The sequence below is a fragment of the Indicator indicator genome, chromosome 31 (assembly GCF_027791375.1).
Source record: "Indicator indicator isolate 239-I01 chromosome 31, UM_Iind_1.1, whole genome shotgun sequence".
NCBI classification, from domain to species: domain Eukaryota; kingdom Metazoa; phylum Chordata; class Aves; order Piciformes; family Indicatoridae; genus Indicator; species Indicator indicator.
Genome location: NC_072040.1, coordinates 4783671 through 4853377, shown reverse-complemented (window position 1 = coordinate 4853377; position 69707 = coordinate 4783671). Strand labels below are relative to the sequence as shown.

General features: G+C 48.9%; 2 protein-coding genes across 3 annotated transcripts; both read left to right on the top strand.

The window, feature by feature from the left end:
* Window positions 1–22876: 22876 nt before the first annotated feature.
* On the top strand, window positions 22877–31188 carry LACTB2 (lactamase beta 2). The gene is made up of 7 exons (XM_054394726.1): window positions 22877–22998; window positions 23327–23490; window positions 24725–24848; window positions 25049–25227; window positions 27741–27889; window positions 29232–29313; window positions 30327–31188. The coding sequence occupies exons 1-7, from the start codon at window positions 22877–22879 to the stop codon at window positions 30368–30370; spliced, it is 864 nt and encodes a 287-aa protein (XP_054250701.1). The 3' UTR covers window positions 30371–31188.
* Window positions 31189–32654: 1466 nt separating this feature from the next.
* Window positions 32655–40325, top strand: TRAM1 (translocation associated membrane protein 1). Of its 2 annotated transcripts, none has more exons than XM_054394645.1 (11): window positions 32655–32818; window positions 35466–35529; window positions 36079–36200; window positions 36393–36509; window positions 36694–36752; window positions 37124–37208; window positions 37739–37809; window positions 37899–38003; window positions 38550–38693; window positions 38980–39140; window positions 39630–40325. In XM_054394645.1, exons 1-11 carry the CDS (start codon window positions 32696–32698, stop codon window positions 39701–39703), a joined length of 1125 nt encoding a protein of 374 aa, XP_054250620.1. In that variant the 5' UTR covers window positions 32655–32695; the 3' UTR covers window positions 39704–40325. The 2 variants fall into 2 exon arrangements, with proteins under 2 accessions (XP_054250620.1, XP_054250622.1); XM_054394647.1 differs by having other exon boundaries at window positions 35466–35547; window positions 36094–36200.
* The last annotated feature ends 29382 nt before the right edge of the window (window positions 40326–69707 follow it).

Sequence of the window (69707 nt, the reverse complement as noted above, 5' to 3'; positions counted from 1 at the left end):
GAGCAGCATGTCCTGCACTGGCAAGAGGCTCTGCTGCAGCCCTCTGCAGGGGTGAAATGTACCCTGCTTCAAGGCAGAGCTCACTGAAGAACCTCAGACGTACTGAAATGTGGGTCCCCCAGGAACGTGCTGGGTTCCCAGCTGAGCTCTCAGAATCAGGAAATCCCAGTCCACTGGCTTCATTGGGAAAATGCTGAAACTCAGTAATTTTACACAGATTAGCCATCTCTGCTAAAACAACCAGTGCTGAGGATTTAGACAGGGAAACCACATTTTTAGGCAGGTTGTAAGATTGCCGTTTAGCTTTCAGAAGCAGGTCAGTGTCATGACAAGCTGGTCTCCAGTGAAGATTTTACAGGACTCACCACAGTCCACCAGTTCCAACAAAGCAAGAGGCAAAGGCTGTGCCAAGTGCTTCACCTGGTGGTTCTAGAGGTGATCTGCACTGCCCTTCCTGAGATGCTGGGCCAAGGTCAGAATGTGGTAAAGAGCCTCCCCTGGCTTTAGACATTTAACTCTGACCCTTCAGTATTTTGTCACTGGGGTTTCCATTTAATTGCAGCATACCAGGGGGATAAAGAGGGAAGTTGCCCACAGGATTCAGTGCCAGAGCTCCTTCCAGAGGAACAGGAGGCCCTTCAGCTTCCAGCCTCTCTCCAAGCCTGTGACAAAAAACCTATCAAAGCCTGCCAGAGTATTAGAGCAGAGATTATTTAAAATTTAGGCAATCTAAAGACTTTTACCTTAACTCTCTTGTGAACCCCAAACAAACTTTATGAAAAATCCCCTGCACAGAAATTAAAAAAAAAAAAAACAATCAGAAATCCAGGAATCAACAAGGACAGAACACCCCGGGGGGGGGGGGGGGGGAGCAGAAATATATATATATATATATATATATATAATATATATATATATAGTGCTCAGTCCTTAAGTGTTAGTGCTGAGCAGAGAGCTGCCTCTCAGAGACAGGTACTGGCACATAAATGGGAACTTAAGCACAAAGAAGCATCAAGGAAAATACCTGCAGAGTGTCAGATTTTCTTGCAAGGACAGCATTGCTACTAACATAGAAACAAAGATGAGACATGGGGTCAAGACAGGAGCTGTCTTAGCTCTAAACATGCTGGCAGTGTAACGAGCTAAGCTTGCTGTCTGCCAAGAAATACCTGGCCAATACAGGCTAATATCCTTTCTTGTTTTCCTTTGGACATATTTTTGTAATTGCTTGTCCTCAGGTACAAAGATGCTTAGGGGAAGTCATTAATCTTTCATGAGACTATTCTACCATTTCTTAATTCTGAACAATAAAAGCCTGGAAAGGTTTGCATTCCCATGTCACTGTCTACTTCAAGGGAAAGGAAGTTTTAGTGGAAGATAAATCTGATCAAATGATAGCAAGAGATAATGAAATAACTGTGTTAAAGAGAGTAGTGTAACAGAGAGGGGGAAAAAAGCCCTTGAACTTCACTCTTTTTTCTGTCCTACAGGACCACATGGGCTCTGCAAACATCATGAAACATTACAGCCGAAAGAGGTGTGATTGGTCCAGGACTTTTCATCCTACTCTTCCTCCACCCCCTCATCTCAACTCACACAGCCCCCTCTTTTCCACCAGATACAGAAGATAAAACTTATTGTTCACTGTCTGAGGCAGGTGTGGTTGAGCTGAGTGCAGAGGAGATGTCCAGCTGGAGGGACCCACCAGCCAGCTGCCCCACACAGGCTGCTCAGACACCACCTGCTTGCAAAGACCAGAGGGGAGAAGGGACCAAACCTAAGCCTAGTGGCCGCAGAGCTGAGACCTTCTGCTGCTCTGGTGGTTGTGTGGGTGCTTCTGGAGCTGGTTAGTCCTACAATCACCACGAGTCAAAGAAAAGAGTATGCTGAGGGAGTATCCAGTGTGCTGAGTGTGACTCTGGGCTGTGATCTGACTGTTCCAGACAACCAGGGGAAATCATCCAAGTGGTGCTCATGGCACAGGTGCAGAATGAAAACAGCATCCAGGAGAATGGGGGAGCATCCACAAAAGGCACAAACAGCTGTACAGGTGCTTTCTGAACCAAAGATTGTGTTGAAGGAAGGCTTAGCTAGTAAGATCACAATCACGAGAGCACTGAGATGAATTATCCTCCTCTTGTGATTCTGCCTTGCTGTCAGCAGCAGCACCACGCAGTCAGTGTCCCTGTACAGCACAGCCTATTCTGCAGAGGGTCTGTACAGAGTGTCCTGTGCTGTTCTTTAGACCATGCCACAGATGTGGTAACCACTTGAACATTATTTGATCTGAAAGCAATTATTAAGCAGCGATTACAACACATTGCACTGCTTATGGCCTGCACGGGTGGTTCACTTGACCAGGACAGGCTGTTGGCTACACCCAGACACAGCTCCACACTCAGATGGCCCCGGGGCAAGCAGCATCTTCCCCTCGGAAGTAGCGAAGCTGCTCTGTACATGCTCACAATTCCGAGATTGTACTCACAAAGCTAGTTTGAGTAGGGCTGGGCAGAAATAATCACCCTTTTGAAATGTCTCGGGCCCCTTTGTCACTGACATTTAGATTAAATTAGCCCCGATGAGGCCCCCCGCCCAGCACTAACCTGAGCCTGGGGCTCATTTGCTCTTTCTCTGCCCCAGTTCCCATGCATGGAACAGCAATCCAGCCCCAGCAGGGAGAGGCACTCCTCTGCTCCGGGTCCTTGGAAAACAGACGAAGTGGAACAAACACAGCGTCTGCGGGTTTGGGGCCAAAGCACAGAGCCTACCCGGTCTCAGCTACATTTCCACAGCTCCCAGCGCAGGGGTTTGGAGACCTGGCTGGGCCTCTCATGTGTCTTTAGACAGTGTGCAGATAGAGCCCAGCACTTGTGATGTTACCACTGCCCTGTGTCTAAAGGCTCACTGACAGAGAAAAAATGTCCTTACACAGTGAATTTGGCAACAGCTGTTTCGGAAAATTTGTCTTTTTATGTTTCTTTCCAGCGTTCCGTAAAGAGCTAACCCCCATTCCAGCTCTGCCTGTCTAAGATTAAATATTCTGTATCCATGCCAGGGTGCTTTTGAGGCATGTTCCTGACAGGTATTATCTACCCCTTCTGTGCTCAGGCAGCATCAGAAAACCCTGGGATGAGGTCCAGAGGTGAAGTCGTGGCTCAGAAAGAATCACCCTGCTTCAAATGAGTGACCAAACATTCACTTAAGCAAGAGGCAGAAGCTAGGACTAAAAAACAAATCACTTTCCCAGCAAAGGTCATCAGGGGAGCTGGCAGGCTCTGTACCAGACAAGTGCCATTCACAGAGTGACCCTCTTGTTCTTGCCAGAGCTGCATTATTCCCTTCCCCTGTCACTGTAAGAAAATGTTCAGCAGGACACATCTGTAAGGGAGAACAAGAACGTTTTCCTCTCTCAGATGCTGCACAGAGCACTCTTCTGTGAGAAGGCTCAGCCATTTTCCATTCACTTTTTTTTTAATTATATTTTTAACTATATATTTAAAGTACATATCTTATATATATTATATATATGTATTTTAAAACATAGCTTTCTCTCTCTTAAGCCACTACAGTCATTGACTGAACCATGAATTTTACCTGTATGAGAGCTGGTGGCCCAGATTCGAGTCTAGTACTTAAGGTACAGATAAAGGTACTTCAATGGGCAGTCCATTTCTCTTTGTTTTACCTGTGCCAGGCCATAAATGGAAGTCTTTATACAGTAACAGTGGGTTCAGCTTTCTAAACGGTAAAAAAATATTTCCTAGAACTGTGGCCCAGTAGTCTGAGGTCTTCTCCATGTCACTTTATCTGTGTAATCTGACCTCCTGCTTCAGTTAATGTCTGCCCCATTTCTGTGACTCCCTTTCTTCACTGATGTTTGTAAAATAATGACACTGGGTAACAATCATCAGCAGTTGCATATAAACAACTTTTGTTTCAAAAAGAAATCCCTACAGAAGTTTCTTGCTGTCTGATTTTACTCCTCAGGGCCAAGGGCTGGCTGTTGTGATACCACATGTGCTAAAGGAATTTACTTGGGATGTGAGAGGCAGCAGCATCATGCAGCAGAAAAAAAAAAAAAGTAAATTATTAGAAATTCCATCAAGTTATTCGGTTTGCTGCTGCATGAGAAAATAACACGACACTTGTGATCCATTCCCTGCGAGACGTTTGGCCTTGGTTTATGTCTTTCCAGTGCCAGCCCTATAACCAATGGCACATGGCAGCCCCTGCACTGGGTTCATGACACAGCTGGACTGTTTCTCCTGAATGCTCTTTCTACCTTTAGCCACTTCCATAGAAAATCCTTTCTGAACTGACACTGCCTTTCCGTGAGGAGATCTCAGGCTCTGGGCTCCCCTCGAGGAGAAGATCTGAGCTGCTTTACCTTTACTTCCATTGCTACCAGAGTGAGTGCATCAGAAGCTCCCCTGTGCTCCACAACTGACTACAAAGTCTTCAGAGTTCCTTTACAAATCCTGTGGAAAGCAGAGGTAATTTTGATCATGGAGATAAGTGGTCAGACAATGTCTGGCTGTTGGGCTTTCAGGCAGTACCTGAATCCTGCAGAGCAGATGCAGCTCTTGTTGAAGCCAGCGAGTCCTCGTTGAATCACCATAGCAACTGAAATTTCAGCAGAGCAAAAACAGGCAGCAAATTGTCTCCACCTTTTCCTGATCCTTATAGTAGTTGCCTGATCTTTAGCAGAGATGCTGCTGGAGTCCATCAGGGTGCAGAGAGGTGGAATGCGTCCAGCAGCAGGCAGGGTAATCCATTCCAGACCTGTGTGTGTAATGCAGGGAAACAGGTGCAAGCAATTGTGCTGCTGTCAGCGCACCGCTGCCATCGCTGCTGAGATCTTAATCGGCACCGCGGCGGCGCTGCCACCGCCTGCACATCTGCAACCCTTTGCTGGGCGCTTCCTGAGGACATCATGGGAAACTCAATTGGGCATGATTGCTGCCATTTCCCCTTTCCTGCTGGAAACCCAGAGAGCTGACAAACCTCAATAACTGCTAAGAGCTCACTGCTCTTCCTAAGACGCCACACAAGGCAGGTGTGATGAGGGTGCAGCACATCACTCCGAGCACCACCCTGCAGCTGGCTCCTTTGTGAGACTTTTGCAGGTAAAGGGGTTGCTGCTGCTTCACTTCATGACACCCTGGTGACAGTTCAGCCTCAAACATGTTCCCACTGTGTCTACTGAGCTCCAGGAAAGCATGCAGCAAGTTTCCTTGCAGGTAATAACAACCATCTGAAATAATTTCTAGGCCATATCACAGCTTTGTGTGCAATGCCGTCAGTTAACACATGATCCAGCTCCTCTCTATTTTCCCACAGCAAACAGGAACACAACCACACATACCTAACATGTGGCCTCCCCATGAAATGGTGCCCTGACCACACAGGCTGGGCCCTTCTCTTTCTACTTCCACCAGGTTACACCAGCTTGAGGGTAGCAGGTTGATGTGGTCTTCAGTAAGATTGGTGTATTCTGCTCATGTAAATTTCAGTTTAGTTTTGCAACAATAAAATGGGGTTCATGTCTCTACAGCCAGCTTGTTTCAAGTGCAAATTCTGTCTTCTCAGGGGGGTGCTCAGCATCCTTCAGGTTTAGGGTTGGAGCTGGTAGATATGGCAGGTTCTACAGATTTGGTTTTTATACATACATGCAGACACATCCATTCATTTTATACATCATTGACAGAAATAATAGACTTCCTTAGATATACTCAAAAGTAGCCTCCAATGCCTTTCTAATGTCCCTGTCAGCAACCTCAGTGAGTACTCCTGCTTCCTCCATCTGACCTCAGAGAGGTCACTGTAGGACAGAGGATGTACAGGGTTCACAGTTGCCAAGTGACTGGCACCTTTCACATGCTAACAGGAGGTGCTCTGGGATGAGGAGTGGCAGCACTTCTTTGCATCTAGATTTCACACCAACCACTTGTAAGACTGTTGTAGGAGAGCATAGCTGCAGCCACACTGATTAGATGATCTTCACTAATGAACTCAGTTTTACCTCTGTCACTGAAAAATATGCTCTGCCACTTTTTTTCTTACTTTGTTTTCAGGAAGTTCCCACAGATCCTGTCTTGACTGGGAATCTGCAAGGTGATCTCTGAGGTCTTGGGAAGCTCACAGCATGCAGGTCATAAGAAAAGCACTAACTGTGGGTTTGTCTGAAATGTTTTCAGAGTCAAAGTTATTCCTTGCCTCTCATTTTCAACTTACATATTTTTCTGTATTGCTATTTCTTCCCATTGGAAAGATTTAACTGCTAGTGGAAGCCGTTTGGAGCACCTGGCTCTGGTGGGTAAGGGAAAGGAAAGTTTGATTTATAGAGGATGACATTGACTTTCTTCTGGCTGTGAAACTTAGCTCTGTCTTTCTGATGCTTTTTAAAGCACAACCATGTGTGGAAAAGGATGAATCTCTGTAAGTTCCTTTACCTTTTGAAGCAGAAAGGTAATGTATTTATTGCAAAAGCTGTTTGCTTTTTTCAGACTCATGTTTCAGTTCAAACCAGATCACTTTACGCAACATAGATGGTTCAGGAGGAATGCTGATGGGTAACCCAGCAGCGTACCCTCATGGCATCATTAAATATGGAAGCATTAGAAAAACATATCTGGACACCATGGGTGACCCTTGAAAGGAAAGTCTTGTGAGAGCAGAGGGAATTCCTGTAATTACACCCAAAGCTGTGAGCAAGCTGAGCCCAGCTGCACTCAGTGCTGTGACCCCACACTGCTCCCTGAGCCAGTCGCCTCCACCTAGCTGAGTGGTTAGTTGCCATTTCCACCTTTCCAACAAGACACAGCATCTCCTACAACAGTCAAAGATTTTTCAACATAATCAAATGTGGAGAGCGTAATTTCCAATCCTCTTCCAGTCAAAGCCAATCCTCTGGCCAGCTTCTTGCTCACAGCCTCAGCACTTGGCCTATGTAGGTGAAGAACTCTGCTCTCTCAAGAGTACCATGAGACTCCAGAAACTCCTGGATGCACAGAAACTGCTCAGCACTTGAACACAGAGGGGGCTCCTCTGTTGAGCCAATGGAAAGGGTAAAGAGTGCAGACTCCTGAAGTGGACCCACAGGCCAGGCTGCCATGGGTAGCTAGGTTTGTGCCAGCACAAGAAGGCACCTGCAGAGAGATTGTCCTTGACAGCTTCAGCCTTTGCAGCTGTAACTCACACAAAGGAGACTGGAAAGAAGGAATGGTTCTGGAAGAAGCTGGATAAATCATGGTTTAAATGGTTTCAGTGGGAAGGGAGTCCTTTAGCCTATTAACCAATGGTTTGGTGACCACTCCTGTGTTCTATTTGTGCATCAGCTGAACAGTTTAATGTGCCCCAGCTTGCTGTGGATTGCTCCACAGCAGTCTGTCCACGTTCGCGTGAGTCACAGCCTGCTGCTGCAGGGAGCTGGATGGATGGCTGCAGCTTTTAACAAGGAGACAAAATGTGACAAATAGCACACAGAGAGTGAAACATTTGCAAAGGTCTGTGCCAAAAGATTAATCAGTTACAGTGATCCGTTTCCTTTGGAGAGTTGCAGCCTTTTACGCTGCCTGAGCCCTGCAAACCCACAGGTGACACGACCTGCAAATACCAGTTAGCTGGATTCACCACTTGAGCTTGGGCTGTTCCACACTCTACAGCTGTATCTATTTTATGTGACCTGGGTAAAACCATGACGTGTGCTTCTTACAAACCACATGTTTCATTTACTCTAAGCTGTTAATGGCAAACAGTAAATGCATGGCCTTGTCTGCAGTAGGGCTGAGCTGTTTCTGCTTCTCACCCACTGAAGAGAGGATGCATGAGCAGTTTGAAAAACACAAAAGTGTTCCCAGGGCAGCTTTGCAGTCATTGCAGGCAGTGAGTCTCCTAGATCATCTGTAAGCCCTGCCACAAGCTGCCCTCGGGTCATGGCCACACCAAATCCTCTCTCTCAGTATCTGTGATGGCCATGGTTTGCCCCCAGGATGCCCCCATGAGCCATGTGTCCACCCTGGAAGTTTGTAGCTGCACTGCCCAGTCCATTATTCCTGAGAGCCCTACTGACCCTGTCCCTTCAGTGTCCCACCTGAACTGCTTTCTGCCCTTGTGCAGGACATCAGCTTGCAGGTGGGTGCTTGCCATGAGCCCTTCCCTCTTGCACACCATAAGGACACTTTGCCAGCAGCTCTTCCCACCTGGCAGTAGGCTGCAGTCACTCAGTGACTGAAGCAGTCATTGAGAAATCATTACCTTGAAACCAGGAGTGGGTTTTAAATCCTTGTTCAAATGCTAAATATGCAGTTCTTTGGCGTGAATATTTGGTTCTTTTCCTTCTAAGCCATAAAAAGTGTCTCTCCTAATGTTTCCTTCACAATTTTTTAGGACCTATAAACTTGTTGGAGTTTAGTTTAAATTTAAAGTAACTGGATTCTCATGAAACTCTCTCTGGGACTTTGAAGGAAAGCAACAAACACAGCAGTAGCAATCAGTCTTGAGGAGCAGCTCCTCTGCCCTTCAGTGGTATTTATGTCTCACATAACTAATGACACTGGAACTGATTCCTTGGCTCACTGTTGGTGATTCCAGAACAAAACCCAGAAAGGTAGATGAAATTTAGGCCAAATCCACCCCAGCCTGAAGGAAATGGTTGTGAGATCACTTGCAGGGCAGCGAGGATCCCTCGGGGCAAGTGGCAGGAAGGATGTCTGCAAGTGCAGAAACACTTACCCTGACTGCCCAATTCATCACTTTACTTACAACCATAACTGCACTAAATAGAGGGGGGTTCCGTGGCTAGATGATTTTTGGTACCTGTGCTGTCAGGAGCTTAATTCCAAGCATGGGGAAAGAGAAGTAGTCAGCAGCTCCTGAAATAAGGCTGGGTTTGTGCAGGAGCAGGAGGAAACCACTGATGATCTGTTCAGATCATTCATCTTGCACAGATCCTGGGGTTTCACCTGGTTCCTGACAGCTGTACACTTCTGGGACAAACTTCCCCTTTCGATGTGAAAATCCCCACTGTGCTGGTTTGAGGCCAGCCAGAACATCCCTTGCCCCGAGAGGGACAAAAGAATGACACTCACACAAAAGGATTGGAGAGTGATGGAAAGTTTAAATGGAAAAGCAATTGGTGAAGCTACAGAGAACTACAAACTACAAAGCATAGCGGAAAAGAACATCCTAAAGCATACAGAACCCCCTCACAGAATTCCCAAAAGCTTCCCAGTCCTCCCTTCCTCCCACCTGAGGGTCTACCCAATCCCTCAGGGCTCTTCCTTCCCCCACCTCCCACTGCTAGGCAAGTCTCAGGCTGGCCAGGTCTGAGACTGCCCCCCCCTCCAATCTCCTCCTGGCATTAGGCCTAGACAGGCCTAAGAGGCCTTGAGGATACTCCCCCGGCATTACCCGATAAGAGAGGACATCTCCCATGGGAGCAGAGAGGGAAGAAAGAGGAAGAGAATGACTTTGCAGATGGCCTTATAGGGTGCAGGACTTATGGGTAGAAATACGTCATTTCCTGTGTCCACCCCTGTGGGTGGGCACCCAGGACACCAGAGGTGTATCTCATGCAGCAGTGGCAGGGGGCACCCAGCCTAAACTGCCACACCCACTGAGAAAGACTCTTCTACAACCTCTTCAGAATATCTCCTACAGCCTCTCAGCAGATGGACTGATTTAATGGGCAAACACATGGGCTCTCTTCCTGGGTGCTATTGTCACAGAGCCCTACGGTGCCAGGCACAGTAGGCATGTCACAGGGAAGTCATAGTACTGGCAGCATTCCTAGATCCAATATTCCACAGATCAGTGATCCTTAAGATTGATGGGGCATGGACAAAAAGAGCTGATGATCCCTACACTGATGGACTGTCCCCAAGACATTCTCCAAGGTAAAACCTGCTTTGGGCCACCAAAAGAGCTTTACAAGGACTCAGGGTCACATTGCTATCTACTTCACCTCTTGCTCTATATTTAAGTAGAAGAAATATGTGGCTTAGTTTAACCATCTTCATAGGAATGCTTGGAAATATCCATATTTTCTCCTTAAATCCATTTTCCTGCAGTATCTTTGTCACATTTTTATCGACCCTTTGTTTTATTTTTGAGCCAAGAGCTGCTGTCCCTGGAGGTAGACTGCATAATTGGGAAATCACAGAGACCAGGGGAGCAATCTCCTAAGTACTCTCCAGGGTACAACCAACATGGAAACTAAAAAAAGCTGTTCTCCAAAGGCTGGTGCCTCCCAGGCAGCTACAGCCTCCCAAGTTCTGTCAGCTTCTGCCTCATACGTAAACCATAAGACACATGCCCTCTGCATTGCTGTTTTGCAGTCGCTTTTATCGCTCCATCATTGACACTAGAACCTGAAATGCAGGCTGGAAGTTAAAACTTCACAGCTGCTGAAGACAATGAAGGCTGACCTGCCTTTCTCAGGTTCAGAACTTTTCTCTTTATAGCTGGGTTTCAACCTGTTTAAGATTACCAAAAGGTAAAATCTTATCTGCCATGACCCAGGGAGAGCAGGAACAGCTTGAACAGCACCAAGGAGCTGGGTAATCTTTAGTTTTCAGAAGGATTTCATCTTTCTATAGCATGGTCCAGTCTAACTCATGCATGAAGAAGGGGAGGGGACCACCTCTTTTACCTGCCTATAAAGATGATTATATCCCACCCAGTCACTTTCCCTTCCCTCAAGGAATTTTATTTAACCTGACATTTTCCATAAGTAACAGAAGGCAGTTGGATGACTCTGCCCAGACCTCTTTGTCCTGAGTCTGTTGGTGGTGAACAACCCGGGGGAAGTGAGAAGACTCTGGTGGTGCAGGTCAGGTCAGGTGAGCCATTAGAAATAAATCTACAGGTAAGAAGAGGCTCTTCTGGCTCCCCAGAAGCAGCAGGATCAGCACAGGATGAGACCTTGCTGGTCTTCTTCACCACAGTGTCCTTCTGCCATGCCTTGTGCTGGGGAGGGACCTGGGGGCTGGTCAGTGCAACAGGCAGGACGTGCATGGTGAGAACTCTGCCTGCACCACAGAACCCTGAGACTGGAACATCTTTCTCCTTGCAGCAGAGCTCCTTTCCCAGGAAAACAAAGGGATGTTTGCATCACTTTTGATCAGCTAATTCTTCCAAAATAACTCTGCACAGCACAATTTATTTCTTTTACTCCATCTTCAGGATGGAATTAGGCTTTTAGTTCACGTTTCTCTATGCCTTTGGCCATGTACTCCACAGCCCAAGTTGTAATGATGGCTATAAATACTTGACTAACAGAATAATTTGGCTGCCCATTCCAGAAGCCAGAGCCTGAGGTACCTTTGCTGATGCAAAATCCTGCTTCCCTCCCAGCCCAGGCTGATCAATTTCAAGCCCTCCTCAGGCATGCGGAGGGGCAGCTCTTTGATACCCTCCATCCATCTGCCACAGCGATCTGTCTTGTGGCAAAGCAAACAGAAGGAGATATCAAGATGTCCCTGCTCTCTCTGGTTAGCATTATTCACAGTGGATACAGTGTTTTGGTGAGGGGGTGGGAAGGCTTGAAAGCAGAAGGTAGGGTCTGACTGGGGAAAGTTGGGGGGTTTCTGAGATACCTATCAGTTTAAAGCTTTTGACAAAACATGGTGATGTCAGCTTGGGTTAAACCTTTAAGATGGGGTCTGGCTATAAGAGGGCCAGCCCCTCATAGGGAATGGGCTTTCCAGAGATCTGGAAGGTTAATCTAAATTATCCTGGAGATTAGCCCCGAGACAGGGAACGGTTCCACAAACATCACCACTGCTGGCCCAGCAGCCATGTGATACCCTCAGACCTTGGCCAGCATTTTTAAGGAGAGTAATCCTGCACTCAGCAACAAGGAGAGGACATAATTTTATAGGTGAGGCTGTCACTCTCTCTTGGGGTGAGTTATGGGGCTGGACTGGCAGTGGAACAGGAGAATACAAGTTTCAGGTCAAGCTCTTCAAAGACTGTCAGCTCAAGCAAATCCACTCTGCAAATTTAGAGCTCTTCACCCTGAAGTGTTGAACAATTTATTCTGCTTTAGAAGAGAAATAAGCTGTGACCCTGTTTCTTATATTTCCAGCTACTATCTTTGAATTATTTCAGTCATTACTCATCCACTTTGTGAGAGGTCTGTCATGTCAGTAACATGGAAAGGTTCCAGGAAGCTGCTCAGTGCTGACTGTGAGCGGAACAGAAGGATGCTGAACGACTTGCTCGCTGACATCAGAAACTGCAGTTTGCTTTCTGCGGGGATCTGCCATGCATCTCGCTCAGGGAGGTTGTTTAAAGTGGGTTCTGTACTTCTAAGGGAACACAGTGGATTCCCATTGCCCAAAAGCAGGTTCAAAAGGAGCTGTGAGCACAAACAGGCATTTCACAAACCAGGAGGACTCAGAGTATGTAGGGGGTGAAATGATGAGGACCACCTGAAATCACACAGTGAATACAGTCAGATTCTACCCAAGCATTCACATAACACCAGACCACCAGTTATCTCCAAACCCCTTTGGTTGATTATGAGCACCATCTCGGTAGGAAAATCATTGCAAAGTAAGAATTCAAATTAGGAGAAGTCAGAATTCCAACAAAAACAATGTGTAGTTACAGAGGGATCCCAAAGGCAAGGACTGGCCTGCATGTTCTGATCGTTCTTACTCCGTGGTATTTTTTAAGCAGTGGAAAGGGGCAAACGATGCATTAGAAGTCACAGAATATCAAATAGATTAGAAACCTCTCTGAAGCCAGGGGATTTTTATTTCAAGTGCTAGAACTGCACAAAACTGGAGGCACATGTAACAAAAACAGTTTTCTGTTTGATAAGTCTCATCTTTCTTGTTCAAAAGGGAAATGATGTGTGAATTACAGGGTAGGAATATGTTTCCTACTGAAACCTCCATGGGAATGTGCCCTTTCCAAAGTCACTTCTCATATAAGAACATTTCACACTATGGATCCTCTGAGTTTGAGAATGAAGAAGGAAGGAGACACCCATAATCACTCAGGCACACTCAAATCTGCACCCCTTGTCCTTGATGCCACCCAACAGCCATTGTCAGCAGAAGTGCCAGAAATTCTGAAACACACCAGGTTTATTTCTAATATCTGGTGAGAGTTCAAATGGTCAAATACCACAAAAAATAGGCAGTTGGTCAGAGTTTCAGCTCAACTTTCCAAATTCAAAAAATGCGGACATGTTGGACAAGTGTCAAGCAAACACCCAAACAGTTCAAAGCCAAGGGGTAAATCCAAACCAAACCAAGGGCCTGGATCTGAAAGTTCCCACATCGCAGTGGCACCTGGCTCCAGAGCCAAAAAAATCTTTGTGCACCCTGTACATACAGAGGGATGAATCAAAATCACATCCAAGTCACTTTTCTGATCCTCCTCCAGCTCTGAAGGTGTTTGACCCTGAAACCAAGTCTGAGCCTGCTTCTTACATCATCCTGCAGGTGGGTGGGGGCTCACACTCCAACCTGAGCATGGATCTTTGCAGCTTGGACAGCAAAACACAAAGGTTTGAACAGATACTGTGGAGTTGGTCATGATCTCATGAGATTGCTCCCAGGGCCAAAGTGTTTCTGATGGAACACTTCATCAGGGAGCAGAGCACACTGAGGAGCCCAGCTCCTCGGCTTATCTTTTCAGAGGTACCCAGCAGCTTGGGGTCTGCCTGAGACACCACATGCTTCATTTCCAGGAAATGTTGAATGTCTTAGCTCTGAAAACAGGAATGCCTCGGCACTATTCATCTTTTGGGGGGTTTCGCTTTAAAGTGTCGGGTACCATTTCCAGCGAGAGGAAAACGCCGCCACGCTCGGCACGGTTTCTGTTAAGCACATAGGAGAATTGCTGCCCCTTCTCCCTTCTCGGTCAGCACTTTCGTGATCGATGGCTGCTCCTTAAGCCACCCCAACCCTGCGTCGCATCAGCCGTGCTGGCCGAGGAAACGAGCGGCAGGGGCCGCGCTGGCGCCGAGGGGCGCGGAGGGGAATCCTGGCCGAGGCCGCCCAGGAGAGAACGCAGCCAGCAGGCCCCTCCGCGCTGCCAGCCGCGCACCCTCCGCTGCCAGGCTGGCGCCGCGCAGCCCCTGCCTGTTCCGCCCCGCGCAGCCCCAGCCGGGGGCGCGTTCTGTGGGCGGACAGCGCCGCCTGCCTGTGAAACAGTGGCAGCTCCGCGGGCAGCGCTGCCCGGGGCAAACCCCGACCCCGAGGCGTCACCGAGAAGGGCCGGCAAGGGACGGGGCAGGCCGCGGTGAGGCGCGGTGGGGGTGGGAAGATACAAAATGCTTTGTGAGACTGAAACCTAGGAAGAATTTGAAAGAAAGAATGTGGGCAAGGGATCAGGGATTGCTGCCTGCCACACATCATAACTTGAAAACAAAAAAAAGCTGAATAATGACCAGGGACATGCCAGCTGCAGGCTTTAAATGACCAGGATGATGCAGGGCCCACTGCTAACACTTGTCTCTTCACCTCCATTCCCCCCAGACACATCTACGTGTGAGTTCTCATCTGATGGGCAACTACAGCCTTTCTAAGAGGGATCTTCCCCAAAAAGCTCAGGGGCTGCTGCTCTGTGCTCTTGAGGGAGGACAAGCTCCAAACCTCATAAGCAAGTCCCTTTGCCCCAGGATGATGTTAGGAACTTGATAGCCCATCCAGCAAAGAGAGTGCAGTGAGACGAGGTGCTGTGCTGCTGATGTGGAGCACGCCTGCACCAGATACCTGGGGCTCTTTTGTTAATGTTATCATCAGCCCTACTAGATCCTTATCAAACCAAAATAGCCTCCCTAAAGCTCACTCCATGTGCGTGTCGATGAAGCTGTGCAGAAAGGCCTCTGGGTGGGATGAAGTTTATGGGGTTGTAAGTGAGCTGTGTTTATAAAACTGTTTGGAAACGAAACAAAGAGCTGGTGGTGGCTCACCCTCTGCACACCATGGTTGCCAGCAGGCAGCCTGGGACACCAGACGGTTGGGATGTCCTGGGTCACTGGGGTGAAAGAGACAACTCCTGGGTTTCAATACAAACAGGGCTTTGTCTAGCACACAGTCTGATTTTTGGCATAGAATATGCTGGAAGTGTGAAAGATCAGTGGATTGAGCTCAGTTTGTGTTAGGAAGAAAAATGTGAGTGAGAAAATCCACACTAGTGTAACAGGGCCTGACTTGTGCCCCTGCTTTTAGGACATAGCTTCATGGTCATCAGAAAGCACTGGAAGTATTTCACAGTCCGCTTCAGGTCTCAGACCGACTGCCGTGTGCCATGCTCTCTACACTCTGCTCACTGTTCCGTGTCCCTCCCCACGTGTCACTGCTGCAGCTGTGCCATCTGCCACTGCCCTGGCACGGGGGCAAAGCAGGGGCCCTGTCCTGACAGCCTTTTCCACACATGGCCTAAAGCGTTTCCTGCTCAAAAATGCAAACTGAACAGGGAGGGAGAGACTTGCTGTAGGCTGAGTAAAGCTTCACAGATGTCCACATGAACATCACAGAAAGGGAACAGAAAGCCTTCCAGCTGCAGTGATAAATTGCTTCTCTTGTCCGAAAAATGCACTTTCTGCCTCAGGAAGGTGTTGGTTTTTTTTCTCTCTCACTAGTGGGCATGTCCCACCATGCAAACAGCTTGAGCTAATATTTAATTAGTTAAACAGAACATTACTGTTGGAGCAGTAGGGGCTGGTCAAGCACTCTTTACTCAAGACAACCTCTTAGACACTCTGACCAGGAAGGAAACACTGCTACCTCTGGGTGAGCCACAGAGGAGCTGCTTTTTCCAGGGTCTCATTTCTTGTCCTGGTGGAGGTCTGGATGACAATTGCACAGGGGGTGTGCACACCTCTATGTGCACTTCAGATGCATCCTTAGTGCAACCTGGACACAAGTGCGGCTGCTGATCTCCTGCTATGTATAGAGTGGCCATAATACAGTCCTCAGGTTTTCCAGACCTGGATCAAGACCCATATATCATGGCTCGTGTCCACTCTTCCTTCTTTTCAAGGAACTTATTCATCAGTGGTGCGGATGTTTCCCTGGACTTTTATTGTAGCTGCCAGAGATGTTTTGGCATGTCATAACAAGATTGATTGCAGTGCATCTGAGCCCCAAGAATGGAGACCTTGCCCTGCTTTAAAATTAGTAGCTGTGACTGCCAAAGTGACGTGCAGAAGTGTTCTAGAGGGTAGATAGAAAGCTCTGTGAGTTTCCAAGGCCACTCAGAAGAGTACTGACTTGTTCAACTGAGTAAATACAGATTTCCATATTGTCTTCCCTTTGTTCCTCCAGGGCACAGCAGCTAAAAGCAGTAGGATGAGCAATTCTTGGCCTTACCCACTTGATTTCCTCCCTGATGAGCTCTCATCCTTCTCTAGCTGCACAGCACAGGTCTTTGTGTGACTGTTGGGCATATCGGCTCCTTGGCTAATAAAGTTTTACAAGTGATTTTGAAAACAAACAATACTGTACCATCCTTTTTTTTTTTAACTCAGGAAATAAATATTCCATCAAAGAGACTTTTATGTTTCACAGTGGCAGTGCTCAAATGGCCAGCGTGCTATCATGTTCAAAACAGGGCACGCTCCATTTTTACAGTAGATTTACTCAAGCACAGTTACTAATCAGATTAGTACTGCTTTTATGTCTGACAAATTTTTAAAAGTTGGGGGCCATTAAAGCACTTGCATGTAGAGGACCTGTGGTGCTAGGCTGTGTTTTTCCAGTTAACTTTCTGCTTTGAAACAGCTCAGGCAGAATTTTGCTTCCTGATGCAGAAGGCAAGCTGCTCTGCCAGGCTGCAACTACCACTGACATCTCAGCACCCACAAACGAGCACAAATAGACTACACAGAGCCACAGGCTGACAGTTACACAGCTTCAGAGGAGTCAGAATGTCTGTGAGTATAAGGCTGCTGCTGTGAGGACACTGCAGAACACTCTGTAAGTTATTGGCTAATGTTCTACTAGATGCTATCATCTCATCATATCCTGTCCTGATAGAAGGTTTTCTGGTGAAATTAAGGCATTTCTAAGAAGAGGTGATGAGTGACTCAATGGGCAATTCCAATTAGGAAAAAAGTCTCTTCTGCTGTGGCACAGCAGGTATGGCAAAGGCTGCTACTGAGCAAGCTGCCAAGTGCGCTGACAAAACCTGCTGGCCCCGTAAATTTGTTTTGAAGGAAAACTCTAGGCACATTGCCCCAGTGTATTTATCCTTCTTAAGCACAAATAAACAAGTCACCAGCTCTGTGACAAGAAGACAGGAGCAGTGTTCATGTGTTCCCAGAAACAGATGGGGCAGAACCACTGGCCATAAAAACTTGTTGTACAGATGGTCAAGCAGTGTGGGGATAAAGCCTGGCCACAGGAAGGCTGCTGCTCTGTTTGCTAGGCTGTTTCTGGCTCAGCCCTGCAAGCACTACAGTAGCAGAACATCTCAGTCACAGGTCAGGAGGAGAAGCATATTTCATGCTCACATCACTGACCCGGACCTCTGGCCGAAAGGGAGTGCACTATTGCAGCAGGGAGTGCATTGGTGCACTATGCAGCAGGTTTATCTGGCTCTCCATCAGAAAGCCATTAGCCTGACACAGGGGTCAAAGCAGGGAGTATGAAATGCACTGATACAGGAGGGATCCCCATGATCCCCAGAAAGGGCTGGGAAAAGAGAGTCTGAGGCACTTCCTCTTGTTATTTTTATAACCGTGTTGGACTTCAAAACAGCAGCTCAGGAAAAGAAACAGCAAAGTGGAGCCCTGACCCCACTGCAATCAATGGGAACTTTATCACTGACCTCAGCAGGCCAAGACTTGCCTTCCCCCTCCATTTGACAGAGTGCCTGCTTGTTGTGAGCAGATAAATATTGCAGGATGGGCAGGGACCTCTCTCTGCTTTCCAGAGCCAACTGCTGGACCACCCCCTTGGCAGAGCTGGCTCCTGCTGGGTGCTTTCTTCCTGAGTGGCAGAGCCCTGACTGCACAGATTGGCCTCACCTGGGACTTCCCCACCTTCTGTCCATGGGCCCAGAAGCCCATTTAAGCCCTGTCCTGGGTGGTTGACTGGTTCTCCTGGATAAATACTGAGCTTGTGGGGTAGGCAGCTTTCTCTCCAGCCAGATTTCCAGCTGCAGCTGCTGAATGGACATCAGACCTGGGAAGAAGCCTTGTTTCTGCTTCTGTGCTCCTGACAGGTGTCTCCAGCTGGACTTTGGACCAAAGTCATTGCTTTGGTCATCTGAAGCTACTAGCAGCAGCAGCAATTTTGTAGGCCTGTAGCGTATCACCTTTCAGTTCCCTCTGGTCTGAAGAGTTTGACTTGATTTGTTCTTTTTTATGAAAGCTGTGGAATAGCTTTGGTCCTGCTTGTCTCCCTGCAGGTATCTTTTGCAATCACAGCAGATTCTGCGATGGGGAAATCAGAACTGCCTGCAGTATCTGAGGCCAGCACATGGAGCTGCAGAATGGGGTAAGGCTGCTGTAAAAACAATCCCTGCACACAGCCTTGGAGACAAAATGTTATCTCAGTTTGGAGTTCAGCTGCAGCTCTTCTGGCTTAAAGAGGCCACCCTACAGTTCACCTCCAAAGGCAAGTGGTTTACTCAGTAACACAAGGAATCTTAACTTAAACTGCCATCACTTAAATTATTATCCCATTCAATCAAAAAAATGATCAACCCTTGATCTGTTCAACCAAGTTTTGGGTAATAGGGGATTGAGAGAGGCTTCTCTAATAATCCAGAGATTCCTGCCTAATCCCAGGATAATTATAGTTCTGCAGGTAAATCCAGACCCTCAGTCTGTGTTTGTGTACGTAATCTTCACTTAGCTACTGATGTGCTGAAGACCTCACTAGAACTTCTCTGGCTATTTGACAGCTCTGGTGAAGTTCTCATCTGGGGGCACTGAAGCCATTTAGCCACGGAGTCAAAACGAAAGCCATGAAGGATTCTTTATCCCACTCGGACATCAGTAACACTGATGGCAACTTTCCTGATAGGTTTGTGCTACCCACAGAAAGCTCCCCCCATCCTTTCTGGAGCACCCTGCTGTTAGTAGCCCTTAACCACCAGCACAGGAGGGCCACCCACCTCACCATGTGGGAACTGGTGACTGCTGAGCCTCAGAGCTCCAGCCTGCTCTGCTGGGGGAGAACAATCACTGCCCTCCAGTTGTTTCTATTCTCTCATGCTCAATCCCTCCTTAGCAAAAAAACCAACAGTTTAGAGGTTTGTGTTGTGTTTTCTTTCTGGTGGAGGAAGGTCACACCAGCTGCTTTTGTTTGCTGCTCCATGCACCAATGTGAACCTCATTTCTTTGGCTGGGAGGGCACAAGTGAGAGGAGGCTTTGGGGGCTGTTTTTGTTTGGTTGGGGTTTTTTCTTTCAAAAATGGCACAAATTAGTTACTGATAGCTACAATTGTTGTTCAAGCCTGATAACAATTATGGACAGTAAATCACTAATTATCATTGTATATTCCCTTTTTGATGCAATAGGCATTCTTGTTTGAAGCTGCCTTGCTCAATTTGTTTTATAGACCTCCCCAAACAGAAACAGACACTTGGAAAATAACTTTGCTTATATTCTGCTTTTTGCCAAAGCTATTGATGAGGATCTCTGTTTGCTAGAGCTCAGGCTCATGAGCCTGTGCAAATCTGATCCTCTTGGTTCAGGAGTTGTTCATAAGCAAGCTTCTCCAGGGTTCATGGGCAGGCCTTCTTTTCTTTGTCTTCAGTAGCCATGCCATCCAGCTTTGCAGACTGTAAAAAGCTGTGTGAGGAGCAGCAGTCAATGTCATGGCAGGCCCCCCTGGCAGAATTTACCCCGCTAACTTCCTTCCACTTTTCTTCTCAAGTGAGAAAATGCTACAGGTTGGTATCAGCAATTTGCACCTAAGGAAAGCCTGTTACAAGCTGATGTGCATTTAACTGTCAGACACTTGAGGTGAGTGCCTGCTACACTGAAGACACTAATGTCAGGTTTTGGAGGCAGGGTACTCACTTCCACATGCTGTTCAGAGTGGTCCAAAGGCTGTAGTAAAGCTATGATGCTGAAGAAGCAAATGAGATTCAAAGGATCTCAGTGTGTCAGAAGTCCCTGTCCACAGGACAGGGAAGATGCATTTCCATCCTTCAGCTTGTAGCTTTTCAGTGAGTTGTTTAAGCTCTGGAAGCTTAACTGTTTTTGGAAGAATATACACTTGGTGCAAACTGTGGGCAGAAAGCAGGGAAGCCTAAAGACAGCCACCTCTCAGCTGTGTGCATGTTCCCTCGCTGTGTAACAGAAGTGAGAGATGTCCCTTCTGAAACCCTGCATGGTAGAAAAAAGAGCTGGGACTTTAATGTCTGAGTAGACAAAGGTTAATGTGTTGGCTTGGGGCTTTCAGAAAGAAATATGAATAGTACCAGCAATGAGCAAGAGGTGGAATTTGACACTCTGAAGGGTTAAAGTGAACTTTAGTCTTCCACTCATCACCCTCCGGTACCGTGTCTTCATAAATCTCCCCCGTTTATGGAGTGTTTCTGATGGCAGGCAATTCTCTGTTGAAAGTTAAGTGCTCTTTTATACGAATAAATAAAGAAGGCTTTGGTTTGAATGAATACATTATATTGACAAATGTTTATTGGAGACCCAATTATGGCTTCATAAATCAGTGCTATCTGTGCTACATCAGGTGAGCTCACCCATGCCATCAGATGGCACGTCGACTATTATGATAATTAAAACAATTCTGCTGAATGTTGTCCTTCTTGACCAGGTCTGACAGTAGTCAAAACAGGAAGGAATCGATTATTATTTTTATTTAATTTATTAAAATACTTCTTGTAAGATGTAATGGACATACTTAACAAAAAAAAAAAAAAGAAAAAGAAAAAACCCCACACATTTGTTTTCAATTTGCAGTTAGATTAAAATGACAAGGTCAGGCAGGATGCATGCACTGAGTGGTAGCTGAGCTTTAGGGGCAGTTGGGGACCAGCAAGGACATGTATGAAGTCTATTGTTTGAACTTTACAGGCAGGTGAAGTGGGGCTGTGTTTGTTTTGTCTGAAGGGGCCACTGATGATATGAAACGTGTCTAGAGTCAACTCCTATATTTGCTTGTCCTCCCTGCCCCAGCGATTCGGAGTTTGAAGGGCCAGATAGGAATGACTAAATATGAATGACCTCCTAAGTCATCAGTTAAGAGTTTTCATAACTATGAAAATGAGGGGAATCAAGTGAAAATCTTGAACTCGGGGTCAAGAAGAAAGGGAGGAGGTTAAATTTGAACATAAATAAATCACAGGCTGTAGGGGATGCCCCAGTCATTTCGTCGTCCCCCCTCCCCCACCCAATCATTTACTCGCCAACTGATCTGCCTTTTGGAGCCGGAGGGTTGCGCGGGCAAGAAAACGAAAGGCAGCAGAGCTTTCTACTGGCTCTCCAAAGACATCAGCTGCTGCCACCTGTAGACCCGGCACAGCCGCAGATCCTGCTGCTACCTGCAGACGCGGCACAGCCGCAGTCCCTGCCCGCAGCCGCTGCCCGCAGCTCCTGCCGCGGCCGGCACCGTCCCGGGGAGCAGCTCTGCAGATCCCCAAACCGTTCTTAATCTGGAGAAAAAGAAGTCTGTGACGCCAGGAGTAATTGGCCCCTTTCTACACCTGCCTTACCAGTGGCGTGCAGAGCTTCAGGTAAAGTATCTCTGAACTTAACGAATTTTCTTAGAAATAGGAACCCCGCAAAACCACAACTTGCCTTTGCTCAGGTGGTGCTTTCTAACCCCACGGCAGCTAACCTTCACCTAAGGCCTCCACGTGGGTCAGATGCCCTACAACGTGTGCTGCCACACCAGCACCATAGGGTGACACCTGATTAGAGATGTTCAGTTCTAGAGCTTTTTCTAAAGCAGCACACAGGGAAGTGACACGGGGACAGTCTGGCATGTTGTGTATGGGGGTGTCTTGCTGCCTTCAGCAGCCAACCTGCCCACAAAAAGGCTTCTTTGGTGTGGAAGAACCTCTGAGTTGTCTGTAGTTCACATTTGGATGAGCTTGAAAACAACAAAAAAGAAATTGAATGGGTTTCTATCTCAAATAAGTAACATTTTTATTTATCAGAAAAAATCAAAGGAATCACCTTGGAGGCCTAAATACCAGGATGGCAAATATCTGTCCTGTGGCACAGCTTCTGGCTGTGGCTTTTGTGATGCTTGCCAATTAAACAGCTGCAACCCAGGTCCATGCCCAGGAGATTAACTGCTGCATAGCTCCTCTCCTGGCAGGTACTGCTCGTGTTGCTTGCCCTTATTAGTGTTTAAGCAAACCAAAATATTTAAACTTTGGTGTTTCTGAGTTCTGCTGAAGCCATGAAGTTTTGTTTTCTGGTTCCACACTCTACTCATGCTCTCCACATCTCCCTGCAAGGAGGTTAGAGCCAGCTGCGGCTTGGTCTTCTTCCAAAGAACAAGCAATAGGACATGAGGAAGGGGCCTGGAAGTGTCCCGGGGGAGATTTAGGTTGGATGACAGTAAAAATTCCTTTGCTGCAAGAGTGGTCAGGGACTGCAACAGGCTGCCCAGGGAGGTGGTGAGTCCCCATCCCTGGAAGTGCTCAAGAAACGTGCGGCCATGGCACCTGGGGCCATGGGTTAGTGGCCACGGTGGTGCTGGGTAGACTCGATTAGCTTAGAGGACTTTTCCGGCCCAATCGATTCTGCGCCTCTGGGTGGGCAGCAGCGCGGCACCGACCGCCCCTAACCGGAGCACCCCGCGCCAGCTCCCGGAGGCCGCTTGGGGCCAGCCGCGCCCCCCAGCGCCGCTCCGCTGACGGCCGGAGGAGGCGGGGCGGGGGTGAGCCGCAGCTTCCGCCTGCCCGGGAAACGGAGCCGGAGCCGAGATGGTGTCGTTGTTGCCGCGCATCGAGCAGCTCTCGTCGCGGGTGGTGCGGATCTTGGGCTGCAACCCGGGGCCCATGACCCTGCAGGGCACCAACACCTACTTGGTGGGCACCGGCACCAGGTAACGACCCTCCGCGGGGGCGGGAGAAAGGGACGGGACGGCCGCGGACGCCTCCTTCGCCCTGTCCCCTTCTCCGCCCCCCCGCTCGGGGCTTGTCCTCCGCCGCCTGTGTGCCGTGCCGGGGGCAGCGGGTGGGTGCCTGGCACCTCCCGGCCGGGACTGTGCCGCCGTTTGGTGCCATGGGGCAGAAGATGGCGGCGGGCACCGGCGGCAGCCGTTCTTACAACATTTCCGTGCAATCCCGCGGGGGTGGCATCGTTTATCACATGAGCCTGAGTCTCACTGCTTGTTTTTTTTGGCTCTTCTTCTTTTTCATGCCCGTGTGTAGAAGAGTCCTGATTGACACTGGGGAGCCCGCCACTCCCGAGTACATCGGTTGCTTGAAGCAGGCGCTGGCTGACTTCAACGTCTCCATCCAGGAAATCTTGGTGACACACTGGCATCACGATCACACTGGTGGAATACCAGATATCTGTGAGAATGTACCCAATGGTAGGCCAGAGGTTGCAAATGTTGTTGAAAACTTTAGATGTGTGGCAAGAAAAAACTTCGAATGCTTCTGTGCAGGCACACATAAACTATGTGTAATGCTATGGCACTGCTGCAGTGTGCAGAGCTGCAATCAATAACCTGAACCTGCCAGCTGCACCACCACAGATATTTTCAGTACCTTTGCTGACTTTCATGGTGGGTTTTTCTTAGATGTGGATAATCACAACCTAGTTTCCCATCAGCAGTTTCCACTGTGTTCAGAGATGTGAGAAAAACTTGCTGCTTGATCCTCTCTTTGGCAGTAAGAACAAAAGGACCATGTTTTCACTTGTGCTAGAAGGGTAAGATGCTTTGTCAGAGGTGAAGTAATGGGCAGAACTTAGAGATTCCTTCCAGCAGACCCTTAGTGGTTTCTGACAGATTCTTAGGTCACAAGGGGAAAGAAGGTAGGCCACGCTGCAGGGGAATTCTGACCTAAAAACACTTGTTTCTCGCTGGTACACAGTGAGAGATGTCTCTGCTTTAGTCTCCAGGAAGAGGAGAAGCAGTATGGGTCATGTAGTGCTCCTTAGCACAGAAGTTGGACTTCCTCACAAGCTTTGTCACAGGCTTAATCAAACTGTAGAGTTGCCAAGTGCTTATCTGCAAAGCAGCCCAAGTGCTGCTGAAAACAACACTGGTGTCTGTATGAGGATTTTGGTCTTGTCATCTCATCAGCATGGTTGTAAGAACTAGCAGGGGATGTAAATACCTGCCTGGCTTGCTATCCACAGCTGCTGCAGCCAAGGCATGCACAGTTCCTGTGCAGCATAGAACAGAAGCTGCAGGAACCTGCAGCTCCAAAGCCTCCATCCAGTGCTGGGCAAATGTGGAGTGGTACTTCCGTGAACCAGTGCAAAATGTGAGCACAGATATCTTAGTGGTGTGGAGAGACCTGGGCTTTCCTGCTCTGGGTGAGTCAAGAAGGAACATTATTAGTAAAATAATCACTGATATTTCTCTGTTAATTTTACCTGTGCTTTTTCATCTCTGTGACTGCAGCCGGGGCAGAGTTCAGTTCTCAGTGGCTTTCACCACTCAGTGTTTGTGGCTCTGCAGTAAGAGTGCTTCATAAACACAGAAGTAACAGAGTTTCTTGTTTGGTGCTAGATAATGATTAACAGTACTTGTTCCAAGAGTAATCTTTCTGTGGAATTAGTGATAAATTCCGACATCATTTCCTTCCTGGGGGCAGACTCTGAGTATCGGATCTGTAAGCTTCCTCGTGTCCCTCACCGTGAAGAGGAAATCAAAGGAGGACGTAAATATTTTTATCTTAAAGATGGAGATGTGATACAGACAGAGGGAGCCACACTCAGGTAAACACACATTTCCTCTGTGTGGTGTAAGGAAATGCACTGGGGCTAGACAGAGTCCTCTCTGCATCCACATTTCAGCCCTTTTGGGTCTGCTCTTTACTGGCTCTTTCTAAGGGCTGCTTTGGTTGTTTCTGGTTTCTGAAATGCAGCCTGTGTGCTCTGTGAAAAACTTGACTCTTGTGTTGTGGTTCTTTGCACAGAGTTCTGCACACACCTGGGCACACTGATGATCATATGGTTTTACACCTAGAAGAGGAAAATGCCATCTTTTCTGGTGACTGTATCTTAGGGGAAGGAACAACAGTCATTGAAGACCTGTATGACTACATGAAGACTTTGAGAAAGCTGTCACAAATGAAACCAGATTTAATCTACCCCGGTGAGTGGTTCTGGTTATCAGACATCTCATTTAGGAATTCAAGGACTCTTACTACAGCTGGACACCATTACCAGTGGCATAGTTCAAGTTTATTACTCAGTAGCGTCCAGTGCCAAGCTAGAATGACTTCATGGCGTGGTAGTTTGCAGGGTTTGAACAGATACCTTTCCTTCCTGGGATATCTCCATTTGTGCTTCTGTGCCCAAAGCCTACAGAGGCCAGAATCTGTGATTTTCTTACTTTGCTCTATCCATGTGCCTTCATGCTAGCCTGGAAGAAAAAAGAGTAGTTGTTCTTTCTCGTGCTTTACTGCCAAAGTGAGTACCCTAGTAATGATTTTGAGAGACTTGCCTGTCCTTTGCATCAGAGGCTAATCACAGACTCATCTTAGAAAGCTGCAAAGCTGTCAAATGGTTGTCTTGGTTAATGGCCTAGCCCCTGTTTGAACACAAGTCAAGAGGCCAAGCATCATCTTCTGAAAATAAGTTGCCAGCTCGTTCTGTCTGTGACTTGGCTTTAGTTTCTTCCCTCTGTCTTCCCCAAACCTTGGGATGCATATGCTTTTCATAAACCAAGTGTCTGTATGACAAGGCTGGACTTTGAAAAGTCATGATGTAAGTGAGATTTGATCTCGTTTGCTTTTCCAGAGCTGCATCTCAGCGTTTTTAGCCATTTTCTGTGTTCCATCTCAGCCTGTCTTTCCCAGCCACTGTGGCCCTGTTCTCAGTGCTATCTTCTGCTAACCAACTATGTGTAGTCTACATAACCAAATTTCTTTTGTGTTCATCCTTAATGTGTGGTTCTTTTGAAGCAGTTGTTCTTTAAGTGCTGTGAGATCCAAGCACAAAGATGCTATTTAAGAGGAATGTCATTAGAGAGGTTCCATGGATGTGGAAACTGACACAGACAGAAACAGGGACTAGCTTAGAATTACTGACTTAACTGCTGTGAAATTAAGAGTATTGTAGCTCCAGAACCTCTGTCTATTGATCAATCAAATGTTCTGTTTCTCTCTTCAATACCTATAAGCCGCAGTCTTTTCCTCTCATTGGATTTCTGCCTTCCAACCCCCACTGTGTGTCAAACTCTGTGGGTTTATCCGTTTTATCTGTTGGATTTCACTCTCTCCTGAATCATTGTTTATCATTGACCAAGGCTGAATATTTGTGCTGTTTTACTCTTTGCTGCCCTGGTAAGGACTGTCATGCTGTGCTTGAAGTCAGGAAGCCAATGGACATTGTGTGTTTTCAGTCAGGAATAGCTGCGCATTGAGTTGGCTTGGAACTAGCTTCCCATGTCCCTGCAGCTGAGTGAATGACAAGTGCTGCCCAGTCAGAGACATGGTTTTTGCTGTTGGGAAATGATAGCTGCAGCCCAAGCTGGTTTGCTTTATCAGTGCATTCTCTGTAAACTCAGTGCTTTGTGTTGCAATTTTGGGGCTTGCTAATCCTTGGCCTGTTCCTCTGATCCCTCCACACTTTAGCATTCCGGTTGCAGTCTCACAGGTGTAGGGGACTCTAACAAGCTGGCTGCTGGCTGAGTGTGACAAGCTGAATTCTAGCAAGCTTTCCCCTTCCATGTTTCATCCTAAATTTCATGTGGAAATGCCTTCAGGCAGAATGCTCTGAGAGCTGTTGGCACCAGGAATGAACGTTTCAGTCAGCAGAGGGCTCCTGGTCCTGCTGCAACCATCAAGGCTCCTTGGGACTGCAGGAGTGGTACTGGAGTTAGGACTCTGTGCAAGATCTCACGAGCCAGTTGTTTTTTTCAGTTTCATCCTTTGTGCTCTGATGTGCTGGAAAGTAGGAGAATCTGTGTTGCCTTACAGGATGTCAGCAGGATAAAACAGGAACGTTTTGGATCATGCTTCCCAAAGCATGTTTCGAAGGGGATAAGTGCAGTGGGGGCCAGGCTTAGATCTGAAGATCCATTCTGCAGACTTCAGTCACAATCTCAGATGTTCCTCCTCTCACCTCTGGCGTTTGCTGGATGGCCCCACAGCAAGACAGTAGTGCAGAAGCCCTCTGCCCCAGCCACTGCTGCTCAGAGTGCCAATGTCAGTGTTTTCTGGGGAGGATGAGGCAGGCAGGCAGAGGTAATAAAATGATCCAAGTCTTATGTTTAAAATCTGCTCAGCAGAGAACTCCTTTGCTTCCAATACCCTAAAGCAATCCTGCCTTGCTGTCCTTTTTCCATCTGAAGTATTCCCTTTCCTCACTCAGACTTCTCAGGTCCTAATTCTTCCCTTCCATCCTAATGCTTTCCAGTTGCAGACTGTGATGCAGACATTCAAACTTAATTTTGGCCTATTTATATGAATTAAAAAATCTCACAGAAACCTAAGACCATGCAAAGAGCATTATACCATTTGCTGCTCTGCTAGGGTGGGCCGTGCAGGTGCTGCCCCCTTGTTAGGGTTTCTCAGCCTGCCAGAGCTGACAGGAGGGATTGAATGAGTCAGTAGCCTGCTGAACTGCAAAGCTAAGTGCTGTGGTCCCTGTGTTTTGATTTAGGTCATGGCCCAGTAGTGCGTGACGCAAATCACAGAATCCAAAGCTACATTTCTCACCGCATTGCTCGTGAGCAGCAGATTATAAATGTTTTCCAGAAGAGTGCTGGAAAATCATATACCTCCTCGGAGCTTGTAAAGCTAGTGTACAAGGTAACTGCTCCTTCTCAGATCGCTGCAGACCATGGTGTCACAACAGTCCAAGTGTTTGAGTGAAGACTGTAGGGGCTTTCTGAAAGGGAAAAAGAGAGGATCTCTGCCTGTTCAGAGTTTCTCCATGACTGCACACTCAGGTTGTAGTTTTAAGCATTTCATTGCAGCAGGGCCCAGATGATTCTTGGGAACTTCTTACTTCACTGTCTAAATGCTCCCAAGCACCCAGCCAAAATAAAGCCATAGTGCTTGGCTCATTACTGTTAATAGTTAAGAGTCTGCTGCTAGACTGGTTACAGCTCTAGCTCCTGATGTATCAGTCTGCAGGAGGGCACAGATGTTGGGTGGCTTGTGTGTCATTAGACAGGGGTAAGGTGCTTATGGCTACCTCAGCGTTTTTCATGCCTCCTCACAGTGAGCAGAGTAAAGAGGTGCAGCTTGTGTCCAGCAACTGCCAAGGAAGCATCACTGCTGCCAGTGGCTGTGGTTTGGGAATGGGTTTGTGGCAACTGCCAAACCTGTTTTTCATATCCCTGCTGATGCTGGTTTCCAAAAGAAGGGCAGTGCCACACTGACTGTTTTGCAGTGCAGCTGTCCCAGTGGCTGTGGCCACTCAGCTCCTGCAGTTCTGCCTGGACAAGGCAGTTTTTAATCCACAGCCATTCACATGTTTCTGTGAATCCCAACCTGCTTCTGCCACTGCATGATAACAAGTTTTTCAGTCCTAATAAACCTTTCATATAAAAAAAAAAGTTTAATCTGGATTAAGCCAGTCTTCTAGTGCATTTTCCTGATAGACTCATGTTTTTTGGTGAAAAGGTTTTTAATTTTCAAGATCAAGGGTTTACTTTTAGGGTGATAGAGCTGGAAAGGGGGGTGAGAAATGTTAGTGGGTTTTACTTAATGGGCATTGGAAGGGTGTAGAGGATGTTTTGTCCTCATGAAGCTGTTTTGTCTGTAAATGAGTAAACAATTTCAAAATACTTATTGATAAATAACATTTATTAAATGCAAGTGACAGATCTGTGAAGAAATACACCTAAAGTTGGCTTTAAAACCACTCAGCTGCACTGAGAGCCCTGTGCAGGCCCAGCCCAGGAGGGCACAGTCTCTTAGAGATGGCTAAAGGATGCACAACACAAATTGCAAAAAATGAGTAAACAGAACTGTTCTTTGGATGCTGGTTTGAGTGGTGTAAAATTGATTTGCAGTTTGCTGCTGTTGTGTAACAGCTCAGAGAGGAAGCTCTATATTAATAACCTGTGAGTTTGGTAAAGCAATATTGAAAAACTAATTGGGAGCTATTGAAACAAATTCAAAATGCAATTTGTATTCCCATTAGGAGATCCCTGACAATTTACTTAAAGCAGCAGAAAGTAACCTGCTGGTGCACCTGACGAAGCTGGAGAAAGAAGGCAAAGTGTGTAAGTTGTGGCTGGAGTGGTGGCAGCAGGGCCATTTGCATTGTGGTTTTGTGTGCTGTTTCTCATTAGATTTTAGTGCATTATTTCCTGGGGGAAAACCCTGCGCCTGCTGTTGGTGGCAGTAGCTGACCCTCAGACACTGGGAAGTGTGGTCACACACAAAAAGCCTCTGGTTGCAGGCTGTTGCCAGACTTTGCTTTGTCAAGTGTTTGGGAGGTGTCTGGAGCAGAGATTGCTGCAGTGCAGGTACCTGCAGGTATCTGTGTTTAGCATGTTCCTAGTATTGGTGTCTGTACTGCTGTGTCTCTGCTGAAATCACACCTGACCAGGCACCTGCCTGATGTTTAAGGGGCTTCACTTGACATGTCTGCCTCTCCTCAATGCCTGCTGTTGTCTGTCTGTGTTTTAGAGATGGGGAAGATCAGGCAGGAGAAATGTTTCCCACCTTTGATCAGTTCAGTACTTAAGTAGAGCAACTATATTTAATTTGGTGGGTTTTGTTCTGCCTTTCCTCTGTGAGGCCCAGGTGCAGTGTTCCATTTCTGCAGGGCCCTGTGTGTGGGTAAATGTTGCTGAGCCCAAAGGCAAGGAAAAGATTTCTGCATGTGGCATAACTGCTCCCAGGGCTCTCTGCTTAGAAGCTGTAAATATTCATGTCATTATTTATTGTTTCCCATTTTCAGCATTTACCAACCTGAGAAACAACATGAAATTAGTGTGGCTTTTCTATCTTGGACCTCCTGGGGGTTTACTGATAACTCAGTTACTAATACTCTGAACTTTAAATACCCATAATCTAATTAAACCCTTTCCTATAATCATTCTTGATATTGCCAGGTTATGTTGTGAAACAATGTTTATCCTCTCCCGTTAAAGTTCATCCCTGGGCAGGGGGGACCACTGCAGTTGTTTGGTCAGAAGTGACAGCTGTTGAGCGTTCAGGCTCAGGCTGAGGCGGCCACATGTTTGTATCCAGCACTCGCTGCTAGCTTGTGGTCTTTGTTCTTTCACAGTGTGTGAGGCCAGCCCCAGCTTCAGATGGAGAAACAATTTGTAAGCTGCACAGAATGGATCAGGAGTGCTCTGAACCTGCAAGGCTGCTGCACCAAGAAGTACCCTGATGAGCTCAGATGATCTGTAAAATAAACCCCAAATCTTCTTTTTGTGTTTTAAAGTGGCAAGACAACTGCCTCTTAACAACGCTTTAAAATTAACTGATACATTCTGTATGGGAAATGTTAATAGCAGGGTAGGCTATGAGTTAACCAAGAACTGCTGTTAGCTCTGCTGTCGAATACCTGCAGGAGAGAACTAGCAAGGTCTCATAAACTGAATGGCACAATATTATAAAGCCATACTAAAAATTTAATAAATAGGAGATACAAAAACTTCTCTAGCAGAAAGAAGAGATGTTATTCTGAATCTCTTTTCCTTTGCTTGTGCTTCTCTAGTGGATTACCTGGGCATTCTGAACCCAAGTTACTGCTGTTAGCAGATGTAAATACCAGGGGTTACGTTCCTTTCCTGACTCAGCTGCCTGTGCATATCTGTGCTGGTTGACCACTGCAGTTCTGTGGAATTCTTTCAGAGGATTCATTAACTTTACATAATCATTGTCAAAGAATGCAGCTGGAGCAGACTGGTCATTCTCTGTGGTGCAAGGTTCTGCACAGAGGTTGTTGGAAAGCTGTGCAATTGGGATGTGTTGCTCTTTGCATGGCTCAGTTTGGTGGCACTGGAACAAGCTCCAGGTTTTGCTGTTGAATCAGCTACAGGCACTTTAACTAAAGCTGCTATTTGGCTGTAAGACACTGGATAGAGAACTCAGCTTCCATTGTAATAACTGTAGCTTGAACTTTCACAACAGCATATAAATATTTGCACTTCTCTGTACTCAGTGTGTGAAGTTTGTATGGTGTACACTTCTGTAGGTACCTGCTCAGCCTTGAAAGCAGGAATCAGATACTAGCTGTTTGAAAGGACTGAAGGCAGAGATGTCCTTGAAAACCCTTGAAAGCCTTTCACCTTCAGTCCTGCACCCTCCCTTCTGGAACAAACCTATCTCTTTCTCATTACTTCATGAAGTCAATGGTGTTTGTTTTGACGCAAGCACAGTACAAAAGTGGTTATGTATTTAAAAATGTAAAGGTGGTTGTTTTCTTAAATATAGATCTGCAACGGTGAGGGGAAACATTCGTGTGTAAGCCCCCCAGACCCTCTCCAGATCCTGAACACCTCTGTCTCCTGACGGAATAAATCCACACAGAACCTCTGAGCAGCTTAGCAGCTGCTGAAGGTGTTTCGTGGATGACTCAGCTGGCCACAGACTGACCAGCTACTGTGGGAGCTGCTCCCTGTTCCCTTATAGTAGGGCGAAAGCAGGCTGTGGGAAGGGTTCTGAGTGCCTTTGGTGCACACAGCGCTGGCCAGGTGAGGCTGCACTGGATGGGTGCAACTTAATCCCCACCTACATTTGTGATCTGCTGCTGCCAACAGCCAAATGGACAGCCCTAAAGCTCAGCCAGCACTTGCTCCTGTTCTTGATCTTTCTTCACCTATCACTGGGAGTGGCTGTCAGCCAGAAGCTCTGCTGAGTTCTCCTGTCAAGGTGGTGTGGGGAATGGCTCCCTTTGGCCTGGGTGTTTCTTCATGCGCGCTGATGTCCCAGCCCTCATACATCTGCCCTAACCCCGTACCAGCCCTGTGCTGGGGCTGGGTTTTCATCCACAGCCTCGGGATGGCAGGAGCCCGCCGCCAGCACTGAGAGAGAGCTGTGCTTCAGCCGTGGCACCTGGTGAGCGCGGCTCCCTCACGGCATCGTTCGGGTGCTGGCGGAACCCGGCCACAGGCACGGGGAAGGAGAACAGAACCCCAGGTGAACCAGAACGACGGCGGGCAGCTCATCTTGACCGGCGGCTTCCCCTGCCACGCCGGCGGTACCCAACGGCCGTTTTCTGCCGCCGGTAGCAGAGGGATGCTGACCGGTGCCCGGCGCCAGCCAGCAGCCCGCCGGAGCTGCCGGGCACGCAGCACCGCTACCCACGGCGGCACGGCGAAGATGGGCTCTGTGACCGGCCCCGGCCCGCACCGTCGCCCAGGGCGGGCTGCCGTTGGTGCATTCGAACGGGCGGGCGCCGCCCGGGGCCGGGCTGGCGTCGGGGAGGCCGGATGGGAGGCGGCCCTCGGCCGGCAGGGGCGCTGCTGGCGGTAGCGTGGGCTGCTCTCTGCGGCCGGGCCGGGGCGGGGTGAAGCGGAGTGGCGGCTGCTGCCATTGCCCGGCTGCGCGGCCGCCTCCTCCCCTCCGCCTCTTCCTGGCCGCGGAGAGAGGAGCTGTGCTGGCAGCGGGGAGGCGGCAGCGGCGGCGCCCAGCTCCCTGCCCGCCATGGCGATCCGCAAGAAGAGTAACAAGAACCCGCCGGTGCTGAGCCACGAGTTCATCGTGCAGAACCATGCAGACATCGTGTCGTGCATGGCCATGATCTTCCTGCTGGGACTTATGTTCGAGGTGAGGTGGCACCGGCGCGCCCCGCAACGGGGCCTCGTCCGGCGTCTCCCTCTCTCCGCTCCCCCTTTCCCCCCCGCCGCCGGGAGTTCTCGGTGCCGGGCGGGGAGGGTACAGGGCTCCCGGTGCCCCGAGGCAGGCCTGGCGGGCGGCGCCGGCCGCGGCTGCCCCTCAGCCACCGCCATAATCTCCGGCCGCACCTGCCGGCCTTCCCCGCGGCCCGCTCGGCCTCGCCATGCGCGGGAGCGCCGCCGCCTCCCCGCCACACGGCCAGAGGAACCGAGGCGGGCGCCGTCCCCGCGGCTCATCCCCGCTCCGCCGGGCCGCCCTGTGCCCCGGCTCGGCCTGGCCAGGCGCAGCCGGCGGCCGGGGCCGGTGAGGCCATGGGGGGCCGGGAGCGGGCGGCGCGGGGTTACGTGGCAGTCGGAGCGCGGCGGCCGGGGGAGGAGTGTGCGGGAGGCGGGGGGCGAGCCCCGGGCGAGCCCCGCTCTTTGCGTGCTAGGCCCGGCCGGGCCCCGCCGCACTACTGCTCCCGGCGAGCTGCGCGGCGGGCCGGGAGCGGTGACGTGTCCGTGCGGCCGCGCTGGGGACTCGGCGGGACTCTGCACCCCACTCTCCCTGGGGCTCCTTGACATTTTTCGGGAGCCCGTAGCAGGTCGCTCCGGGTGCTCGCCGGCCGGAGATGGGCCCGGGCGCGGAGAGCTCTGCCAGCAGCCGCGGGCCTGGCTGCAGCCGGGGCCCCGTGTTGGCGGCAGGCGGTAAAAATGAGCCTTTGGCTCTTCTCCGTTACCTCCCGAGCGGTGCCTGAGCCGTGTGACACCCAGCATGCCCTCGGCGGTGTCGCAGCGCAGGGAAATTCTTCCATTTTCTCTGACCAAGCGTGGCCGGCGGTGCGCTGTTCGCCGCTCCATGCTTGGGGACCCCGCCGCTCCGGGCGCTGCTCGCAGCGATTTCGTCCAGCTGCTGGGCTGCTTGGCACTGGAGACCAGCGAGGCCAGGAGAAGAAAGCAGTATACGGGGAGGAAAAAAAAAAAAAACAAAAACAAAAAACAAGAAAGCTGTTGTGGTTGGGTTTGTTACCAAAATCACCATAACAGCCCTTATATGGTGGTTTTCTGGGGACTGAGATTAAAGAGATGGGTTAAAACCATTCCGTTTTATGTCTGCTCCTGGCTAACTGGATTTGCAGTGTTACTGGTGGGACTGGAAGTTTGGGGGGGGATTGGGTGTGCTGAAATCTTTCGTTTCCAATCTTTTTAATCTGGGGCGTTTCTCCCCAGTGTGAAAGGGCCATGTGCCTCTCGGTGCAGAGGTGCCCTGTGCTGTGCAGGTGGCTGCAGTTCCCTGATGGTCTGGAAACTCACCTGCCCTGGAGAATGTTGGCTTGGGAAGGTGTCTGCACTGCCTGACCTCTGCAGCTGAGTTAGGGCAGTGGGTAGCTGACAGAGCCTTCAAGGGCAGTTCGAAACTGACTTATCAGAGGACCGTCCTCTGAAGGCTCCAATGATGGATGGGGAGCCCTTGGCAACCCTAGTAACAGAGCTGGGCTCCTTAACGTTACATGGGGTGAGCAGTCCCCTGAGTGCTGGGTGTTCTGGAGCAGTCAGGCTGTGTTTGCAGGGTGCTGGTGTGAAATACAAACACAGCTTATTCCTTGGGAACAACGCTGTATACTCATAGTAGCCTAAACAATTAGCTTTCAGAGTACCCTTCCAAGATCGTAAAGGAATTTGGGGGTGGGTTTGGGGGTTTTGTTGGTCCTAGAAGTGCAACAAGGATGCTGGGGTTTACAGTAGCAAAAGGCAGTCAGATCATTAATCACTCAGAGCCTGGATATTTTCCCTCTATTCAGATACGTTGATCTGCATTGGAATTCAGCAAAGATTTGTTAACATTGAAAATGAATGTGTGCCTGTTGACAGATCAAAACTTGTGGTCCCACTTAATTACTCTGGCTTTTATGATATCATCACCACCACCCCAAGAAAGCCCCAAAGCCTTTAGAACAAACTTTTTTTTCCCACTTGCCCCTCTCTTTTATTCGTTTTGCTTTTTCTTACTGTCCATCACAAAGAGGAAATGCAGTGCTGCTGGATTTCATCTTTTTTGTTTTACACTTCTTGCCAAAGGATCCCCAGGGTCATAAGAATGTGAGCTGGGTTGGGCTGGTATGCAGCTGGCCTCAAACCAGTCTCCCTTTTCATGTCTTCCCTCCTTTCTGGACACGTTTTCCAGATCACCCCCAGGTTTCTGAATGTGATACTGACCTTCAAACTTTGTCAAATTATAAAGGCAGTTTTAAATGAGGTTTGTTCTCATCCACTGCTGTGTTTGTGTGGCCTAGGGATTATGTGCTGTTGTGCACCCAGTGCAGCGTGGGCTGAAGAGAACCTGCAGTGTGTGTTCCTGTTCTGTACTAGAAAAAGCTCTTTGAAAGCAACATTTCTGAGGTTGTTCAATTGGAGAGCCTGGATGTCTGGTAACCAAGCTGCAGAGGTCAGGCAGCGTTGTTCTGCCCTTGAAGGGCCGGTGAAGTGGTGTGATAATGGGAGCTGGGCAGTTTCCTAGGAGGGCCAAGTGTGCCAAGCTAGGGGCAGAGGCTGGCAGCTGAATGTGGTTTCTTTCCAGCACTGTGTGTGTTCTTTTGCAGATCACAGCCAAGGCAGCAGTCATCTTCGTTACACTTCAGTACAACGTCACCATTCCTGCCACAGGTAGGTGTCTGCAGGGGGGCAGTGGCCAGGTTGTCAGCAGGCTGAGGGCAGGTGAGTTTGCAGCTGAACAGAGAAGAAGCAGTTTTCAAGGGCTTCATTTCATTTGCGGTAAACTTCCATTTTAGTTAATGAGGTAAGGCAGTGTTTCTGTCCTGCTGGATCCATCATGAGTGCCAAAGCACCAGCTGACTGGTGGAGCAGTACCCATTGCCCCTTCTGCTGTCTCAGTCTTTACTAGTCAAGGCAGATATAGTTTTAACATCATTTTATTGTCTCCTTTCACTGTGTGTTTGGGTAAGCTCCTTAAGTGCTCTTAAATCTTCACTTTTTTTGGTACAGCTTTCCAGAATCAGATTTAGTTTGTGATGTGATAGGGAAAAGATGACTGTGAGCAGTCTGTGACCTGGCTCATGGTGGCAGCTTCATTTGACTGCTGTTTGTTCAGCTAACTGCAAACTGCTTCTATCTGAAATGCTGCATTTTGAGAAACAGATGTAGTGGTCAGGAAGCTGTGCTGGTGCCTAACAGCTGATTCTGTTTGTCTTTCAGAAGAACAATCTGCAGAAACAATCTCTCTCTATCACTATGGCATCAAGGACTTGGCTACCATTTTCTTTTACATGCTTGTAGCAATAATCATACATGCTATAATCCAGGAGTACGTGCTGGATGTAAGTACCAAGGACCAATTTCTCTCATCAGGGTAATTGTCAGGTTTTCATTAGACTTTATTAACTTAGAAGTAAGCCTTTGCACAAAAGCTCTTAACTGTTAAAACCTGCATTGAAATGTCTAGATGTCCTGGTGCAGGCAACAGGCACATGGGAAGCACCAAGAGAAATAACCACAGGCTCTCCTTTCAGAAAATTAACAGGAAAATGCACTTCTCAAAAACAAAGCACAGCAAGTTCAATGAGTCTGGGCAGCTCAGTGCATTCTACCTGTTCTCCTGCATCTGGGGCACCAGCATCCTGGTCTCTGTAAGTATGACTGTTTGGCTCTGGGATGGTGCTTTCTCAGTGCTGCTGATCCAGGTGTGCCTCTCTGCACAGACACAGTAGCATATGCATGAATCCAGACCTGCATGTTTGTTCGTTTGTAATTGCTGACCAGGAAGTGGCATCTTGGAGGGTTTACTGTTGGTTTGTTGGTTTGTTTTTTCAGGAGAACTACATATCAGACCCAACCTCCCTGTGGAGGGACTATCCACACACTCTGATTCCGTAAGGCCCCTTCCTGAGAGGGTTGTGGGGGGAGGAAGGAGTGTGTTCAGCCTGGGCTGTGTGTCCTACAATCTGTAGGACAAGTAGTCTTGAGGATAAGTAGTCTCTAAAACCGAGTTAGTCACTAATGTATTTTTGCTCATATTTAGGGAGGAACTTGATTGCCAATGTGCAGCATCCAGGGTTCCCTGTGCAGACTGTTACTCAAAGAATTAAGTTTTTGAAGGTTTTATTTATCTTGCTGTTCAAAGTCTTTGCAGTTGGCTGGCGGGAAGGGTCTGTGTTGAGGCAGTGACTAAGTGTGTTCACTAGAAAGCTTCTGAAGTGTTTTAAGTTCATTAATAATTTTTTTTTCAATTCTTGTTGTGTAGGTTTCAAATGAAGTTTTTCTACATCTTACAGTTGGCTTACTGGTTCCATGCTTTTCCAGAGCTGTACTTCCAGAAAACTAAAAAAGTGAGTTCAAAATGCAGCCCAAAGGAGTCCCAAAGCAAGCAGCACCAACAGGAAACAGCTCACGTCTTTGGGTCTTCCAGAGTCATCTCTTACTCTGCATTTCCTACCCCGCGCTTTGCTGTGGTAGCCACTTTTCCTGATGGAAACTTGGGTGCTCAGATGTCCATCTGAGACAGGCGGCTTTTAATTTTCAGTTAAAGCCTGTATTTTTGGCTGCAGTAGAAGTGTTACATATCTGTTGAGAAACACCATTTTTATTTACACATCTACTAAAAGAATTTTCCCCTGAGCAAGCTAATTGGAGATTTTCTTTTCAAGTTCTTCTGTTTATTCTGTTTCTTGGGATGAGTAGTCTGAGCAGTCTCACTGAAATCACAGCCATGTCTTGAATCCTGAGGCAGGTGTAGAATATGAGCAGTGAGGACAGGCCATGGTAACATAGCTGATACACCAAGAAGCTGCCAGGCCAGGGAGCAGTTTGCAGTAACACAGCACTCTGCAACATGTCCTTGCTTTTCCCTTCCTCACAGGAGGACATCCTTCGCCAGATTGTCTACATTGGACTTTATCTCTTTCATATTGCTGGAGCCTATCTCCTGAAGTAAGTGAAGTATAAGTTTTTGCTGGCTTCATTCTCTGTCTTAACCACATAACACATCATCTGAATGTTTGTTTTATTTGTTTTGGTAGCCTGACCCATCTTGGACTTGTTCTTCTGGTGCTGCATTACTTTGTTGAGTTTCTTTTCCACATATCTCGTCTGTTCTACTTCAGTGATGAAAGATACCAGAAAGGGTAAGCAGTCTATGCTCTAAAAATCCCTCTGACTTCTGCCTCAGAGCCCTCTGTGTGGAGCTAACCAGAAACCAGAGCTGCAAGGAACTTCAGAGTGTTTCCTTAAAGGGCACAGTTCTGCAGGCTGGTTTCAGTATTTCTATCTCTAAACCAACTCCTTTTTTTAATTTATTTACTATTTGAGTAAATGTTAGTGGTGGTATAAAATTGAATGAAATCTTACCCTAGGTACTAATGTTTCAAAGAACCCCCAGCTTTGTAGAGAAGAGGGGTTTGTAGAGAAGCTGCCAATACAGCCAGTTCTGTAGGGACTGGTAACATCCTGATGTTTTGAGGTGAAACGAGATTGTGAGGCAGAGCTTGTCTTGCTTGTTGTCTTTTACTAGAAGACAATCCCAGACTAGTTTAGAATAGGTGCAAAATAATTAATTTAGGCAAGCTCTTGAATCTCAAATGAGTTCATGTGGTAGGGAGGGAACATTTGCATTGCTGGCACTTGTATTGTGCGTGGGAATTCCCATGGTGTTTGCTGTGTTTCCTTTGTAGGTTTTCACTGTGGGCAGTTCTCTTTGTGTTGGGGAGGCTTCTCACCTTGATCCTCTCAGTCCTCACTTTTGGCTTTGGACTGGCAAGAGCAGAAGATCAGCAGCTGAACTTCAGTACTGGGAACTTCAACATCCTGGCTGTTAGGTACAGTAAACTGCTTGTGCTCAGCTGTGCTGATGCCAGTGCCCCACATGAGCCAACTCCTCTGCATGGTCTAGATAATGCCTGCTACTAGGAGGGGGGGAAGTCACAAAAAGCCCTCCAAGCCTCACACTTTTACAAATTCTTGTGATCTAGAAGGGATTGCTTGGTTGTAGAACCTGAGTAAAAGCAGTTTGTGATGTGCAAACCAACCCCAGATGGTGGTCTGCTTCCCTGTGAATAAGGATGCCAAGGGCCTGGTGAAGCTGTGGCTGTGTTCTGTTCCTAGGATCAGTGTGCTGGCCTCCATCTGCATGGCTCAGGCCTTTATGATGTGGAAGTTCATCAATTTTCAGCTTCGGAGGTGGAGAGAGCATTCTTCTTCTCAGGCCCAGACAGTGAAAAAGAAGTTTGTAGCAGCTAAAGGAAAGTCCTCCAGAAAAGAAAGAGGTTTGTGTCTTCAGTTTCCCTCTTGCATTGGCTCCTTGAGTTAACGCAGCATGAGGTTTGTATTGTCTGGCTTTATTACTTGGGCAAAGGGTGGCATGCTAAGGGTTTGTTCCCTTGGGAAAAGGGGACAGAGACTTTTCTAGATCTGTTCTCATAATCAATTACTTCTGCGTTTGTCTTGCAATTTGTTTCTAGCTTGTTTTGCATTGCCACTAAACTCCAGGGTTGGGGGCAAGGAGATAGTTTGCTGTCGCCTAAAACACGACAGCTTGTTCCAGTGCTCAGCAGTGTGTGTGATGCACACATTGCAGGCTCTGGCAATGGCCCACACCAGGCCTCATGGTGGTGTCAGGCTTTGCACTGTGAATGCTGAGCTCTGGCAAGGTGTAACAGAAGCTGTACCAGGACAGAAGCTCAGAGTGTTTCTGCAGGACCCACAATGTGCGGTCAAATGCAAAGCCTCTCACTGTGTCTTGCTCTCCCCTCCAGAGAACGGGATCAACGGGACAGTGACCTCCAATGGAGCAGACTCTCCCCGCAGCAGGAAGGACAAATCCTCATAGGCTGGGGCGGTGAGGTTCAGTGACTCGTGCCCCAAAGAACCTGCTCCGTACCTGCCTGGCCCTGCAGCACCAGAAGGTGTCCTGGATTAAAGGAAACACAATTCATGGGGTTTGGTTATTGCTGTTGTTTTGAGAAACTTTTTTTAAACCCATTTTGACTAAGGAGAAGTTTATTTGTCGGGGAGGGGCAAAACTTTTTAAATAACATTGACACTTTTTTAAGCATTTCTTGTGATGAAATAACCCCACTCCATGCGGATCACTCTTGCCATTATTCTTTCCTTCCAGTTTTTGTGATGTATACTGTTCTGCCAACTGCACTCTTCCCAGGTTCTTCAGGAAGTGTTGCAGAGTTGAAGTAAAACCTTAGTGTGTGTTTCCAGGTGCTCTGGCTTGTCACTTAATTGCCTTGATCCAAAGTTACAGTTCCAATTGGCATCCCGAGACCACACCAAGAGACCTCTATATTTTGTAGTTATTAGCTGCACAATGTCTGCTCTAAGAATTGCCCCCTGTCATTAAAACAAAGCTGAACTCATTGAAAATGTTGCAGAGTCTTCTTGTCCAGTCAGGAATCTGTCCCAGGGAGCACCAAACCTGTGTGAGGTGGAACTTTAGAGGGGAGCGAGTGTGGCCAGTGGCCGTGCTGAGCTAAGCAGCACTGCTGACTCCTACCTGTGCTCAGTCTGCAGAGCTGCTGTGTGTTGGACCTTCCTGGGAACCTCTCTGTCTGATTTCAGAAGGTGTGGTTTCTAAAATGTGGTGGTGAGACACTTCCACGAGTGCTCCACAAAGCGGGAGCTTGTTAACTAAATGGATCAAGTCAGGAGAAACATTCCTTTATTCCAAGTGCTTTGCTTTGTCTCATTTGTTAGGGAATAGTTTTCATTTCTCCCATCTGTGTTTTTATGAAAAAATATTTAAAAGCTACAACTTCTAAAAATCAGTTTGCTGTGTCCTTCACTAGAACTGGAAAAGTCTTCATTTAATCTGTTTTCCATTATCTGTCTTTCATAATTGTATTAACTGTGAAGCTTTACCCAGTTAATTTCCAGCTAAAGATGCAGTTGATGTTTTGTAGGGGCAATAATTCCCCCTACTCCCTGCAGAGAATGAGCAGGAGACTGAATTCACTCTTAAGAAGGTGCAAAATTAATCTTTAAAGGTAACCCAAGCCTTGGACTGCTTATTGATTGAGAGGGGTAACTGGGAGCAATCAAGCTGATAAATAAGAGTTTGAATTAAAAGTTTTTATCACAGCTGAGTTCATACCCAGCAAAATAAGAACCCTGCATTCTCTGCAGCTTGGCTGCTTGCTGCACAGGGTGAACATCTTGGTGTCTGCCAGGGACTGTCTGCCCTTGGTCCTTCAGTGCTGCTCAGGGCCACTGCAGGACAGCTCCTGAAGTGAGCCTGGCAGGCTGGGACTAGCTTAGCTCAGCACTGGGGACAGCAATGCCCTGCACAGTGCCCAGATCTCCTGATGTGAAGAACTAAAATCCAGGTGGTGAAACTGGCAATCTGTCTGATCTGGCCATGCAACTGCGGAATTGGAGCTGGGAAGTTTTGAGGGAACTGCATACATTAAATACTGCACCAAACCCTGTCTCATGGCTGTTGTTTCTGAGAAGCCCTTCACAGCCTCCCTGTGCCTCACTCTCACCTTGTACCTGAAAGCAAAAGGGGCAAGTTTGCAAAGTTTCTGCTTGTCGTGGGGCTGCCAAAATCATAAAAGGCAGAGGCAGAAGCCATGGAGGGAGCATCTAAAGTACTTCTGGAGATCTCTTAAGACTTCTTGAAGTGGGGGCTGTCACAGTTGTTGCCCTAAGTCAAGTTGGTTGTTGGAAACCTCCTTTGGCACAGGAGTTGTGAAACATAAACATGAGGGGGTTCAGTTCCAAAAGCTCTGAAGCCTGTTCTTCCCTGCTGACTCTGACTTTGCTTTTGCCCTTCTGGACCGTCTTGGCCTTTGGGCTTTAGAAAAGGCACTTCTCTTTCCACACCGGCTTAGCTTTCATCCTTGCCTTACCAGAGTTGCTACTTTCTGCAGAGTAACAGAATGCTATCAGTTGTTGTAGACCTTGGGTGGAGTGGTAAAAGAGTTTCTCGTCTCATGTCACAACAGGATCCAAGTCCACATTTATCATTTTGCATGAGGCAGAAACAGTAATTTTTCATTTTCTACTCTGGGATGGAAACCTCCCTGAAATTAGAAAATGTTGTAACTTCTGTTTCCAATTTGACTTTCCTTGTTTGGGCAAAAGATTGGTGTTTGCCTGGACCACAATTTTTGAACTGCAGCTCATACCCAGAGCCTCTGTGGATGAACCAGAACCCCTGTGGGTGCCCCTTCTGTGAGCAATGGGTAAGGAGCACTGGGCTGCAGCCTTTCAGGCTCCTTCTACCTTTAATGAAGGTCTTTTGATGTTGACAAGACAAAAGGCAACAGCTTTTCCTTCAGGCTTAAAAAACCTCAACCATGCTGCCTCATTTTGAATCCAGTGTACTTGCTCTTGATCTCCTTCTGTGTCTTGTCACTATTATTTTAGGTTTCCATAAACACTTTATTTTTACCCATCTTAAGGATGGCAGGTCTGTTATAGGAGTGCCAAAAATGACAGCTCCTCATCCTTTTGGTGTTTGGAAACTTGTGCAGAATCACAGCAGCAATAGTGTAGCCTTCCCTGCTGCCCCTCTCAATATCGTCACCTCCGCGTGCTCCGCTTCCAGAATCACCGGCAGTACCGGCGGGGAGCGGAGCGGCCGCGGCCGCATGAGCCAGGCCCAGGGACGAGTTTGAGCTGAGGACAGAACAGCCACTAGAGGGCACCACAGCCCCGCAGCGGAGCTCCGGCCGGGCCGGGGAGCCAGCGGAGACCCCGGGGCCCACGGATCTGCTGCCCCTTCAGCAACAGCCTCGTTTCCTTTCCAGAAGCATCTGCTGGAGCTCAGAAACCTGAGCGTTCCACTCGACTGGACACAGCCCCTGGTACTTCTGGATCTTAGTCGTAGCAGAGTAATAAACCCCATGCTGTATTCTGTCCTTGTGTGGCCAGCAGCTGCTTCCCCACTTTCGACAGAGCAGATGCAGAGCTCCAGGGCTGAGGCTTTGTCTTCATGCAGAAGTGTAGCATCTTGGATTAACACCAGCAGCACAGATCTGGCCTCGGCTCACATCTGCTGCCCATGGCCAGCTGTGGAGGTTGTGGCAAATGCAGAGATCTTTGCTTAATCCTTGGGGTGGAGCGAAGCTCAGAAAACCTGCTCTGTGTATTTCCACCCATTTTTGGTGCTTTCAAAGCAAAGTTACTGTTAGAGGAGCTTATACAAGCACATCGAAATGACATTTCAGATTTTATCTGCCAGTAGGAGCCCCTTGTTTTGTGGGAGCATTGATGTGCACATCTCCAGTGAGATGCTGCAGGAGCCATGTGCAAACTTCAGCTCCTCAGAAAACACCAGTTAAATGATGTAGCTTACAGATATTGGCTTCAATGTAAAGCAAAGGGACTAGGCCTGCAGCATGTGCTTGCTTTATGTGGAAGAGAGTTTTGGGGTGGCACTGGAGACCAGTGGTGACACCGATTTTTGCTGCTGACTTTGGGTTAGCTTTGCCCCAGGCTGCCCAGCAGGACTGCCCCTGCTGCTGGGGAGCATAGCACAGGGTTATCTGCCTCTGGAATAGCAATAGGAAACGTGCCTCTACTTCAGGAATGTCCTAGAACTTTGGTGGAGTGTGGGCAGAATTTTCCTCAATGTCTGGGTGTGGGTAGCTCTACTCAGAGATGGCAAAGGAGCTGAATCATGTTACAAGCTATGAGTGAGCTTTGGTTGGGTGTCTGGCTTGGGCACCAGCTGAGTGCTACCACGCTGACCTTGAGGACAAGACCTGGTGCTAGAAGTCAGCTCCCCACCGATGCAGTGCTTTGAAATCAGGCCTCAGGGCCAGCAGTGCTGCTGCTGAGAAGGTACAGAGGCATGGAGCACCTCCTGTTGCCCCTCTGCCACCAGCAGCTGCGCTGAGCCCTGTGGCACTGTGTTGGCAGCCAGGACCTGTGGCTGTGCTGGAACCCATTGATTGCCTGGGGACTTGCCTGCCTTCTCCCACTGCCTCACAACCGAGCCTGCTCTGCTCTGCTCCAAGGGCTTTGGGACTGGGAATGGAAACCTTTGCATTTAGAGCGATAAACAGCTCAGCAGCATGGGATGTGTGGCGCCTCTAATGGAGTCGAGGACAGACTGTGCCCCACCCTGGAGAGAGTGATGTAAATCACTCTGATTCTTGGCACTGCTATTTAAATTTTGTTCATAGCATGCCATAAAAAAATATTTCAGACATTGTAAACTGTCTGTGCTGTCAAGAAAACTCTCAGAAGCTTTCCAGAGGAAAACATTGTAGAAGGAGAAAGAAATGTTGGTGCAGTTTCTAGGTGTGATGTGAATGGTGCCACAGTTCCTCGACTCTGCTTGTGCTTGTTTGCTCTCCCCACTTCCCCTGCTCTGCCCCACAAGTCAGCAAAGTCATGAGAATGAGCTGAGAGAAACTATGGTTAACCCTGGAGGTTCCTCTTACAGAGGAGCCCAGCAGACTGCTCTCAGGCTCCTCTCCAAAGAGCCTGCTGTCCTGGACCAGCCCAGAGCCCCCATGCTCTCTTCATGGCCCTCTGGGGAAGCAACAGGACACCGAGAAGTGTCATCCTGTTTCATCCACCCAGTTTCTGGCAGTCATCAGCTTGGGGACCTCTGAAGCATCTGGCTACATCAGAACTTCTGCTGGGTTTTATTTCCTACAGCTGCCAGTGGAAGTTTCTGCAGCACTAGTGCAATCCTCTGGAACCCTTGGCAGCCACCATGCTCAGTTACACAATTCACTGAGACTTGTTTGGAGAAGTATTTCCTTTGGCTTGTGTTTCAAACCTGATGATTTCCTTGTGTGAGGATCGCTTTCCATCCCTCCTGTATACACATGAGTTTACAGACCTCTGTGCAGCCTGAGGCTCCCACTGTTTTCCTGGGTAGAATCGTGTCCTCATCGTGGGGCACTGGTGAGTGATGCCAGGGCTCCTCACAGGGAGATGAGCAGTGACTTGCCCACACAGAAACTGAAGGCTTCACCTTGGATGTAGCCTGCTCTTCCCTGGCTGCACTCGCTCTCCAGTGGCCTCCTGCTGTTTGTAGCGTGGTGCCAGTGCCCTGGTTGCTCTCTGGTCATCTTCTTGCTGATGCTACTAAACCATTTTTCAATGATTCAGGAAGATGCCTTTCAGCAGCAGTGTTTGTGTGCAGGTGTGTGGCCCATGCTGCCCACAGTGCCTGAGTTCTGCAATCGAGTTTCAAAAGTCTGGGACCACGGGGTCCTGAAACAGGACAGCAGCCTAACAAATAAAATCCCTTTTGGCAGGAGTGCTGCTGGCTTAACCTCGTGGCTGGGAGTAGCTGAGACTTCTCACTGGGGATCTGCTGCTCCTTAAAGGGTCACAACTAGTCACAGGACACAGTTTTTAGAACTAAAAATCTTCCAGGTGGAGCTGCCTCATGAGTTGTTGCACCAGTTGTTTTTGTCTTTTTCTTGGTTTTGTTAGGTATTGACACAGGGCACTGACAGGATATGACCTACAAACGTGCTTTGATCTGCTGTGCCTTGCACCTGCCTTAAAGAAAGCAGGCACTGGGTTGTGCATGCCCAGGGGATTCAGCTTGGTGGGAAAGGTTGTCATAAGTAGCCAATCACATCAGAATTTGGTTGTCCTGCTCAGGACACTGGGATGAAAACAAGGTGCTGTGCTATAGTGCTTTGGATTTTCCAGGGTTTCAGAGTCTCTGACCTGGATAACTGAGTGACACCATGAGTTAAAATAGCATCTGTCTGCTCTACTGCAGCAGATGGCCCAAGAGCCGCATGTGAGTGTGACAAAAGATGGTCTGTATGTCAGACAAGGAGGACTGGAGAAACAATTTGTCCTCATTCTGCAGCAGAAGAGCTGGAGCTGATGGTCCAAAGACTTCCATGGTACCATGGGGAACTGAGCTGGAATCACAGTTCAGCCACTGGATGTGTGTGACAGACATGTGGCCTTGGACACCTTTGTTAAAGTCCATCTGAAGCCAGAGATATGTTGATGTTTCTATTTGTGGGGGAGTTTACAGTACACTTAAATGAAGAACTGAAGACCTAGGGTTTGAGAGGCATTCTGCTAACCCAATCCTGGAGCCTGTGGGATGCCAACATTCAGATGAGCTTGCAGTGCCTGCACTTGCAGCAGCCTGGGAGGGCCATGAACAGTCTCAGTAAGCACAGAGGGATCCAGCACATTGTCTGAATGAGCCAAAATTAGATTGCTCCACTGTGTGTGCATCCCTCTTCCTCCTTTGCAGGAAAATAAATTTATTTCCAAAGTCTTTAAGCTTAAATTATGGCTCCTTAATGACGGGGAGGGGTGGGAGGCTGTTTGAGGGGAAACTCCTGCCGGGCTGGGTCTCATTTTCTGAACGCAGCCAGCACAGAAGGGAAAAGCAGCTGCAAGTTCCCAGAAAGTATGGAAGTACCTAGCTGCAGCTTGCTCCCTCAGCTCCACCTCTCTGCTCCCTCTGTTCCCCCTTTCAAGGACATGTGCACCTTGAATGCAGCAAATGCTGGAATGCTCTGAAGGAGCCTTAGGGAGGATGTGGTGGGAAGTCTCCAAGCGTGCTCTCGGTGCTGTCTGGGTTCAGTGACATCGTCTGTCTTGTGCTGAGGGGACTTGAATTCTCGGCTTCCAGCCATTCTTGGCAGCAGCTCCCAGTAGCTGTGTGTGTGAGGTAAGTCTGAAGGGCAGCTGGGAATACCTGAGCTCACTGGGACTGCTGGCACAAGCCTGTTACACTGCCCTCGAAATAAACTTTCTTGTCCAGGTAACTCACTGCTGAGTTCAGTAACTCCATGGTCTCCTCTTCCCACCTTCCCAGCAGAGTTCTTGTGGGGAGGAATTCATTGTACAGGGACATTTCATAGCACGATTCCGTCACACTTGGGTGTTTAAATGAACAGTGATGTGTTAGCAAGGACAACACAGGAAATCATTCATTGCCCTGTTGACTGAGTTGCAGCATGCCTGGAGGTGGGACTGGTCACTTTATTTCTGGCCTCCAGGGACCTGTTGGCAGGAGACTGTTGAGCAATTCCGGGAGCTTGGTGTGGGGTTGGAAAGCAGGGTGAAGGAGAGGGCTCCAAGTTCTCAGAGCACACTGGTAGGGTGCTGCTGACCAGCACTGATCACCCATCTCCTGTGCACCTCCTCACGGTGAGGACCATGGCACCAGTGCCTGTGCTGGTCTTGCACTGGCCACTGGGATGAATTCAGACACGTGGCTGAGGTCTCTGGACCCCGTTTCTTGCAGTGCTCCAAGGAGGTCTTACACAGGGTTCTGCACACCCTGAGAAGAGACTGCAGCGTGTGTGTTAATCCTCTGGAGGAATCCAGCAGTTTCAGATCTTTAATTTCCAGGCCAGTCTGTGAGTTTAACTCTTTGTTGTCTCGGGGTAAGAGCTCAGTCCATGCTGGGCTGTGAAGACCTCCATCCCCACCCCCCACTCCCCTCTGCTGCTTGGAGCTGCACATTTCTGCTTGGCAGATCCTGGGCACGGTTTCCCTCTCTGGTTTTCTGGGGGAGGTGATTTTTTTGGGTAGCCTTTTTACCCAGAGGCACTGGGTGCAGCTATGTATGGCACACTGCCTGTGCTCGGTGAGTTGGTGTCTCCGTGCTGCTGCGTTGGTGTCTCCGTGCTGCTGCGTGTCCCAACACGCCTGTGACTGCACAGGGAGCGCCAGCCGAGGCCAACAATCCCTTCCGCAAGGAATTTCCATGCGATCGGGAGCGCCGCAGAGCCGGCAACGATCGGGTTTGGCCACGCGAGGGAGCGGCGTTTGCCCCCACCGGGACCTTGTGCCACCGGAAAGGAGCCGGCGCCTGTCTGCCCGCACTGCTGCTCCGGCCTCGGTTCCCTGGCTCCCGGCGAGGAGCAGGAAAGAGGCAACGCTCAGGAAAAGCACGAAATGAAGCACAGCTGCTGACCAACCTGCACCTACATCAGTGCTCACCTGAAAACTGCCAGCTGGCTGCTCAGAGCCTGCCCACCCTGCCTGGGCACTCAAGGCCTGGTGGTATCACTCATGTCAAACCCTTATCTCCTGGTTCTCCAGGGCCATGCTTTTCTCTCCAGTTCTGTTCTGCTCCCTCTTAGGCAGCAATTGGAAACAGGATTTTATTTCATAGTTTACTCAACATCAAACGAGCTCAGCAAGCAAATGCCCTCCTCCAGCTGCAGGCTGCAGCTGCATTTCCCCATGGTTTTGTGGCAGGTTTAACCCTAAAATCTTCCGGTTAATTTATTACAAAGCTTAAGTCCTGACCACTAGTTACCTTGTTAGGTGGGAGGAGAGGGGAAACCGAAGGGGCTGAGAAGGTGGTCTGGTTACCTCCCTCAGCTCCAGGCTGATGCAGAGACATCCAGTGGTGGGACAATGGCCATAAGCCAGAGTGAACTGGGAGAGCAGGTGGCAAGGGGCTGCTTGGTGCAAATGGCCTCAAGACAGTCCCGAAGATCATCAGATCCTGTAGGTATGACCAAATGGCTGCTCTGGGGGTTTGTGTCTCTTTGGGGGTGAAGGGAAGGGCCATGAGCAGCTTCACCTAAAGGGGTTTGTTTTCTGGTTGCACCTAGCAGAGCAACCATAGTCTTCCCAAGACTTCACAGGACTTGACTAACAAAACCATGAGAGACTCTGAGTTTCAAACCTGGGTTTCAGATGACAGCAGCATATCTGGACTTGTTGCTTGTGACATTCAGGAGGTTTTTTTCCTACCACAAAATGAACAGGATAACTGAATTTTACACTTTGTCTGTGCCTAGGATATGAAATGGTGAGGAACATGTGCACCTCTGGAAATGTTCTTGGGTGAGGGAGGCTGCAGATGGTCAACCGGGTGAGGGAGGCTGCAGATGATCAACCAGGTGAGGGGATTCAGTATAAATTTAGGTATTTGCATGTGACAGGAGTGGTAGCTGCTGGAGGGTTTTATTGCAGGGTTTGATCTCAGTTCTAAGAGCCTGGAAGCAGAACATGGTCCTTCCTGTGAACAAAGCTGTGTGCACGTTTGGCAGCCAGCATGACCAAAAGCACTGGAGCGGCCCCATGGGAGTATCCTGAAGAAGGCTTTTCTGTAATGCAACCAGAAATGTGCTTTAGATCAGAGAGCCTGGGTGGTTTTGATCTGCATGGGTTTTATAGAGAGAGACTTGTTCTTAGCCAGGGAACCCTCTCTGCAAAAGCCAGGTTTTAGACCTGTTCCTAGCTGCTTTGCTGATTAAGTCTTTTCTCTGTCTCACTTCTCATGGAAGTTTTGTCGCCTAGTCCAGTAACAGATCATGGTTAGTTCAGCTGCTCTTTTCTCTTGTAGGACACCAAATCTTCCTGGTAGTTTGTTTGCCTCAGAGATTTTCCTGAAGACACAAATTCCTCCAGCACCCCTGGACCAGGGGTGCTTCGTCCTCAGTCACTTGGGTGGTGGTGTGTTGCTTATGGTGAAGGCAGTGTTGAGGAGAAAAGGAGAATCAGAGCACATCTATTACAGACATGTTTGTTGTATCAATGTGCTGGTTTCTAACAAGATAGAAGTGAGCCAGAGCTTCACTGTCTGTGTTTCCCTCTAAAATCCTGGCTTTGATTCACAGGCTCCTGACAGCATCATGTGGAGAACGTGGAAATGGGTAATGCTGGCTGAGAAATGCCTCAGCTGTTCTGGGAATGCTGTGGAAGAGGAACTCTTTCTAGTGGAGAGAGACAGCCAGCGGAATCCCATGCTGAGGAACAGGTGCTGGTGAGCAGAGATTTGAAACAAAAGCATTGCAAGTGCAATATTTTCATCCCACTGGAAAACAAACACCTTTTAAAAACCAAAACCAAAACAGCCACATACAACCCCCACACTTCCACCCCAGAAGAAGAAAAAGCCAAAGCAGGGGGGTACTGGCAGGAGTTCACCTGGGTTCCCAGGTCACTTTGGGGATGCTGAAGCAATACAGCACGAGGAGAGCAATGCTGCCATGGGGTGAGCAGGGGGCTGGCAAACTCATCTTTGCCAATCCCATCACTTTCAGCGCTTCTGTGGTGCTTGGACATCCTCTTTTCTCTGGTGGCAGTGAGAGCACACGATGAAGAAATAAACCCACATTTCATAATGTCACTTGTGCTGCTAAAAAGCCTTGCTCCTGTGTGCAGGGAAAGGTTTCAGTAGTGTCTGCTCAGTCCTTGCTGCTGAGACATTGCAAACACGAAGATAATAACAAACAAATCTTCACCCAAAAGCTTAGCAAAACAAATTCTTTGTGTTTACATTTGCACTCAGAATCCCAGCAGAGCTCAGGGAGTTGTAGTATCAGGAGCTGTTTCACTGATGACTGAATCATGACCACTTCTGCCTGAGAGAGCAGCATCGGTCTGACAACTCAGAGCTTTATTGCTCAACAGCTTGAAGCAAGAGAGAAGCTGATAGTCTCTGGGAGGAGCTAAGGGCAGCTACAGGGCTGGAGCCTGGCCAGCAGCCCGTGCTCGCTGTCTTCCCATGACACCGACACCAAAGCCGTGTCCTTCACCCAGCTCAGCCAGCATGTCACGTTTGGGTCTCCTGCTGTCACTTCTGACTGCTCTTTAAAACCCACTCTGCCTGAAAACCTGTCCAAGTGCCAAGGCTCTAAACCCAGGCAGTGCAAAAGAAAGAAATTCTCTGTTCCCCAGGCACTAGGCATTGGTGGATATGCTCACTTTAGACATGCTGTTGGAGCATCACCTGGCTGCTTTGCCCACTTGGTTCTTCATCTGCTGTAACTGTGACCCATCTGAGCTGATCTCTGGTCGCTGTTCCAGAGCACACTGGACAGAACTGGCCTACACTCTCATCCCAGGTGAGGAAAAGCTCACGGTTCTGTGAACATTAGATAGTTCTGTCTGTTTTCTTCCACCTTCCCAAGGACATCATTTGTCTACACTTACACTAGCGGGACAAACAGCTGCTGTTGATATCCCTTTCATAATGTTCCATTTGGCTTGGAGGTCACAATTCTTCCACACATGAGGAGCCTACATGCCCCAAAATACAAGGTGCCCAGAGCAGATCTGGGGATTTAAGAGAGACCAGAGGGGCTGGTGTCAGCAGTGCCTCTTGCTCCGGCTGCAGTCGGATGCTCTCTGGTGCAGAGGTCTTGTTGGGTCTTAAAGATGCAGGAAATGGGACTCAGATTCTGAAACTTACCAAGGACTTCTGAGAGCCTTTGGCTCTGCCACTCTTCTTGATGTCATCTGCCTTTGGGGTGCTTGTCTGCTGCATCAGCTGCCAGGCCAGCTTCTTCAATGCTCCTTTCAGGATTTCAGCCTGAGTTCACAGAGAAATGCCCTCAAAACCAGCAATGAAATATCTGAATCTTTCTGAAGTGTTTGGAGCTCCTTAGCAGAAGTGTTAGAAGCAGCCATGGCAGTAGGAGGAGGCAAGGCTGTGTAAGAAGGAAGCGCTGGCCAGGGCAGAGGCTCTGGCTGTGCCACTTGCCTGCCCTATGCTGCCAGCTGTCTTGCTTTGTGGCCTGCTGGACAAAAGGATTTTCCCACCTTCAAAACAGAATCGTGTTTTATTTCGTATTAGAAGGCAGTAACAGGGTCACCCAAAGGACTTCAGCGACCACAGTCCAGGCCACCTCATCTCCCAGATGGTTAAATGGCACATGCACTATGAGTGAATGAGGTAATCTTCATCATGCTGAAGATGAAGGTGGTGTCCCCTCCTGTGGAGAGGAGCTCCTGTGTGGACTCCCCTCAGCTGAGGTGCTGATCTTCAGGCTACGAGATCCTTTGTGTCTCACAGGACAGTGGTCAGGGTGCCCTCTGAAGAGGCTTTATCTCTTGTCCTGCCAGGAGATGGAGAGAGAGTGCAAAACAAGACTAAAAGAATCAGAGACTGTCTGTGGGAATGGCAGCTGTAGCCTGGGACCTGCTGAGAGCAGCGGGAGGCCACAGCTGTTTGGAGAAGGGGGGGTCTCATCCTAAGCCTGATTTCTTAGGGCTTCGCCAACAAGAAGTCCTGGGGGCTGGAGGAATGTTCTGCTCATGAGCTCTCAGTGCTTTTTGGCTCTGTAGGGAAGATCATAACTGCATGGGTAGAACCGTGAGGGACAGGGCAAGTGTGACACTGGGTGGTGTCTCTTGCAAGGTCTCATTTCAGAAACCAGCTTCAGTCTCATGGTCTGTTCAGCCCACAGTTCCTCTCCAAAATAAAGCAACAGGCCTGCTGTTATGCGGTGAAAATGACTTCTGGTCCCAAAGGATTCTTTTTGTCATTTTGGGAAGGGGGGTTTAGAAGTGAAATATCACCCAAATGGAGTTGCTGCTCTGCAGCTGGGGCCATGTTTACATTTAGCTGTGGACTGCCTTTGTAACACCAGTACAGACAGAGAGCAAACTGCTAGTCTGAAGAGACCTAAATGCTTCCCACCTGCTTTCCCTCCTGGCTCTGACACTGAGCTGTCCTGTGCTGGAGGTTTGGTAACCAGTGATAGAAAAATCCAATTAAGAAGTACCAAGGCCTGGCTTATTTTTGTATCAGTGAAGCTTCTGTAATTTCTCAGCTGTCTTGCAGTTTCAGAGGGAATTCAAAGCAGTGACAGCATTGTGTAGTGTGCTGGGCCTCGGCTGGAGCCCCATGAACTGTATCATTACCTGTATTTCATTGCCCCTTCACAGGGAGTTCTGTTTGCTCCGTGCTGGTGCTGAACTTGCTACTGAATCCGCTTCGACAACACGGGGCTGTCACGGGGCTGTAATGAGGCGTATGGGGGCAGCCCCTCCACCAGGAGACACCAGCAGCTGGGAGGGCTCCCAAGGCCCCACAGTCTGGGGACTGGCACGCCCTGCACTCCCCCGGGCTCCTCAACCATACTGCTCTGATTGGGGGGCACTGAACGCTCACCCCTGGGCAGGTCTGGGCTGTCCTCAGCTTGCTCCTTCTCGGCCAAGTTCCCTCAGCTGTGCTGGCACTGCTGGGGCTCATCGCAGCCCTGCCCAGGTATCAGCCATGGGACATCACTTCACCTCCTCACTCTGCTGGGAAACTGGTGAGCAAACAGTCCTCACTGTACCCTGGCTGTACCACAGGACTGGGAGGAAGTGCCAAGGGGGAAAAAAATGGCATCGTAACTGCTGAGTTGTTTTTTCCTGCCTTCCCCGTGCCTAGAAATTACAGCCTGCGCTGGGCTCCTTCAGCCACTCACTTGTAATTCTACATTTTTTCCAACACTTGGGATATAGAAGACACAAGTTAAACACACAAGATAAACAAAGATTATCTTTAGTCGCAGTATCGCCAGACAAAAGGCTCCTCCGAGCCCGCAGTCCCCACCCCTGCACTTCTATTTCTGCTCCACTTCCCGGCGCGGATCCTCCGCCTGCGGAACGCTGCGGAGCTTTTGTGTCAGTGAAACCTGCTGGGGCTGTCCACTGCCGGGGTGACTCCAGCGTCTGGGGGGCGCCTCCTGCTCCAGACTGGGGATTTTCCCCCTTTCACCCCCTGCTGTCAGTGCGGGGGGCGGCGGGGGGTTAAAGTTCAGGTTCAGTTTGCGTCACTCGGTCCCGTTCCGCCCGGCGGCCACGTGAGCAGCGGCGCTGCGCGGGGGCGGCCGGGGCGCTGCCGGAGCGGGCACCGGCGGGCACCCGGAATGGGGTTATTCGCTTCTCTGCCTCTCACCCGGTTATGAAGCTATCGTTACAGTGCACAAACAATGTCGTGGTGCCTCCTGTGGTGTTCTGGAGCCTCCTACGTTTTTCCTGGTGAAAAAGGCATTTTTGTTATTGTAAGTTTGCTGCAGGATAGCTGCCTGCTCCCTGTGTCATCAGAGAACCCTTGATGTCAGCCCAGAACATCTGCCCTGCTTGTGATGAAAACGTGAAAAGCAAAGTGATGTAACTAGGAAAACACTCTGGCTTCCACTTCCATGCAGGATAGAGCAGACCATTGATCCTGTGGAGGTGGGACGTGACCCTGGAGACAACCACAGTCCAGCACCACGTCCTTCTTGTGTTGTGGGACAGAGCCTGGGCCAGCCATAGGCTGCAGGCCCTTAGCAGCTTGCAGTCAGCCAGGGCAGCTGAGCTGAGCTGGCTCCAGGTGAATCCCATCCCGTAAACATCACCCTCAGCATAAAGGTCCTCAAGGACCCTCAGCTTCCAGGACAGGAGCACCTCTTGATTCTCTCTTTTCCCTGGGCTGAGGATAACTTTAGCTGCTTGATATTGGTGTGAGTTTGGCTGTTTCATTCAATCTCATTCCAATCTGAGGGTCTCTCCTCCTGTTCCTGCTCCCCTTTTCTGCTGTGGAGGTGTTATGGGGTAATGGGGCAGCTGCTGTAGGTTGACCCCAGACATAGGCTAGATATGGGCAATTCTGCAGAAGACTTTGAATGGATTTGGCCAGAATGAATTGATTCAGGACATGCCATTGCCAGCCCCTCCTGCCCTTTGTTGGTAAACATTTTATTTAATGTTTCCAAACGTTCATTCGTGAAAGGGAAATTTCAAAGCCTCTTAACAGTTTAATGTTTTCCTTGCACTCTTTGAGACCTTTTCTCTCTTTCTACCTTTCATTTCAGTTTATGCCAGCATGATGCATTTCTCCTGGGAATGCAAAGTGAGCCAGATTTAGCTGGTGAAGGTGACTTCCTCTGCTTTGTTGGATGAGAAAGGCCACAGCAGCAGCCTGAATTTTACACACTTTTAAGCTACTACATCAGTTTGTGGAAGCTCCTCAGAGCTGCTGCTCAGTGTCACTGAGGGTCTGCCAGCCAGCCTGGCATCCCTTTGCTTGCTTGGGTTTGCTCTCCCTGCAGAGACCAGTGTTTACTGTTTACTTGTGTTTCCTGAATGCTTTCATTTTCTGTTGTCTCTGCTTTCTGATGCCACCAGAGCCTCTTCCTGTAGCACTATGTGATGTGATGTTGTTCACAATACATTCTGCCATTTTATTAATGAAGATGAAACCACTTTATAAACCTCCTTAAGCTCACAGTCAGCTAAATAAGCCCCACTACACCCTGATCATCTTTCTGGCTTTTAAAAATGCTTTACGGGACTTTCAAGCCACATCAGCCAGCCTGGAGCCCCTCGGCATGCAGGATCAGCTGGACATGTCCCCATGTTTCTTGTGTTCACACTCTGGACATCCTGCTGCGTTCTGCTTGCCAAACTCTCGCTGGAGTCACTGAGAACACTCCCTCAGACTGAGGTTATCTATTTCTTGAAGGTACTTTCAGGGCATGTTTTTAACAAATTACTAGTTATTCTGTGTCCCAGTTCTTGTGGAAACCTCCAAGGGGACCTGATTTGCAGAAAGCATTGAGGACAGGAGAGCAGACTGCATTCCACTTTCAGGTACCCTGAAATCACCAGCAGTTAAGTCTTGGCCACTTCTGCCTCCATTTCCCTCCCATTGTACTCCCTGCTTTGCAGATCATCAAGCACAAAGATGAGTGTTTTGTCTCATGTGGAGAAAGGACCTAATCTGAGGAATTTCAATGGATGTGGAATTCCTCTGCTTTATTGAATTTATCATCCTGTCAACTACATTAAAAATAGGTAAATACTAATGTAAAATCTCTCCTTTGATCGATTTTTGTCTTGCCTCATTACATAGAAGCAGTGAAAAATACCTGATTATAGTTTGCTTGGTGTGCCTGTGGAGAAGCTGGAGTTAGGATCATCCTGGTTTCCCCTCCCAGTCGTTTGTTCATATCAGTGTTAGGAAATCAAAGTGCTCTTCCTGATCTTCTACAGCCCCCTTGCTCTCCTGTGCTGTGCTCTGCCTTCTGCACAGTCACTATTTGTTTTTTTTGTTCCTTTTTGAAATGTATTTATTACAGGTGTGATTCTTTCTTTGACTTTCATCCTCAGAGATATGGCTTCTTCTTTAATTTCTGATGAAACTACACATTCATGTCACAAAAGTTGTGCTCAGTGAAGAGCAAGGGTCTGGTTTGTGTCTGAGGTTGTGCTGCAGTGTTTTGGTGAAGGGCTGGAGAACTGTTCTCCACTGCTTAGTGAAGCTGTAAGCAAACCCCTGTCACTCCAGGTTCTTTACTGCCCAGTATTTGGTTTATTTTGAAAGATGAGAGCTCAGTTTTCCATCTGAAGTTTCTATGTTTGTTCTCCAGCTAAGCTAAGGAAAATATGTTGTTTACTTTAAAAGGTTTCAGAGTCTGGCCAAGCTAAGAGGGAGACACAAATCCATTTGTATGACGATGTTGCACTGCAGGTCTGTGGATTCTCTTCTTCCTCAGCAAGGGGATTATGGTACGAGCATCCAGGATTCCTTATCCATATCATTTGATGGAAGGAAATATTGAAATAATCTATAAACTCAATTTGCAGCTTGTCTTAGGGAGGAAGTTGGGTTATGGCTGGGTAAAATACAGTTGGCAGGCTGGCAGCTTTGCAGAACTAGAACACTTACGTAAGGGTCTCTGTTGTTCTCTCTCAGCAGCACCTAGTGCCTCACCATAGCTTCCCAGGCAGGGCTGCAGCAACACAAACTTTTGTATCCCTTGTCAAAACTGGAGACTCTTCAACTAACTCTGTTCCTGGTGAAGTTCCTACACCTTCATTCATGCAATGAAATGAACTCTGGAGCTGAGGTTCAGTGCAACCAGGTGCTGCTGTGTGGGATGGTCACCTCTGTGAGCAGGACTGGGGTTTTGTCCTGTAGAATGACAAGGGCCTGGCTTCTGAAGGTTGGTGTGTAAGTGAATTAATTGCTTATGGAATCTCTTCTACTGAGGTACAAGGAAATCACCATCCCTGTGCCTCAGGCCTGTCAGCAACAGACACACTTCTCTCCTCCCTCTGGGGCTGTTCCCTTGTGTGAGAAGTCCAAGGGCGAGCTGCCCCCTGAGGATGCTCTGCCTGGTACCTGGGGCCATGCAGCTTCTGAGGAGATGCCCTGCCTATAGGAAGGAGAGGATTGGCCTTTTGTTACCACTCCATTATTGTATTTTTATTCTATTTTGTCTTCCCCACACCTGCCCAAGTTTCAAGAGAAGTTCTGCAGAAAAGCATCACTTCAACGGTTGTTTGTTTTTTCTTAAAGCAAGAAACAAACCTCAGAACTTTCCCTTTTTCTATATTTTTCTTTTCTTCACCCAACTTTACTTTGAATTGGCAGATTTGCAGTGAGTTTTGTTTTGTGGTGCCTGTGAGAGTCCATGGAGGCTGAGGGCTGGGGGACCATGCTGCACTTGCCAGCCCTTGGTGAGGCAGGGCCCCTGGTGCCATCAACCCCTGCTCCACCTCCTTTCCCTCCACCCATGCTTGCTCAAGGTGAGAGAGAAAGAACTTCTCTGGAAAAGGGAGCCTAGGGTGTGTTGGTGTGAGCTGAAATTCCCCCCCCCACCAACAAGTAACCAGGCTAGCTCAGTCTGGAAGCAAATGAAGGCTGTATTTACAAGCAGAGTCTACAATCTACGATGAAATGCAATGAATATGTACAAATATACAAAGTTCACAACATTTACAAATATGTACAATCAACAGAAAAAGCACAACCGATCTCCCTTTGCTTCCCCCCAAGGGGACCCTCCCAAAGGGGCCTCTCTCTCTCCCAGGAGCTTCCCCCCCCAGACCCCCCTGGACAGAGAAGCAGAGTTAGTTAAGCAGAAAGTTGTTAACTTAGCTGCCAAGGTCAGTGTGTTATCTTCAGCCGAAGAGAAGAAGAAACAGCAGCCAGACAGCCCAGCAACTGCCCCCACTGCCGAACGCAGAATGTGCAGAATGCCTACTTTGTTTTGGGTAATAGTTCTTAAACATTTCTATCTATCCAATGGAAGTGTTTAGAACAATCAGTATTTTGCTTTCTTACACCCAATAGTGACTTATTTACATTCTTTCACTTTCTCTGTTCTGAACTTTGCAAGGAAAAAATAAAAAGACAGTTTCAAACCATCACAGTGTTTTTAATCCTCTTGGTGAGAGAGAAAGCGAAGGGCAATAGAAGGGGCAATGAAGGAAGTTCTGCCTGAGAGGAGCACACCACTAGAAATTGCCTGGGTGCGAACCCAAAAGGAGTCCTTATGCCAAGGCATGGACCAAGATGGACCCCTTGCCTGCTGCCCCAAGTGGTAAACAATATCTCATTTTGGAGGACTCTGAAGCAGCCGATTTATTTTCTCCAAGTCAAATGCTTGCATGATTTTTTTCCTAGTTAACACTGTTGGGATTGCCAGTTGATGTCAGCTTTGGCAGTTTGCCTTCTGAAGTGGCTTCCTTCAGCAGCTCTGCAAGATGTTCTCCAGTGCCTGCAGAGCTGCCTGACCCACCATGCCTGAGCAGCTCCTGCCCCTGAAAGCCCAGCCACAGGGACTGGGTGTGAGGGTACGGCTGTCACTGATGGATAGTGTAGCCAGCAGGACAAGGGAGATTATTCGTCCCCTGTACTCAGCACTGGTCAGGCCACACCTTGAGTACTGTCCAGTTCTGGGCTCCTCAATTCAAGAGAGATGTTGAGGTACTGGAATGTGTCCAGAGAAGGGCAACAAAGCTGGTGAGGGGCCTGGAACACAAACCCTATGAGGAGAGGCTCAGGGAGCTGGGGTTGTTTAGCCTGGTGAAGAGGAGGCTCAGGGGTGACCTCATTGCTGTCTACAACTACCTGAGGGGAGGTTGTAGCCAGGAGGGGGTTGGTCTCTTCTCCCAAGCAACCAGCAGCAGAACAAGAGGACACAGTCCCAGGTTGTGCCAGGGGAGGTATAGGCTGCATATTAGGAGGAAGTTCTTCACAGAAAGGGTGATTGCCCATTGGAATGGGCTGCCCAGGGAGGTGGTAGAGTCGCCAGCGCTGGAGACGTTCAAAAAAGAGACTGGATGAGGCACTTAGTGCCATGGTCTAGTTCATTGCTTAGGGCTGGGTGATCGGTTGGACTGGATGATCTTGGAGTTCTCTTCCAACCTGGTTGATTCTATGATTCTGTGATACAGCACTGCAACCCATGGTGACTTGGTGCAGATGTCCCCTGGGTTTGGTGGGGCTGAATGTGTTGTTTGCAGGGGATTCCAAGCCTCCAGTTTGGAGCTGTCTGGCTTGCCCTGCCCTGCTCACAGCAGCCCCTTCTCCAGAGTATTGGTTGTACTTAAAGCTGGCAGGAAGCAGCAATGCTGATGGGGAGAGCTGGAGAAACCGCAGGGCAGGGCTGGAGAGAAGTCTTCTGTGACCTGGTTTTGATGCTGTGCAGCTCCCCTTGCTGTAAGTGCTGTCAGCACACAGAGTGAGGGAAGAGCAGCACAAAGCCCTGCACGGGAAAGAGCTGACACAGGAATTGATGCAGATCTCTGCCTACTTGTGTGTGAACCAGTTACACAAGAACTACAAAGTGCTTGTTTTTAGTAAATGGTGGTTGCAGACGCTGTGATTCAGGGCAGGGCGAGGTTCCTCTCTGCTGTCCTTGGAGTCACACTGGCACTTACAGCAGGGTGCAGGGCCAGGAGCTCTCCTGAAGCCCTGTGCAGTAAAACCCTGCCATGATGCGGTGTGGGTTCTGCCCTTCCTGCAGTCTGCTGCACTTTCTCCTGTCCTTCTCTCTGGGTTAAAGGTGGGAAGGTTTTAGAAGAACATGTGAGCTTTGGGATTGCTGCAGGTTTGAATGAAAACACGTTTCCATACCTTGACTATTCAGGAACTTTGCTTTTTGCAATAAACCTCACTTGCTCTGAAGCAGCAATTCAGGCATGATTTGGTTATGGATTATGACATATCTAATCTGTATGTACATTTCCTTGTCCCAGACACAACTGGATTTCCAGTTCCACCTTAATTTGCATTTAATTTCCAGAATTCCTTACCCCAGCCATCAAGCTCCATTTTGTGTGTAAAGAAGATAAATTCTCTCCTCAAAGTATTCTTGTTTATTAGAATTGTATCTGCCAGGAATTATGCATCATTTTTTAGCTTGTATTACTTTGTCTATTCTTCATGTTTAGTTGCAGTGAGTATGAATCATTCCAGCTGGTGCTTTTATAGGTGGCATTTTGTGCCCACGATGTGTGTAGAGGCACATTTTGAGGTGTAATGCATCATAGTACAAATGATAAATACAGGTTTTAAAAGCAACATGCTCTGAATGGTGGTGTTAGATGAGATTCCAAATGTTTAAATGCTCTGCTTCTACAGAATAAACAGCATTAATTAGGGATTGCTCTTGCATTACTTCTTCATTCTATTGTTTGGGGTTTGTCAGCTCACTTGATTTTCTTGTTTGAGTCATGTGAATTAGGAAGGTTTGCTCGATGTGGGCAAGCCTGCTGCTCCTTGCTTGTGCTCTCCCTGCTATCCCTGGTTATAATTTACTTTTTCTTCATGTTTTGACAGACTGTTGAGAAAGCTCTTGGGAAATAAGCTCACCCAGTGAGTAAATGTCAATTTATTTATTACTACATAGTTGCACAGGCCATCTGGTGGTTAAATACAAACAAAAGGCAGGACTTCTCTATCCAACATATTTTCTTGCTTCACCAAAATTTGCAAGTATTCACAAACAATGCATCAGTGAAAAGGATGCTAAGAAACAGGGACTGAGGAATTTAACAAGTTTGGATTAATGAACCAAGCAGAATTCTTGAACAGCATCATGAGCAGCTCCTCTGGATAAAAGGGACATCACCCATTTCTTAGGAAGAGGTTATACTGCACATCTTTCTTGCAGGTAGATTATAAACTAAAGTGCATTTTGTTTTAGAATTGCGTGTAAGAGTGGGATGGAAAGCCCAGCCCTGTGTTATGTTATAGCCCAAGCCAAAGTGTATTGATGAATATTGGCACATTGCTGCACAAATTGCACACAGCTGCACTCTGCTTAGCTAGAGCAGTGCTCATTCTACAGGTCACATCCCAAGCTCCTTCTTTGTCATTGTTATTAAAAGAAAATGAAAGATTTTTATCAAAGCAGTGGGGGATGAGATTTAAGGAAATTCTATTAAAAAAAAAAAGATTTTTTTTGTTTGCAAATATGCTTTGCCTCAAAATTGTGTTTTATGAATAGTGAAGTGTTGAATTGATTCATGTCTTTCATTGATTTCATTTTAATAGAAGTGAGGAATATGTGGATCTGCAGTAATGAGCATGTATTAAAAAAAACAACTTTCAAAATATTGAGGAAGAAAATAAGCTGAACTTAAGGCATGTTTGGAAGGCATGTTGTGTATGCATGATTCTGTCTTGCAGGAGCCAGCTCAAACGAGGCCCACCAGCCTCACACAAACACACACGTTTAAGTTTCTGGCTGCAAATAGCTCAAACAGCCTCCTGATTAGCCAGGCACTTAGGCTGTGAGTAGCCTCGGTGAGTATCCCCCGAGAAAGGAACTGTATTTGCCAAACCACTTACCTAAGGGTGTCTCCTGGATTGTTGGAATTGTTGTGTTGTTTACCCTGCTCTAGTTTCTACCCGAAGTGACTCAAGCACAGCTAAGCAGCTGCTGCAGCAGGACCCCTGTCACCTGGCCAGTTTCTTATTGTTCCTTTTACCTCCAGTCTCTAGGAGGAAGCAGGGAGATGTTACAGGTTGGGGTTTTACTATTTATTATTTCAGTCCACCCATTCCTCCTCTGGTATTGACCTGTCATCCTTGTCCAGGGAAGGTATTTTTGCAATAAACTTGTAGTACAGTCCTTAGGAAGAAGGGATCTTGTTCAGCAGCTCACCCCTGCAACAGCAGAAGTGCAGGTCCCTGTCGGAACCCACAGGTATGTGACCTGCTCCAGAAAATATTGGTGTGAACAGAAAAGCTGAGTGGAAGTGACCATCTCACACAGAGTATCTTTCTCTGTGATCTGATTTTCTACAAACACTCTAATGAGCTGTTAGCAGCCATTTCTGTAGCTGAGTGCTCCTCTAATATTCCTGATCCTGACCTGTAGAGACACAGCCATAGTGTGCACCACAGCCTTTGCTCTGCATGCAGGTAGCAGCGGCATTCTTTGTTTATTATGCTCTGATCTCTAGTTTTGATTTTGCCAAACTGCTCAAACATTGGTGCTCTGCACAAGGCTGAGGGCTGGCAAAGAGAGGGGAAGAAATATGCCAGTGTCTGTGGTCGATTTGAGGAGAAGATGAAGGCTCAAAATCACAGAATCACAGAATGCAGCAAAAGGGACCATGTTTCAGCACTGGAAAAAGGGCTGGTGAGAGCTGAGCAGTGCAGCAGCCTGGGAGGCTGAGATGTCTTCATCACAAGTCACTGAGAACAGGTTTGACCAATGCATTAGCATTAAGATAGGTGTGGATCTTCCTGCCTTAAAGGAAGGGTGTGCGTGGCCACCGATGGCCTCTTGACCTCTTTCAGCCTCATGATCTTGTTGTCTCTTTTTTTTTTTTTTTTTTTTCTGGGTTCAGGGTGTATCTTTAACCAACCCAGCTGTACTTAAACTAACAAGGAATGTGATAATTTTCTACACCAATTAAATTCCTCCTTATCCTGTGGCACTCTCCAATGTCAGAACAGACACCTCTGCCTCAGCTCTCTCTGTCCTTCATAGGATTTTTTTCCTTCAGTAAGCATACAGCTGACACTGTGGTAGAGGAGCATATGAGGGGACACCTGGGAGTGAAAGGCTGCATCCCAGCAAGCCCCACACCTGTCACCGCCACATCAAGCAGACTTGAATTGTCTAACCCCTACGTAAGGTCTGTAGTGAGTAAAAGAGACAAAGTGGGGAAAGTTTAGGCTGCAATTTGTCTTCTAAGAGGAGAGGACTGCCAAGGTGGGGGGGAGGGATGGCTTCATGCCACTCCTCTTCCAAACGTCGGGGCTACAGTGGCTCTTGCAAAACCCTTGTTGACTTAGGCAAGGGCAAGCAGGACTATTGACAGAGCCCATCACCATAGCTGTCAGGCTGGAGTCACCAGACAATGGCAGGGTTGAGATGCTTGGGTTGTGTGTAAGTTTAGAGCTGGTCACAAGCTGCTTCCACACCACTCAGCACATTTGCCTCCTCTCTCAGGCACCTGTCGAGCACAGATCATCTTCAGACAAGCCCTGAGTTAGTTCATCTGTTTCTCTTTGTTCCTAGTTTTGTGGCTGTTGTTGTTGTTTTTGAAGCAGCTTTACTGTATAACATTTAGGTTTTCAATCGTTATGATAATTAACCAAATGTACCTGAGAAATGAAAAGTGGGATGGCTGGAGTAGCTTGGAGAATAGGAATCCCATGGTATACTACAGCTGTGGCCTCTCCCACTGTCAGCCTCTGCTAACCTGTTTCCTGATGAGCCCTGTTTAAAGGATGTGAACTACAGCCACATGGAGGGAAACCAAAAGCAAAACCTCTGTCTGGAGAAGCCAGACCTGTAAGAATGTGCCTGCGACAGTACCACAGCTTCAGGAACGTGAACTGTCTTGTGCTGACACAGAGTTGTCTGCTGGGGTATGCAGGGAGGATGGAGATGGGACTCCTTTTGGTGAGGTGCTATTTTTGATGCCCAGTGATGATTTAAAAATCACCTTTCCTTCCTGCTACACCAACGGGAAGAAAACCCAAAACCCATAGAGCGCTTGCTGTATTGTGAGCAGTGTGTCCTCCTGATCCCCTGGAGGAACCCTGTGGTAATAGATGCACTAAAGCTCCAATGCAGGGGAAGCCAGTTCAAGGAGATTGCAAAGTCTCTAGATCTGAGGAGCTGCTAGAGGAAGGAAAGGACAGATGTCCACAACCCATCAGGGAGACCCTAAACTCTTCAGGTTGCTCTGTGCTCTCTGTCTCAGACTTTAAGGATGGTGGTTCCCCATCGCTGATGCCTTCCTCTGGTAAGTCAGCTGAAGCTGATGCCATGGACACGCCATAGGATACCTGCAGGTGCTCTCAGGCCTCTGCCCTACTACATAGTGCAGAAAGCTCAGGGATAACAATTTTTTTTAAAATATTTGTTAGTATAATTCCATACAAAAATTTGGTTATTCAGGTGTATAGGGTTGGAAATTGAACCAGAACCATAAGTTTAAGAAACTCTAATGAAAATGTAATTGTTTTAATAATAGAAGTGAATTAAAGTACTAATTAAAATGAGGTGGTGAGCAGCTGAATGTCTGAATTTACAGAACTTGAACTTAGACCTCTGAACTCTCACCTGAAGTGAAGCCAGTCTCTTTGTGCTTCCTGTTGCAGGCTTCTGGGCTTTCCTTGCTTCAGTGAAAGGTTTGTGAGATCAAGCTTCTGTGCTATCTGCAAATCAGCAAGTTATCTGTGGCCTCAAGTTTGAAAGCCATTTAACTGGTTCTGTGACTAAATCACTGTCATCCTTCTATCTTGATTTCATCTCTTTCATAAATGACATTAAGAACTGCAGCAGAGAGGCAGATCTGAAGTCTGCTGCATGAAACATGCTGCTTGTACAGACATGCTGGGTTTTTGCTGGGTGCAAACTTGCTTCACCACCACTCTCTCTTTTCTCACATCTTCTGCACTCTAATTACATGAGCCAGTGCATTTGCATGTATACATAACTGGATTTGCATCATAAGTGGCCAATGGAGAGCACAGATTGATGATCCTCAAGGTGTAATCAGTTTAACAGTGAATTTAGAAAATGTACTCAACAAGAAAGATGTCAAGGGCTGCTCCGGCTGAGGGCTGCGCCATGGCTATGCCTTAGGAGGGAAGTGTTCCAATGTGGATGATCAGTGAGAAGGGATTGTTACAAGTGGATTAATAAAGCCTCCTTAGAATGCTGTTCTTCAGGACATCCCAAAGACAGCAGCACAAAGAGTGTGTCTGGGGGACTTGTTAAAGTGCACATCTCCACTTGCCAGCAGTGGGATGGATTTTAATTCTGCCCTTCCTCAGCAAGGCTTCTTATTAGCAAGTTCTTGTGGAGGTACAGAAAGGGTGTGGGGGGGTGTGAGGGTGTGTGTGTTCAAGCACAGGTGGTGGAGGCAGGAAGAGAGTGTTGCACAGATCTGAGCAAAGGGAAGGTAATGTGCAACAGTGTGACTGCAAGAGAAGACAAAGTTGTTCTTCAAACAGCTAAACCAGAATGAAACTCCTCTAGTTCCATCTCTTACCTGTAGCTCAGCTGCAGCCTTCGATCTGTTTGAACGCCACTTGGTTCAAGTCAGCTAACAGGGGAGTTGGGCTTTCTCGTCCTCAGCAGGAGGAAGGGCAATGTCTTTTTGACTGCATGAATGTATTATAGAGAGTGTGTCAGTGTGACTATGGCTGAGCACAAGCTGCAAGAAGATGAGGGTATGGGAGAGGCTGAGATAAAGAACCCTGTGAAGTCCAGTGAAAGGTGGTGCAGCACCCTGCATCTGGGACAAAATGGGACTCCACTTTATGAGCTGGAGGCCAATTGGATAGAAAAGGCCTTTGTAAACAAGAATTTGGTGAGCAACAAGAGAGTCAGCAGTGACCTGGCAACAAAGGAGGTCAACAGCATCTTGGGTCACAATAGCAAAAGAACAGCCAGTAGGTGGAGAAAAGTGGCTGTTCCCATCCATTGAGCACCTGTGAGATGGTGTCTGGGTCCTGTGTGCAGTTCTGAGTTCCTCAGTAGGTGACAAGAAACTGATGTAACAAAGCAAACCCAGAGGAGGGCTGCCAGCATGGGGAGGGTACTGCAGCATGCAGCATACAAGGAGAAGCTGAGAAGGTCAGGCAGTTAGTGTCAAGAAGAGAAGGCTGGCATGAATGGTATTCTTTTCCACAGCTACAGGTACAGAAAAGACGGAGCCTTGTTTGAGGTCCACAGAGCACCAACAACTGCATTATGTGAAACCCTGGTTGCACAGAAACTCTTCTTCCTTGCATGTCAGAGCTGCAGATGGAGCATGGAGACAGCAGTAAGACCTGACGGGCTGACCAAGATCACAAAGTCAACAATTTGTTCATAACCTTTCACCTTACAGAAGAATAACTTCAATTTCTTTGAAAATCAGTTAGAAACACCCCTGAAAATGCTGGGGTTACTCCCAGTACCTGGGGATACTCCTGGTACCAATATGCTCTGTAAAAAAAGCCAGTAACAGACAAGAGCATTGGTAATGTATGGCGACAGTGGCGAGGAGGACACAGCTGCCTTCAGATTCTGATTCTTCTGCTGATTTAGGGGGAGAAAAAGACTATGAGAGGAAATCTAAACAAACTTCAAAATAATGAAGAATTTCTCTCTGGGTTAAATTTCACCTCAGGAAAGGTTTGCAGAAGTACAAAAGGGAGGAGGGTGACTATGAGGGAATGGCAGCAAGCTGAAATTGTTGCTCTTTAGATGGATGAAGCTTCTGCTGTGAAACAAGGCCAGCTGTGGCCAGCACACTGCAGCAGTGGTGGCACTGGAGGGGGTTCAGAGAAGAGCTGTGACACTGAGCACAGCCCAGGGCTGGAGTGTGTTATCTGGCCCATTTCCACCTAGAAGCTGGCACTTTCCCTTGGAAACCAGCAGTTGGGAATCACATCATTGCTGCTCTTTGCAGGCAGTGATGTTTGTAAGCAGGGCTTTGGGTTCTGCTCTTAGATCACGCAATGTTTCTGCTCTGGAGTTGGAAGCTTGCAGTGGTTGGGTGGACCAGGGCACACTGTGTGGCGCAGCCCCTTCTCCTGCCAGGCTGCCAGGCACTCTACCACATGAGACAAGGGCCTGGCAGTGTGAGGCCATAGAGTGTACTGCTCCCTGTCCTGCAGTAAGCCGCAGGGCCTGCCTTGATTTCCCCAGTGCATCCGGACACTCAGTTATGTAGAAGGAAGTGCTAGACAAAATCAAGCCCTCATAAGTAAGGGTTCTGGAATTAAAATTACTTGTGCAGTTCTGAAGGGGACTGCTTATGGCCATAAAATTGAATACTTCCCCCCACCCCCAGCAGACCAGCACTGCACTTAGCACAAGAGAAGGAATGAATCATGGCTGTGAGGTAAATGAGATTATTGCCTGTGTAACTGTTGGCTTATTTGCTACAGAGATTGGCACAGATAGAACAAATGGGGACAGAGGAAAAGCTCTGTCTCTTCACAACTCTTTGCCGCCGGTTTATTTCACACACAAGCCACTCTCATCTGCCATGTTGTTATTTCAAGGTAATATTCTGATCTCTCTGCTCTGCAGCCAGAATTAACCTTCGGTCTCTTTGCTGCCTGCCTGTGCAAGGGCAGGGTGGATGAGCTCCCTGGAGAGAGAGTCATTTCTCTGCTGACTGGTGGGGAGGGATGCCGAGAAAGGTTGTCCTCTCCAGCTGCTGCACATGCCCGCTTGTCTTCTGGAGATGACACCAGAAGTCCTCCCCTTAAACCTTTTAATGTGGGTAGGGTCTCTGGTTGATTTAGCATCAAAGTTCTAATTGAGCATAGATGAACTGCAATCCCTCCACCTGCATTTCCTGATGGGACTGAATTGGATGAATTTCTGATGGCCATCCCTCCCATGCCTCAGTTCTTTCTCCAGAAGAGGAAAATACTGGAAATTTTCAGTGACTTGATTGCACAGACTTTTTGAATATCAGGGGGAGAGTGGGAAAGCCAGTTTTCCTTTAATTCCTTTGAAAAGCTATTTTTCCTTTAAAAAATTCCTTTGGAACGAACATAATTTTCACCCACAGAAAAAAAAAAGCTTTAAAAAATGGAGTCAGACAGAAGTATGGGAAATTGTGTGGTACAGCAGGGCAAAACATAACCCTCTGAAAAAACGAGGGCTGTGATCAAGAAACGTTGGAGTAGCCCAACTGCAAGCAGAGTTAGCCCCCAGTAAAAACGCAGTCTGTGGGGAGCTGCAGGGAGCCTGGGGGCTGTGCACCCATGAGATGTCAGAAATAGCATGTGGAGCATGGCTCGGCACGATCAGCGTGAAAATGGAAAGCTTTTCTTTTGAGGCAGGCTTTCTGCACCATGCATTGCTTCTTGAACTAAAGGGCAATGTTTAACACGTGCCCTCCAGCCCTTAATAATTGCTAATTTGGGTATTCATTCCTCCAGCCTAGGCTGAGCCTGCATCTTCATCCCCCGATTCCCGCGAGCCAGACACTGATGCTGGGCGTTTGTGACACGGGTTTCAGCGTGTGTGCTTTTCTTTTTAATTTATAATTTATATTTTCCGGGGACACAGAAAGGCACCGAGTTCCCCCTGACCGCTGCTGTGGAGAGGGCCCGTGGAGATTCCTGCCCGGTCTGGCCGTCGCGGTGCCGCCGCAGAGCGAGATTCCTCCCCGACCGGACGCAGAGCGCCACATTCAGAGCCGCCCTGCAAGGGGGGCAGGACTTTCTTGCCCTCCCTCCCTGTCTCCGGTCCGGTGCCAGCGTCTGTGCCGGGGACGAGGTAGCGGGAGGCTGCCATTGTCTCCGCGGCGGCAGCGCCCGATGGCCGCCCGGCTCGGTCCGGCCCAGCCTCCCCCATCCCCAGGCCCAGGCGCTGCCGCCAAGCCGGGGAACAGAGGGGAGTGACTTGAACCACCCCCGCCTCCTCCCCGTCCAGCCCTCCGCCGAGTAGGAGGGGAGGAGGAGGAGGACGAGTGGTGGGAGGGTCTCCATTGAAATAAACAAGCAGGCAGTTATTAAAACGGGAACATGGCGGCCGCAGCCCCAGCTCCAGCTTACAAAGCGAAGGTCAGCGCCGGCGGCAGCCGCGGCGGTAGCGGCGGGATTCGGCATTGACCCCGGTAACGGCCCCGGCATGTCGGGAGGTGTGCCCGAGTCCCCTGCACCTCCCCGGCCGCCTTCTTGTGTAACGTGGGGGGACGCCGGGGCCGCGCCGGTGCGCGGAGGGGCGGCGGTGGGGGCGGCAGCGCGGCCGGGCGACGCGTCGGGGGAAAGTGGGGCGGGGTCGTGGCCCCCTCCGAGGGGCACCGTGGGCAAGGGACAGTCCCCAGCCGGGGCATCGTGCTCGCAGCTGCGGAGCCCGAAGCCGGGCCGCGGGTTCAGTTCCCCGGGACGTTCCCGGTTTCGGCGGAGCTGGGGGGGTAGGCTCCGCACCCCGCCCTGCTGGGCCAAGCGGCCGCCTTCCTGCTCCCAGGCCCAGCGGGGGTCGGGGGCCGCCTCTCCCCGCCCCTGGCCGGGTACTGTGAGGGGGGACGTGAGGGGAGCCGAGGTTGCTGCGGCGGGTGGAGGGGCAGGGGGAGGACGGGGCAGCTCCTAGGGGGTGTAGAGGACGTTCCCCCGCCACCTCCAGCGCACACCGACGGGTAAACTTGAGGGAGGGTCTCCCCGGTGACAAAAGGGCTGGCTCGGGGAGTAGGGCGGTGCTCGTCCTCTCCCTTCCCTGGCTGACGACGATCGGCGCGCAAGGGTGCGGGTCGCGCCGCTGTCCCCGCAGGGCCGAGCCGGGGCCGCGGCACCCAGTGCCCCCTTCCCGTCCTGCCGCTCCGCGCCCGCCCAGCCGCGCGGGGAAGGAGGGGAGGAAACGAGAAGTTCGCTAACTTTATGCGCGGGGGCTGCGCCTGCGTGTGCGGGCCGAGCCGCGGGGCCGCAGCCAGGCCACGGCTGCACAGCTGCGTGCGTGCGAGCGAGCGCAGCCCGGAGCGCCTGGCCGCCGCCGCCGCCCGGGGAGGGAGGGGGTAAGGGAGAGAGGGGAGGGGGCCCGGCCGCCGCAGTGCCGTGTGGCTGCGTGTGCGCGGGGCGGGGAGCGGCGGCGGGAGGAGGAGCGGGGCCATGGCAGCTGGCGGGGCCGGGTCCCTGTGCGGCTGGCGGGCGGGCCAGCTTCCCGGCTGCGGGCCTATGAGCCGGGGGAGTGGGGAGGTGCCCCCCCCGCTGCCGCGGAGGGCGGGTGCGCGACCGGCCCGCCTCCCTCCGTGCGGAGCCCGGGGGCTCCTGGGGGAGGTGTAACCGGAGCCTCGTCCCTTTTCTCCGCTGTCTCTAGCTTCTCCGGCCCGGCTTGTGCCCGAGCGGAGCCCCCCAGGCAGGCAGCCGCACGATGCCCCTCGCAGAGAGGCTGCCAAGCCGGGAACGCTGCCTGCAGGAAACCTGCCCCAGCGCCCGG

Excerpts from the sequence above, each read along its gene's own strand:
- TRAM1 (XM_054394647.1), top strand. The coding sequence starts at position 32,696 with ATGGCGATCCGCAAGAAGAGTAACAAGAACCCGCCGGTGCTGAGCCAC. Across the intron at positions 35,548-36,093 it reads AGGTAGGTGTCTGCAGGGGG|AAACAATCTCTCTCTATCAC; the intron begins GCAGTGGCCAGG and ends AACAATCTGCAG. Across the intron at positions 36,753-37,123 it reads TATCCACACACTCTGATTCC|GTTTCAAATGAAGTTTTTCT; the intron begins GTAAGGCCCCTT and ends CTTGTTGTGTAG.
- LACTB2 (XM_054394726.1), top strand. The coding sequence starts at position 22,877 with ATGGTGTCGTTGTTGCCGCGCATCGAGCAGCTCTCGTCGCGGGTGGTG. Across the intron at positions 23,491-24,724 it reads CTGTGAGAATGTACCCAATG|ACTCTGAGTATCGGATCTGT; the intron begins GTAGGCCAGAGG and ends TCCTGGGGGCAG. Across the intron at positions 27,890-29,231 it reads TTGTAAAGCTAGTGTACAAG|GAGATCCCTGACAATTTACT; the intron begins GTAACTGCTCCT and ends TATTCCCATTAG.